This window comes from Argopecten irradians, chromosome 4, assembly GCF_041381155.1.
Source record: "Argopecten irradians isolate NY chromosome 4, Ai_NY, whole genome shotgun sequence".
Classification (NCBI taxonomy): domain Eukaryota; kingdom Metazoa; phylum Mollusca; class Bivalvia; order Pectinida; family Pectinidae; genus Argopecten; species Argopecten irradians.
Window position 1 is genome coordinate 635,085 of NC_091137.1, and position 72,089 is coordinate 707,173.

The 72,089-nt window shown below is 34.5% G+C and overlaps 3 protein-coding genes and 1 pseudogene across 6 annotated transcripts in view; 3 read left to right on the forward strand and 1 right to left on the reverse strand.

The window, feature by feature from the left end:
* The first annotated feature begins 12,899 nt into the window (after positions 1-12,899).
* LOC138320327 (uncharacterized) lies at positions 12,900-21,352 on the forward strand. The gene is made up of 10 exons (XM_069263249.1): positions 12,900-13,356; positions 13,612-13,738; positions 14,703-15,048; positions 15,845-15,898; positions 16,354-16,449; positions 17,527-17,607; positions 19,061-19,137; positions 19,697-19,783; positions 20,375-20,691; positions 21,144-21,352. Exons 1-10 carry the CDS (start codon positions 13,077-13,079, stop codon positions 21,335-21,337), a joined length of 1,659 nt encoding a protein of 552 aa, XP_069119350.1. The 5' UTR covers positions 12,900-13,076; the 3' UTR covers positions 21,338-21,352.
* A 3,266-nt stretch (positions 21,353-24,618) lies between these two features.
* Positions 24,619-28,440, forward strand: LOC138320328 (G2/M phase-specific E3 ubiquitin-protein ligase-like). Its single transcript, XM_069263250.1, has 4 exons — positions 24,619-24,855; positions 25,473-25,651; positions 26,872-27,092; positions 27,449-28,440. The coding sequence occupies exons 1-4, from the start codon at positions 24,724-24,726 to the stop codon at positions 27,691-27,693; spliced, it is 777 nt and encodes a 258-aa protein (XP_069119351.1). The 5' UTR covers positions 24,619-24,723; the 3' UTR covers positions 27,694-28,440.
* Positions 28,441-30,122: 1,682 nt separating this feature from the next.
* LOC138320330 (uncharacterized) lies at positions 30,123-31,810 on the reverse strand (annotated as a pseudogene).
* A 31,111-nt stretch (positions 31,811-62,921) lies between these two features.
* LOC138320331 (uncharacterized) overlaps positions 62,922-72,089 on the forward strand; it is an 11,857-nt gene continuing 2,689 nt past the window's right edge. Inside the window, exons 1-8 of one of the 4 annotated variants that reach the window (XM_069263252.1) lie at positions 62,922-64,944; positions 65,622-65,905; positions 66,161-66,287; positions 67,253-67,598; positions 68,387-68,440; positions 68,907-69,002; positions 70,080-70,160; positions 71,613-71,689. In XM_069263252.1, coding sequence (XP_069119353.1) covers positions 65,626-65,905; positions 66,161-66,287; positions 67,253-67,598; positions 68,387-68,440; positions 68,907-69,002; positions 70,080-70,160; positions 71,613-71,689 — 1,061 coding nt within the window. In that variant the 5' untranslated portion in view covers positions 62,922-64,944; positions 65,622-65,625. Of the gene's footprint in view, positions 64,963-65,621; positions 65,906-66,160; positions 66,288-67,252; positions 67,599-68,386; positions 68,441-68,906; positions 69,003-70,079; positions 70,161-71,612; positions 71,690-72,089 lie in introns of all 4 variants that reach the window. The other 3 variants (XM_069263253.1, XM_069263251.1, XM_069263255.1) reach the window with 3 other exon arrangements.

Genomic DNA, 72,089 nt, shown 5'->3' on the forward strand with positions numbered 1-72,089 from the left:
TCCACAAAGTCCGGGTTGCATAACTTTAAAAATGGCCAAAATATGGCTCCTTAAAGTTCGTCACGTATGAGACGCGTCTCTGCACATCACTTTGCCGGCTTCCTGTTTCAAGGGGTTTTAATATATCACTCTGATGTTTTGCATATTTGTAGTCGGTATAAAAGTCTACAACACTGCCAATTTTCAGGGGCATATCTTTCAAAATGGCTGAGTATTTTCCCGCCAAAAATGACAGAATCTTAATAAGTCGGTTTTGCCGCTTAAAAAGGTTTCCGACTTCCGGTACAAAGCGGTTTAAAGTTATGGTTATAATTTTTTGTACATTTATTGTCCGTAATATGATCTACAAAATGGCGGATTTTCAGGTGCGAAGTATTCAAAATGGCAAAGTAAATGCCCGCGAAAGTTTAAAACGATTTAATTTACAACACAACTTTGACCGTCTAATTTCAGACGATTTATCCATGTTGTTTTGAAATATTGATACGATTTTTTGCACAACCGTACACACGTGCATGTACTACATAATGGTGGTTTTATAGATGCACATAACTGTAAATTAACCTAAGTTTTTACCCGCCAAAAGTTTGACACGGTAAGATTTGAACATTTTTTTGCGTTCAACTTTGGCCACTTCCGGTACAAAGTGGTTTTTATATATCGCTTTGATTTTTCAATCGCGAAAAGTCTGGAAAATGCCTGACAATATGGCGTTTTTATGAAGTGGGAACCTCCCATAATGGCCGAGATTTTGCCCGCCAAATTTGACACGATTTATCAAGTTCCGTGTTAGGGCTATTTTTTCGGTAAATCTTGTTGTGAGCTAGAGCGCTAATTTTTTGTACAAAGATAGACAATTGCAAGCTGCACCACGAATCCTAGTCACATTTGCGAAAATTTCAAAAATGGCCGATATTTTGACCGACAAAGATTTTTGTGAAAAATGCTTTTGTGAGCTAGAGCGCTAATTTTTTGTACAACGATAGATGGTAAAAAATGATGACAATTCCACAAAGTCCGGGTTGCATAACTTTAAAAATGGCCAAAATATGGCTCCTTAAAGTTCGTCACGTATGAGACGTTTCAAGGGGTTTTAATATATCACTCTGATGTTTTGCATATTTGTAGTCGGTATAAAAGTCTACAACACTGCCAAGCGCAGTGAGCCGGCGGGCGAGCTTCGCTAGTGCGTTGACCACTCACCCATAACGAGAGCACGGCTCCCAAGATATAGTCGACTGGCGGTATCGCTGTCACTGTATCGCTACCGTATCGCATGTGCTGTGCAACTGAGCATGGAATATACACATGTATATAGTTTTCAGTTACTATATTTACAGTTCTTTTTCTCCAAAGTTTGCATTCACTGTATAAATTTATTGAAAATTCCTTACATATTAGGGTTGTGTTGGAATCGACAAGGACGTTTAAATCCTTCGAATCGGTCATAGTTTAACTACACTGTACAAAGATTTGATGTTTTTTTAACATATTGTGTATTTCAAGTTTATTGATTATTACGTTTATAACTATAATATATAGATATGTTTCTGATAACGTAGGTAATCTGTTTTGATAAACGAAATTGTGTACATTTCTTGAATGGCTGATTAACAAAATTATTTGTCGAAGTTATGCATATTATGGAATCTGTTTTGATTAACGAAATTGTGTACATGTCTTGAATGGCTGATTTATATATATCACAACATTATTTGAGGCATATTTTGGAACAAGTGCTATACATGTATATTCAAAATGAACATTACAAAATCTACTATACCGACGGTAATTCTATATGATATGTCGTATCGTACAGGGAAGACACAAATAAATATCAAATGCACGTCCCTTGAATACAGTTACAATACGCATGATGCAAACTGACATGCATTTATTTAATTAAATACACTGTATTGTACGTTTTGTCTACGTTATGAAAAGTGAAATATATATTCAAGTTCATGCTAAAATCACTGTCAAAACAAACTCCATTGTATCCGACTTGCTACCGCGCGCACGGACATGTAACATGCGCAGCGACCCGTGAAAATTGCCCGCGGGTCAAGCAGTCGTGGATCTTTTATTTTTGTCAAGTATTATTATCTACGCTAATTTGTATGTACTGTTTGGAATCGGCTTGTTAACTTAAGCCATTAACTTTTAACTTCAACAAAGATTATTGAAAAATGGTACCATGACATAGAGTCATCTAGCTGAAGGAAAACTATACTCTACTATCAAAGAATTTGTGTCACGATAAAATGAGGTGTGTTCTCCTTTCAAGACACTCGGAGTCATTAGTTGCCGGACACCTAGATATCCGCATTTCGGTGTCAGGACATGTATTGTGGTAACGAGACTTATTTGGTGCGTGATGTAATCGACTCTATGCGAGGCAGCGCAGCTCATCACTATCAATGCTTGCATACGGCGCTCGACACACCTACCTGTGATTTTCAAAAACGTATTTTCAGCGATTTGGGATTGTTGCTACGTTTCTTTGATTTTTTTAATTATTAAATAGCATTGTCATGAACTTTAGTTTTCTTATAAAATGTTAAGCAATGCGGGACGAAAGCGTAATTGTGAGAACCGCGATGAACAACGTAACCCTGTACAATTTCACCTGGATGCGGAGGCTGGTGGATAATTATGTATATTTAATGAGTGTAAAACTTTCGTGTAGATTTCTTACTTTTTTTCAATGATTTATGCATTCTTTCTAAAGACTGTAGTAAAAATTAACACATACTTGTATTCATCGTAGCGATTAACATTTTTCTACATATTTAATTCTCCATTTCTCTTTCTTTCTTTCTCTCCCTCCCTCTCTGAGTGACAGGTCACAGCACTTACAGGTTCTCGCCATGTCTGCTAGTATGATTATCCTGTTTAGACAGGAATTCACACTAGACCTATACACGGTGGAGAAGGTTAACGGAATCGTGATGCGCCCTGACTTACGAGGCTAGACTTACTGGGCGCTTATATTTCATTGTATTTAGGCGGCACTAGTAGGAGCACGAAGCGAGAAAATGGCCGACAATAATTGTATACACTTTATAGACAAAGATATTGAAAGGGAACATTAACATTGAAAGTTGCTAGTAGACGTAAAAAAAATCTCTTTTATGAGTTGCAAATTGGTTGAAATCTTAGCGAAGTACGGGATTAGCTGGGCGGGTGGTTACGTTATGTATAGTAATCTTCAGAATGTGCACACAAGTCATCTACAAGTATTTAAACCAGAGACTTAAAGGATTTGTGCATTCAAAAATAATAATTTCAGTTTATGCTGGCAATGGCTTTAGTTTCAGATTTCAGATTTTTATTTCACTCTCAGACATACAAGTATGTAACAGGAGGTCACTATACATAATATAAACATGCAAGTATATTGGGCCCATAGTGCAACAGTGCATTACAATATGTATTAGTGATGTACATGCTCTTTATCAGACCTCGTAGAAACCTCTCCGTGCCGCGCGCGACCGGAATAACCTGTAAACCGCCGATATCGAGGTCAAATTTTCTGACCACCCGATCCCGCGCGATCATGCATATTTTCTAGCTCTAAACCGTGTGACGTCATAATAGTCCGTGGCTTATAGCTGTACTATAACTGATGTGCTATCACTTACATCGACGGTCACAGGAAAAGCCGATCAAAGATTTTTTTTATGATTAATTTTGAGCGAAGTTAATCGTACAATAACGTTGGCTCTTATATAAATAACTAAAAGAGTGAAATCGAAATTCGATGTTTCAAATACTCTAATTTATGCTCTAATAGCAGGTATCTTCATGTAATTTTTTGTCGAGGAGTTCAGCAACGAATAAGCTTTAATTAGATAACATTTTCCTGTAGTCTGTATCTTTGATACATTGTGAATTGCAAAGTTTGTGACTGTAAAATGAAATTTTATGTTACAATTTAAGAAATCCTTGATTAGAGCATCAAGGATATGATGCTTGACATACGTACGCACCGATGTTTGATCATTACAAACATTGTGTTGTGTGTTGCTAACCGAATAAATCGAGATACATTTATTGCAATACCGTAAAACGTTTCAACATGTGGTAGAAAGAATTTACTTTTGATATTATAAAAGATCATATAATTGAGATATTAAGCAAAACAAACTATTTTTTCAGACCGTGCGGTCGCTTTCAATTTTTAATCGATATACGAGTAGATACACCGATATTATAGATATATAATTAGCCATGCCTTTGGTTTGATGGTTATGTAATACCTTGACCAGGATGTTGTTTACCTGTACACGCCGCCATTCATCGAACTCACCTGCAATTACCTGGCCGCGGGCAATTTGCTATTCGGTGGACTATATCGGGTATTTGCTATTGTCTTACTGTCAATCAGGTTAGGACATCCGTTAATTTGTTATAGTATTAATTACAGCTCTCTAAAATATAAGTATCGTTCTAATGTATTAAAATATACATAATGAATAAGTCAATTATTACTCTACTCAATACATTGTATATATACATATATGAATAAGTTCAATTATTACTAAATGAACTCAATACATGTATATTAATACTACGGATCGTCGCATTACTACAATCTTCCGTAATTTCTAAGGTATTTTAGTAAAAATTCTAAGTTGTATTTTCACAGTTCTCGAATCTAAATGTACATGCATTGTCATACAAAAAGGGTTACAACATTATCACACACTAAATTTACCTAAATATCACTTAGTATATTTTTATAAAAGGTACAATGATTATTATATTATTTATGAAATCCCTGTATACAGGTAAATTTCAATTTTCATTTGAACACTTTATATGTGGTTGAGTGACTTTTTGGATCTCGATAAATGTCATATATCATATCTAATTAAATCTCAGGTGTATTGATATACAAAACGGTCGACAATTGAATAATACGAATTTGAATGGATTTAGTATGATTTTAGAAATTATGGAATAATGTACCCATCTACATTTTAAACTGTAATTTAGGACAAAATATATCAGAAAATACCAATTGGTATTTCTGCTTAAAATAAAAACGTTATGGATAAAGCAAAGGCAATAAAATATACCTGATCATAAACCTAGGAATATATATTACATACACATATATATATATGTCGTACACAGGTAAAACAAAAATGGAATGTGACTTATTCAGAAACAAAAATGGTTCTAAGAACTATTTCAACTAAAGGTTTAACCTAAAATTATTCCAGTCTAGTACTGTAATTACGGAATCGTCGCATATAGCAATCTTCCGTAATTTCTAAGGTATTAGTATTTACTGCATTGTATCTTAACGAAAATTCCAAATATCTACATCACACTAGCGCTATCTGTTGGTTTTGGTCGTGATTTACGGGTAGAGTCGACTACGGTTCAAAGATAATGAGCTAGGCGGTCTCGTGGTCTTGTGATGTCAGAGTAGTCCGCGGCTACACAAGGTAAGCCTATAGTACTATACATGTATACAGCATATATACGTATACGTATACGAGTTTTTCGAGTAAATGGTTATTCTAGCTTTGTGATGTAGATATTTTCAGTTTCAAAACATTCCATTTACACCATTTCAAAAATTCAAACAAGCATATATCTTACTTACGATTAGATAATCAGTCCAATTTGATAGCGATATCAAAATGATGTTCGGATCAGTCTGGACTGAGGTTTAGATAGCTATGATGTGAATTTCAGTGTAATAAAAAAACAGTATAACGTAACACTATCTTTTTACGAGTAAAATCCCAAAATTTAGCATGAATATATCTAGAATCCGTGTTTTTATTTCAAACTTCTGCCATAACGATGCAAACATGGCACAGTTTTGAGTAAAAATAAAATGTGGACGGTTATCAGTTATGTGATATTGGAGTAACAGTACCGAACTTATACCGAAAATTATATGTATATCTATATTGTTGCCTTTGAAACTTTATCCATAACGTTTTCTAAAAAGCAGAAATACATCAATGGTATTTCTGATATATGTTCCTAAATTACAGTTTAAATGTAGATTTTATAAATTTATTATTTCAAAATCATACTTAATCCTTAAAATAGTATATTCATTGTCGACCATTTTGTATATCATACCGAGATTTAATAGTATGATATATGAACATTTATCGTATGTTCAAATGAAAATTGAAATTACCTGTATACAGGGATTATAACTAGATATAATATCTTGTACCTTTTATAAAATATACTTAGTGATATTTAGATAAGTATATTTAGATTGTAATGTTGTAACCCTTCTTGTATGACTATACATGTACATTTAGATTCGAAACTGTGAAAATACATGCTTAGAATTTTTACTAATACCTTAGAAATTACGGAAGATTGCTATATGCGACGATTCCGTAATTACAGTACTAGACTGGAATAATTTTAGGTTAAACCTTTAGTTGAAATAGTTCTTAGAACCATTTTTGTTTCTGAATAAGTCACTTTCCATTTTTGTTTTACCTGTGTACGACATATATATATATGTGTATGTAATATATATTCCTAGGTATGATCAGGTATATTTTATTTCCATTTGCTTTTACATCTTCATTTTAAAAATGGAGGTGACAATAAAAAACCTTAGAGCATAGATGTACGGGGTTTCCATAATTCAAATCACAATCCAATTAACGGATGTCCTAACCTGATTGACAGTAAGACAATAGCAAATACCCGATATAGTCCACCGAATAGCAAATTGCCCGCGGCCAGGTAATTGCAGGTGAGTTCGATGAATGGCGGCGTGTACAGGTAAACAACATCCTGGTCAAGGTATTACATAACCATCAAACCAAAGGCATGGCTAATTATATATCTATAATATCAGTGTATATACTCGTATATCGATTAAAAATTGAAAGCGACCGCACGGTCTGAAAAAATAGTTTGTTTTGCTTAATATCTCAATTATATGATCTTTTATAATATCAAAAGTAAATTCTTTCTACCACATGTTGAAACGTTTTACGGTATTGCAATAAATGTATCTCGATTTATTCGGTTAGCAACACACAACACAATGTTTGTAATGATCAAACATCGGTGCGTACGTATGTCAAGCATCATATCCTTGATGCTCTAATCAAGGATTTCTTAAATTGTAACATAAAATTTCATTTTACAGTCACAAACTTTGCAATTCACAATGTATCAAAGATACAGACTACAGGAAAATGTTATCTAATTAAAGCTTATTCGTTGCTGAACTCCTCGACAAAAAATTACATGAAGATACCTGCTATTAGAGCATAAATTAGAGTATTTGAAACATCGAATTTCACTCTTTTAGTTATTTATATAAGAGCCAACGTTATTGTACGATTAACTTCACTCAAAAGTAATCATAAAAAAAATCTTTGATCGGCTTTTCCTGTGACCGTCGATGTAAGTGATAGCACATCAGTTATAGTACAGCTATAAGCCACGGACTATTATGACGTCACACGGTTTAGAGCTAGAAAATATGCATGATCGCGCGGGATCGGGTGGTCAGAAAATTTGACCTCGATATCGGCGGTTTACAGGTTATTCCGGTCGCGCGCGGCACGGAGAGGTTTCTACGAGGTCTGATAAAGAGCATGTACATCACTAATACATATTGTAATGCACTGTTGCACTATGGGCCCAATATACTTGCATGTTTATATTATGTATAGTGACCTCCTGTTACATACGTGTATGTCTGAGAGTGAAATAAAAATCTGAAATCTAAAGCCATTGCCAGCATAAACTGAAATTTTTTTTTTTTTGAATGCACAAATCCTTTAAGTCTCTGGTTTAAATACTTGTAGATGACTTGTGTGCACATTCTGAAGATTACTATACATAACGTAACCACCCGCCCAGCTAATCCCGTACTTCGCTAAGATTTCAACCAATTTGCAACTCATAAAGAGATTTTTTTACGTCTACTAGCAACTTTCAATGTTAATGTTCCCTTTCAATATCTTTGTCTATAAAGTGTATACAATTATTGTCGGCCATTTTCTCGCTTCGTGCTCCTACTAGTGCCGCCTAAATACAATGAAATATAAGCGCCCCGTAAGTCGAGCCTCGTAAGTCAGGGCGCATCACGATTCCGTTAACCTTCTCCACCGTGTATAGGTCTAGTGTGAATTCCTGTCTAAACAGGATAATCACACTAGCAGACATGGCGAGAACCTGTAAGTGCTGTGACCTGTCACTCAGAGAGGGAGGGAGAGAAAGAAAGAAAGAGAAAGGGAGAATTAAATATGTAGAAAAATGTTAATCGCTAAGATGAATACAAGTATGTGTTACTTTTTACTACAGTCTTTAGAAAGAATGCATAAATCATTGAAAAAAAGTAAGAAATCTACACGAAAGTTTTACCCTCATTAAATATACATAATTATCCACCAGCCTCCGCATCCAGGTGAAATTGTACAGGGTTACGTTGTTCATCGCGGTTCTCACAATTACGCTTTCGTCCCGCATTGCTTAACATTTTATAAGAAAACGAAAGTTCATGACAATGCTATTTAATAATTTAAAAAAATCAGAGAAACGTAGCAACAATCCCCAATCGCTGAAAATACGTTTTTGAAAATCACAGGTAGGTGTGTCGAGCGCCGTATGCAAGCATTGATAGTGATGAGCTGCGCTGCCTCGCATAGGGTCGATTACGTCACGCACCAAATAAGTCTCGTTACCACAATACATGTCCTGACACCGAAATGCGGATATCTAGGTGTCCGGCAACTAATGACTCCGAGTGTCTTGAAAGGAGAACACACCTCATTTTATCGTGACACAAATTCTTTGATAGTAGAGTATAGTTTTCCTTTAGCTAGATGACTCTATGTCATGGTACCATTTTTCAATAATCTTTGTTGAAGTTAAAAGTTAATGGCTTAAGTTAACAAGCCGATTCCAAACAGTACATACAAAATCTAGCGTAGATAATAATACTTGACGAAAATAAAAGATCCACGACTGCTTGACCCGCGGGCAATTTTCACGGGTCGCTGCGCATGTTACATGTCCCTGCGCGGTAGCAAGTCGGATACAATGGAGTTTGTTTTGACAGTGATTTTAGCATGAACTTGAATATATATTTCACTTTTCATAACGTAGACAAAACGTACAAACAGTGTATTTAATTAAATAAATGCATGTCAGTTTGCATCATGCGTATTGTAACTGTATTCAAGGGACGTGCATTTGATATTTATTTGTGTCTTCCCTGTACGATACGACATATCATATAGAATTACCGTCGGTATAGTAGATTTTGTAATGTTCATTTTGAATATATAGCACTTGTTCCAAAATATGCCTCAAATAATGTTGTGATATATATAAATCAGCCATTCAAGAAATGTACACAATTTCGTTAATCAAAACAGATTCCATAATATGCATAACTTCGACAAATAATTTTGTTAATCAGCCATTCAAGAAATTTACACAATTTCGTTTATCAAAACAGATTACGTACGTTATCAGAAACATATCTATATATTATAGTTATAACGTAATAATCAATAAACTTGAAATACACAATATGTTAAAAAACATCAAATCTTTGTACAGTGTAGTTAAACTATGACCGATTCGAAGGATTTAAAACGTCCTTGTCGATTCCAACACAACCCTAATATGTAAGGAATTTTCAATAAATTTATACAGTGAATGCAAACTTTGGAGAAAAAGAATTTTAAATATAGTAACTGAAAACTATATACATGTGTATATTCCATGCTCAGTTGCACAGCACATGCGATACGGTAGCGATACAGTGACAGCGATACCGCCAGTCGACTATATCTTGGGAGCCGTGCTCTCGTTATGGGTGAGTGGTCAACGCACTAGCGAAGCTCGCCCGCCGGCTCACTGCGCTGTCGCCGTAGGGGGTCAATGAGAACAATAGGCAGTGGTATTTCCATGAAAAAAAATAACGCTTTCAAAAAAAATAACGTTTCCAACGATACTCTTAACGTGGTCACGTAAATACTCACATGTTCTGTTGATGCTAACAAAGTTTCACATAAAAATCACGTAACATTCTGGCAATAACATGGGAAACAAAATCATTAACAATCATTGCTGACACTAACACGTGAAATGAAATGAATAACAATGCAAAATAAATAATAAAACATCAGCCACTAAATCTAACATCATTTAAAAAAGACAAACGCATGCAAAGATAGAGATAACACAGCAGCAAAAAATATAACGTGTGCTAGAAAATAATAACATGCTTTTAGTTTAAGAAAACTAAAATTTTGATAATAACAGTAAAACAGATATAACCAACATAAATATTTATAAAATCACGAATATGGTTAAAATAACAGTTTAAGAACGAAAATTAACAGAACTGGGCTACCAGTACCGTGTTACATTTAACGTTATAACGTTAGGCCTATGGGCCTGCTTGCTTCTGACCCTGCGTAAGTTTTACGGCCGGGTGTGCGGGTAATTTTCGACACACACCTTTCAAAATTTTTAAGAAAAGAACTATTATGTAAAGATCAAAAGAAGGCAAACCCTTGATTTTAATTCTTATGGTGCAGGTCGATGTCATCTTGAATGTTTCAAAACTCGCCAACTATCGAAAATGTACAGTGGATTCATTGCTCCATGGTCCCCCTTCAATTTTTTAAAGTTCAAATTTATTATGAAAATTGCTATGTGCCCTTTTTCACTTTAGACCTGCATTAGTGTTATTCTGGTCACAAAAATAAGAATTAAAAAAATAATGATCAATTATTTTCAAAAAAAAAAAACATGCCTTTTTTCAGGTACAGACCATTTAATATATTGTGACCTGCACTAAGCCAAAAGGCTGACCCTTGATTTAATTCTTATGGTGCAGGTCGATGTCATCTTGAATGTTTCAGTTAGGGTCAACTCGCCAATCTATTAAATATAAATACAGAGGACGAATTGTATCTTTAGCATTGCTCCCATCCCCCCGTCAATTTTTCAAAGTTTCAAATTTATTATGAAAATTGCTGTGCCCTTTTTCACTTTAGACCTTCATTAGTGTTATTCTGGTCACAAAAATTAAAAAAAATAATGATCAATTATTTTAGAAAAAAAAAAACATGCCTTTTTCGGGTACAGGACCAAATTTAATTGTGACCTGCACTATAGCCAGAATGATTTTGGCGCTTTTGACTTAGTTCTAGGCCAGAACGGCATCAGCTATATGAAAATCTGGAAACTCGCCCACACTAGGACGATGCTGCTACTTTAAGTTTAAGTTCAAATACAGAAAATATGATGTTTATATCTTCGTGTTGTGCGTAGGTGTTGTGGTGTGTGTGATGTAGAACTCCAACGCAGAGTGAGTGGATGGTACGATACGTTTAGTGGCGTCTTAGGAGTCGACTCTGTACAGAGATTATTGGCGAGTTAATATAGCAGTAATCAGGATAACATATGTCAATATTTGGGTATGGAGCCAATACTGGAAAGTTGACCCAACGTAGAGGCTGTATTAACTTAGGGAAACATGTTTACTCATTGAGAACTTTATCATGTATCATAATAATAAACATGGATATGTAATTAGTAGATCTACTGTGACCTAACAGAATTTGTTTCCAATAGCTTGTCATATACGTACAATACTATGTTAAATATGAAAAAACCCTGTGCTTGACCTACACATGTAAATATTTATGAAGCGCCATATGTGAAATGTAGATAATAATATATTAGTCAAATTTCAAACTCTGAAAATTCTTATCATTTATATATCTTATAACCACTTTCGTCGCCATGTTAACATTTATTCAAATTAGATATAATTTGATATAAAAATTATAAAACAAAAACATTCAAATTAGATATAATTTGTATTGAAAACATATATTTTAAGACAAATAAATATCATATTCCAGGAAAATGTCTTCTGCTCATTCTATAATGGTGTTACCGCATATGGAATGCAAATAAAACGATAAAATAAAACATTACATACATTTCCAGATCAGGCAATCAGATGCCATTATCTGGTTGGATGATACAATGTTTTTTATTAATAACATACAGGTTTGTATTTGACCAGACTATTTCACAATTTGCATGTTCTCCTTTATATTTAGATCTTGAATTTTATTTATACCCCTGGATAAAAATATTTACCTGATTTATGGTATGGTTTGTAGAAATTCATGGAAAACACCGTATGTGAAAGGGTAACCAGTCCCTCTTTCCATTTTATGTGCTATGAGTAAGTGTATATCATGCATTTCTCTTAATTATTCTTTTAATTCCTTATTAGGGTATATTTTTGTTATATTGTAGATCATCAGGCCAGAAGCGTCCTTGTGAAAACCACTAGCAGCCTAGCAATGAATCATCTCCAGAACATTTGGATCTACACAGAAAACTGAAAACTCCAGGAACTTCCCCAATTGGATTTAATCCAAGGATGCCTTTGTAAGTTTTTACGGTAAATACATGTAATTGGGGAGAGGCAATGTGTCTTATGATTTAAAGTAACATAAACCATAAATATGTACACAATGAATAGTCTAGTATTTGTCATGTGAAGTGTGCTTGCTATTTGTTGTACTGTGTGTTATGGATAGGAATTTAAAATTCCGAGGAAGTAAGGTTAATTCTGGGTTGGGAATAGTATGAGAGAAAAAATCTCCGGATCCCTAATGAAAATGATGAGATTTTTCTCACTGTAGTCGGACTTTTGCAGTGCTGCGAGCGCACGCTCCTAGGGCAATTTAACTTTAACGTAATTATTCAAACACAGGTAGTATAATACCCCAAAGAACAGTGAAGATCAATGTAGACATCAACTACATGTATATATATATACATGCCTACATCATTCATTTAATTTGATCATCTGTTATTAAAAATAAAAAAAAAAAAAAATAACGTATTGACTTTGATTCAATAAATACATACAATGGCACAAAGATACGTCTCTTTCATATATTTATACTAAAATATTAGAAAAAGCGACATGGGCCATCCTTTAACACCACCTTAGAGTGAGTAAGTTAGACAAGAAGGTAAAATAAATATTTGGTCTTTTTATTTATTCCAGGAAAATGTCTTCTGCATCTTCTGACCGGCATGTGCTGGTGTTACCGCATATGAATGCTGATGGAATTTTCATACCAGTTTCTGCAGGCGATAAAATAGAGATATCGACCATAAAATCTCAGTTTCCACAAGCCATTGGACTGAAATACAGACGACAGACTCCCAACAGAGCAGATCAAGATGGCCATGAAGGTTCTGGTTGGATGGCAGTAGCTGTCAAAAACGAAGCATTTCTTATTCCTTCAGAAGAAGATGTTTTTCTTGTAACAAGTGCGACTGCTACAGGTTTGTATTTGTTGACAGACAATTTCACATTGTATGTGGACTCCTTTATATTTAGATCTTGATTTTATTTATACACCGGGATAAAAATCACTTTACCAGCTAGGGCATGTTTGCCAGAAAACATGGAAAACACTGATGTTTGTGAACGAGTAACCAGTCCCTCTTTATTTATGTCTCTGCTTATGAGTACGTGTATATCATGCATTTCTCTTAATTTTTCTTTATTCCTTATTAGGTATATTTTGTATATTGTAGATCAGGCCAGAAGCGTCTTGAGAAACACTAGCAGCCTAGCAATGAACATCTCCAGAACATTTGGATCTACACAGAAACTGAAAACTCCAGGAACTTCCCCAATTGGATTTAACCCAAGGATGCCTTTGTAAGTTTTTACGGTAAATACATGTAATTGGGAGAGGCAATGTCCGGTACTTTGCCTGTAAGTCCATCCGTGGTACGTCCATGCTATATTATGGTGGGTTTATCAGGTAATTTATTATAAAGTTCATTTGTTTGGCCACAAAAGATTTTGCAACTTCTCACAAACCTCTTGGGAGAATTGCATGAGTTCAAATTTTGCATAGTAATATCGTGGTGTGAAGGTGCACATCAAGGGGAGGTGATTTCTGTGATATGTGTATCTTTTTAGAGTTATGGCCCTTTAAAATGAAATGATTATTTAATTAATATTTCCTATAATTTATATTTTCTATAATTTCTATGGATTAAACACACACCCTGAGGAAATGTAAAAGGGTGGGAAAAGTTAGGTCATTTTTATTTTTATGTATATATTTATATATATATCATATGGGAGTGTGAAATTGTTCAAAGGTAACCATGATCGAAATCAACAATTGCTACTTTTGGTTGATTAGCAATATGCATTACTTTATTTTAGGACATTATATTGTGGGCTATATATGCCGTTTCATTTTTAGTAATTATCCCCGGTCTCAGAAACGGGGGGTATTAATTTGGGTCTGTCCGTCTGTCAGTCTGTAATGCCTCGTTTCAATGCAATAATTGCAACATATCTAAAGTGATTTTGTAACTTGGTCACATCGTTAAATGTCCCAAGGGCTCGGATTAATTTGCTTGGCACTTTTATTGAACCCTTTTTAGCGGAGTTATGGCCCTTTAATTAACGAAAATTTCAAAACAAAAACCCCCAAAAAATTATAAGAAAAAAAAACTTGAAGCAGAATTTATGCTTATTGTTTAACGGAGGGCGGGGCATATAAATTCCACAAATTTGCTTGTTTAGTATTTGCTCAGCTTGTAAAACCTATAGGTAAATGGGCATTATATAATATAATCACACTCTACTATTCCTTCCTGCCCAGGACAAGAAAACAGACGCGAGAAACCTACATGAACAGAAACCCAAAGAAACCAAAGGAAGTAACCAAAAGTATTAAGTGTTGTCTAATTAAACGGGTGGAACTGCCATCCTCATTTGCAAAATCTTTGACACTAAGTGAGGGGATTTTTACTTTCTCAACAATCGATGATGAAGAAACAATTAGAAGTAAAATTGCGAGGATTTTGAACATTGGAGCAGAGGACTTTGAGTTCCTTACATGCGCCGGGAAAACTCTGTATGAGCCCCAACTAGGTGGTGAAAGGTGGAATGGTGAAATGTTGAAAACAAATATAGGGCAGGGGAAACTTTATCTCATGATAAAACAGGTAATGAAATGTCATAAAACAGTCAACCATCATGCTTGTACTAAAAATGCATCATTGATTGCCATACTATACTATAATCTAATATAGAGGACTCCATTTATTTGCATGATCCCTATTTGCATAATCCTCATAGTTGCATAAAATTAATACGTAATAAAAGCTTATTAAGATAAAGTAATTTCTTGCTATATTTGATCTGTTAGATCCAAAATATATATACCTGTGTTAACGGCCTGTCGACTGACACTATTTTTAGCAGCTGACACTGAGGATTATTATTGCAAAACTTTCAAAAATTCAATTAAGAATTAAATAAAAACATTTTTAGTTCACCTGGCCTGAAGGGCTGATGAGCTTAATTTTTTGTCATGGCCCGGCATCTGTCCGCCAACATTTCCTTTAATTTCGCTACTAGTCAAAGTTCTGCATGGATATTGTAACCAAATTTGGCCAGAAACATCCTTGGGGGAAGGGGAAAAGAGTTTGTATAAATTTTGGCTCCGACCCCCCAGACAAATCTTTGTTGCCAATCTGAAGTCTTCTAAAATAGATTTTGCAGTCTAATATGATTTGATTTCATTTACTTTGTAGAGAAATAATCACATTCATATCTCTATCAGGACACCTTTTGTATAATCAACTATCTGTCCATCTGTCTACAATTGGTTTCCTTGTCAACCATAAGCCATAAGCTAACAATAAGGTCAATTGTTTTGAAATTGGACAAGGTGTGTAATGTTTAATAATGACTAACAATTAAACATTGTATTCAATAGTTTCTTTTTTTTCACGACAGAATTCAGATGAAGTGGATATGGATGATGCCCTTCCTGCACTAGTATCATCAAAGGTTGTACATATAACTTCTATTAGTTGACATTGATCAAACCATTTTTTGCCCCGGTACAAATTAGTCGGGGGGGGGGGGGGGGATATTGTTTTACCCTGATTCTGTCTGTCTGTTCGTCCATACTTACTACAGCGTTTTATGAGGTATTTTGATGATTTTTAGGGAAATTTCAAAATTGTCATATAGGAGACGATTTTCTATATTTGATCTGATGATGGCGGGGCTATTCAAATCGCTTTTTTGTTCACAGTCCGTAGTCCGTCCATACGTTAACATTTCTTGTTACCGCTATTTCTCAGAAAGGGATGAAGGGATCTGTCTCAAATTTTATGTGCAGGTTCCTCTAGCATGAACCTTAATTTTAAGTTGGTCCTGTGTAATGTGACTGTTCAGGCCCATGATGGGCCTTTTGTAAAATGTCATTGATAATTGTAATGATTAAATTTCATTTGAAGAAGCCCAGATATCCACTAGACCACCTGGAGCAGGCAACAGGAACCTGGAGGTCAAGTCCTGATGATCCAATTCCATCAAATTTGGGGACACCAACAGTATGTATTTTTGTGTACACGCAGGCCACTATTGTTGTGCTGAAATATATGACTGGGGAAACGGGGGATATTAATTAAATGGCTTTGTCCGTCTGTCTGTAACACTTCGTTTCCGTGCAATAACTGTAACAAATATACACCGATTTTCTTCAAAATTGGTGACAAGGTTAAATGCCTTAAGAGCTCGGCCAAGTTCGATCGCGACTGTTGATGGACCTTATTTAGCAGAGTTATGGCCCTTTGAATTACTAAAAACGTCATTTTCTGCCATTTCGGTGCAATAAGTGTAACAAATGTAAACCAATTTTCTTCAAACTTAGTAACAAGATCGCGACTTTCAACAGACCTTATTAAGCGGAGTTATGGACCTTTGCTTAAATAAATAAAAAGTCAGTTTCCGCCACTTCCGTACAATAACTGTAATAAATATTAACCGATTTTCTTCAAAATTGGTAACAAGGTTGAATGCCTTAAGTACCTGGCCAGGTGCGATCAACTCTTTCAGCGGATGTTATTTATCAGAGTTAAGGCCCTTTGATTTACTACTAATGTCATTTTTCTGCAGTTTCTGAGACTGTGTAATAACTATCAAATGTAAAAACGAATATTGTTAAAACTTGGTAACAAAGTTAAATGCCTTAAGGGCTTAGCCAAGTTCAATCGCCACTTTTGGCAGATCTTAATTAGCAATTTTATGGCCATTTGATTTAATAAAAAGAAAAAGTCATTTTCTGGCACTTCTGTTCAATAACTGTAATAAATATTAACCGATTTTCTTCAACTTGGTAACAAAGTTAAATGTCTTACTTCCGAATAAGACTTCAGTTTAATTTTTCATGTTTCAACCAAGGTTAAACCTAACCTCAAGCTTTCATGGGACAGGGTGTAGGATATCATATATATATTACTCATAGACTACTCCCAATTGCCACCAAAATTTTACTTTTGAGGTTTTTGGCATATCACGTAGGACCGGCGTCTCTAAATTGATCAAATCGGATTGATCTTAAAACAAAGCAATACCATACAGGAACAATGACTTTATTTCATTTGATAATGATGAAATTTTATTTTAAGAGAGAGATCCAACAAAACACCAGAGATCCACCAGAATACCAGGAGCATCATCAAATTCCATCAAATTCAGGAACACCGACAGTATGTATCTTTAGGTTGTCTGACATTAACTTTGTCTGTTGGGACTGTTAATTTCAAAACAATTATTTTGAAATTAATTACTCCCTCTAAACCACCTGAACAAATTTTAACCAAATCTGGTTTTTTCCAGGTCTTTATAGGGTTCAGTAATTATATAAATGGACCCATTTCCAATTGAAAAACAGCACTATATTTTCCCAAATTCAGTAGCTATTTTCTCAATCGTGGCGTTACCCCAGTTAAAACCCCAAATGATGTCTTATACCTACGACATCAGTAATTGATATCTTATGTCCTTTACCAGTCCATTCCACCTGGAGCATATCATTTTTTAATAATTTACGTTCACGGAAGCGTCTTTTGGGACTTTGCAATCAAACGCACCCGGAAAATGGTGGCAATGACATGTTTAATCATGTATATATATGTGTAATTAACACAAAAATAATATAAAATAATTTATTTTGCTTTTGGTGCGTGCACAATCGGTATTTCATTCGATATAGGACATAGTGCCACAGATTTTTTTCATGATGCAATAAATCATTTAATATTTTTATCTTGAAGTGAAATTAGAAGCTCAAACTTAGTAACTTTTGTTGTAACTTTAAAACAAAAATACTTATTCGTCTGCTCCTGTTTTTGATAAGAGAAAAAAATACTGTTTGTCAACTGTCCGTTTGTCCCTACAGTGATAGGCTTAGAAAAATGGAGATACATGTAAAGCCTTGAAAACACCATTTTGGGCATTGAATTTTCTTGATTTTTATCAGTCAGGTCACTTCCATGCAAAATTAAAAGAATGCCAAACAATTAAAAATTATATCCAAATTGCATAAAGTGTCGGAATATTTAAAAAAAAAAAAAAAAAAAAAAAAAAGAATCTGAATTGTTCTTTTTTCTGGAATCTTGACCGTCTGTTAGTAATACAAGTGCCTTGTTGCAGTATATTATTCTGAATTATGGAAAAGGCCTTGAATTTTGCCTTGTCGTGGCCATGAAAAGGCCTTACTTGAAGTAACTTTACACTACTGTATACTTATATCTATACATGAAACATGTGATCAACATCAATGAAATACAAGTTCAAACTTGGAAAGTAAGGTTGATATTAACCGTTTGTATATTTTGTGGATGCACAAAAAATAATTTGGCCTTACTTTCAAAGATTGAACTTCATTTCATTGATGTTTAGCGTATATTTTATTTACAAATAAGGGTCTAACATATACTTTAAAATGCATGGAATACATAAAAAAATTTATCCATCAACGAATTGTACATAAAAAACCCATAGCTTGTAGGTAGATTGATTAGCATTAATCTAGATTTTGAAAAATAAATAATAATAATACATAAATTTTTACTTAGAACAATCAGAACTTTGAGTAGTAACTATATACCCTCTATTACATTTTTGTGTACTACACTTTTTGAACGCCTTTTTCTACAGGTGGTCTTTGAAACCAGAAATGTTCGAAATAAGCTGAGTTTATCAAGGAATAATAGTCGGAGGATTCCAGGATCCACGTAAGTTCTGCAAACTTAAAAAGTCTATGAAAGAGCTTCTTTGGGGGTACATACACAGCAAATGACCTCTTAACCTCTTTGAGACAAAGTCCCCCATGTGCCCATCTGTACAGTTGTCCAAACTGCAACCCTGCAATGTTTTGTCTTCTCAATGGTCATGTTTATACATCAAATTTTTCCTAATTTTGTCTCCACATGCCGCTTTCCCCTGGAAGTTCACCTGTCATGATTTTGGTTCTGCTGTCAAAAAAAAGCAAATGTTGATTTTGACCAAATTTGGGGAAACTTTGATGGAATTCAAACCTACTCGGTGAAAACAATCCAGGATTCAATGGACGAAAGCTTAAGTCTACTGAAGATCATCTAGGCCCAATCATATGAATATAACTCACGGTTGAATAAGTTTTATAGATAAATTTTATTTATTTATTTATTTTTCTTTCTTTTTTTCTTTTCAATTTTGAGTATATAATACTGCAACATTTTGAGTAAACAAGATAGATCACTGGAAACTTGAGGACATTGCTATTGAAACCCCTTTTGTCGGATTTTTTTTCAGGTCCTATGTGAGCCTGTTCTCCGATGAATATATCCAACTTGACTCTGATTCTGGAGATGAACTTCCTGATCCAGCTGAGAGTTCAAGGTAAGTATTGATCAACTATTGGCCTCTCTAGAGGGAAATATCTGTCTGAAATTGACTACAGTCCCAATTAAGGTGGATTTTGTAAAAATTTATAATTTACACCATTTCTTCAAAAACTGTTTTGCTACTTCCCCATTAGAACTGTTTTTAGGTCACCTGAGACAAAGTCTCAAGTGATCTATTCTAATCGCCTTTTGTCCGTCGTCGTCCGACTTCTGAAAAAACCGTGGAAGCAATTTCAATGAAATTTTGCAGTAACGGATTTATTTACAGGCTATCCTCCTTAAGTGCACTGCTAATGAATGTACTAGATATCTAATTAGAGAACACTTTAGGCACTGCTGCATGTCATGAAATGTTTTAGGGAATAACAATTATAAGGCAACATTTGAGGACATGATAACATTGGTTGAAAGTCCTTCTTTGAAAAAGCTCCACCTGAAAGAACTTACTAGCAGCTTCTGACTTCCCTACTTAAAAGTATAAATTTAGTCATGGAAATAGAAATAGTTGATAAAAACAAATCCTTAAAAATTATATATTTTCTAATTGACTGCGCATGACTTTGTTCACTGAAACTTTTTTTTTCAGGATCCCAAATCTTTGTGAGGAATTGGTCGCTCTTAAATCAAAGTTGCATGTAGCAGATGATGGCAACAAAATTACCAAATTCAACATTAACAGACATGACGTAATGGATGGAGCCAGGAGGGCCATAAACAGAAAATCTTTCTGTCCACTGAGAAAGATGTCAGTGAAGTTCACGGACGACATAGGAAGTCCTGAGGGGGCAGTCGATGAAGGAGGTCCAAAACGTGAACTTTTGAGATTACTGCTGAAAAATATTCAGTTTTCAAATATATTTGAAGGTCAAAAAACACAGAGACTTTTAAGTCTTAATCCAAACGGTATGAAACATAATGATAACTTGCAGTCGTATGACCCAAGTGGTCGATCTTGAAGTATAACCTAGTGGTGTACAAGAAAGAAAATGTCTCGTGTGGGTGTCCTTTAGTAATTGTCCTGTCATTCTGTCTGTCTATCTGTATGTTCACAATTGGTTTCCGCCAATTATGTCACAAACTGTTTTAAAAGCCGAATTTAAAAAAAAAAGTACATACATTGCTGATGGTATTTATTTTAAAGCTAGTGCATTATCCATTTAAATTTGTTCTCCAAAATCTAGGATGGCCGTCAGAGCCACACTTCCAGTTCACCGTCCACAGGGCCCTTTTTGAAGGACATTATTTTTAGTTACAAGCAATTATGTATAGTCTTGTTATCAAATTTAGTAGTATATAGTTGTTCTTGGGACTTAGTTATGTATGATCCTACTGGAGATCTCTTGTTCTACTTTTAGCACTAAGCTCGGGAGCATATAAAGATGCTGGAACAATTATATCCATGTCAATAGTCCACGGAGGACCAGCTCCAAAATTCTTCAACCAGTTGCTGTTTGACATGATGGTTGGACGAAAAGTGCATCTCACGCTGGAGGATGTTCAAGACATAGATATGAAGGGAAAGATAAAAAAGGTGATTTTGAAAATATGAATACATTATGTAGCAAAGCTTTAAATATATTTAACCTAGGCATTCTGTCCGTCCTTCCGTCTGTTAACAATTCTTGTTATTGCTATTTCTCAGAAAGTGCTGAAGAGATCTTTCTCAAATTTCATATGTAGGTTCCCCTAGGACCCTTGTTATGCATATTGCATTTTGGGACCAATCGGTGTACAAGATGGCCACCAGGCAGCCATCTTGGATTTTGATAATTAAAATTTGTTACCGCTATTTCTCAGAAATTATTGAAGTGATCGTCTCAAATTTCATGTGCAGTTTCCCTATAATGAAATGTCTTTTCTTTTAAAATGGTGTTTAAAGCTTGATGTTGCTTGTTATGTTCATGTCGTTGTAGTTGTAGATGTAGAGTTGAATGATGATGGAGGCGTTAATTTTCAGTTGCATGGTTTTTATTTGGTTCCATATGCATATTTAGTACAGTGGATAAAGGACCATATAGTCCTATACATCCTGACGGGAATTACAATCATAACTTCTCCGTCTACTAAAATACATGTACAAAATTATTTCCATGTTTCCTAATGTTGGTATCTGTAGAAGTGTCCTGGTGTGAAGTGTGCCATGTCTGTAGTGTCTGTTGTGTCCGGAGTGTCTATGGAGTGTAGAGTGTAGAGTGTAGAGTGTCGAGTGTAGAGTGTGTTAAAAGAATATCTCGAGTCTCTTATATATTCGATACCAGGAAGCAGGAATGGCGTAAAGGTCATGATTTCCTAAAATTATGTCAGGCAATGATTCAATAACAACTTCCTAGATATGAACTAACTTCCTATATGGGCTTAATTCTTAGACGATGTTCCTGAATCAACTGCCTGAAGGCATATTCACATTGGTCAATCAAATTATCAAGTTATATATAGCTTACTTTCACTTAAATCTTTAAATTAAATTTCCATTTCAAGGCATCGTTATACTACATTCGCCATATACTCATATATGATTTCAAATTAGCTAAAATTTGAAATCATTATGCTACAAAAGTAAAATTAAATTTCCATATTAAGGCATTGTTTATACTAAAAACATCTGAAGAAAGTTCACTGTGAAATGTGCAAAAAAAAAAAAAAAAAAAAGATATTCTCAAAATTAACATAACTGTACACTATTCTTTTGCCATACAATGTAAATATTTCAACAAAAACACATTAAAATAAATTTTCGGGTAAATGTACAATGTAACAATGATGTTTGGATTGACATATGTTGATGATATTAAGTGGTATGTAAATTAATGATGTTATCAATAAAAAAAAATCCTAACTTCTGTATGACTTTTAAGGTTCATGATTTGCTGAAGGAACAAATGAAAATGAAATTGGAAGTTCTTTGTTATTGTGTAAAAAAAAATGTTGTGAATTGTGCGTGATATGTTATTAGAACGTCGGAGCAACAACAATTAAATGTGTGTGTTATATCACATCACTACTCCGCCTCTAACATAAAAAATGGGAAGTTTATAAATACGTTTCATTCTCCATGCATTTGCACGTGAGAGAAACTTCCCATAAGTATATATAATATGTAAAATGTGTATACGTGTCAACAAATAAAGTAAGATATAAATTGTTAAAAGAACTCCCATATGAAATATTAAGTATATAACAACAGCATAATCATGAACAAGTCATTGTAAAAAGATAATGCGACTTTGATGAGTTTTTTTTTTAAGTAAGATGTAACGTGTATTAGAAATTTAAAAATAAAATGTTATAAAACTTTTAAAAAAAATTGTACTGTTAATATGAACAGTTAAGCTACCGTAATTATCAAATATATATTAATAAGATATCTATAAGTGTTTTTTGACCTGGGGCACAATTTGTCAAAGCGGAAGCAGATATGTCTTCAGGCAGATACCTGACCAACCATTACAAAATGTGTTAACTGAAATGAATAACGTAATTGTTCCATATTGAAATGTTTTGATTTTGTAAAATATAGGATGATAACAGTTCGTAAGCAAAATAAAAATCAATTATAAATAGTTATTAAATCCAAAAGAGAAAAAAAAATCAATTATCCTGATCTAGTACTGTTAAGACTTGTGCTGTATATAAAAATGACGTTAATGAGAAGAAAAAAAATTGTTTGAATTTGACGTTGAATCGTCTTAAAAAACAAAAGGATGAAATATCGCTTTCCAATTAAAGCTGATACCTTTAATAATACAAATGAAATGAAAATCATTTTGCAAAGAAAGTTCCATTATTGTGTATTTGTGTATGTAAACGTTGAAAGAAACATAAAAACTTGTGTGTGGCCGGCATTGAACTGCATCGGGTGTTCCTCCCAACGTGAAATAATATATATATACGTAAATATGTCATAAATAACGAGACAATGGGCCTTAATGAGATACCTCACCACCCTATTGTACTCAAGACATACTGGTTGTTCCAATTTACATTTTAATACTGCATGTTAACCATGTCAGCAGAACAAACCAGACGTTTTAAATATATATTGTATGAAAAATGTATTTGTGTAAATGAAAAATAATAATTTAAAACAAAAAGGTATGTTGAGGAACTTTCTCTGTGAATGACATAAATGAACAGCACAAGTCATGAACATATTAATAGAAATGAAATTTACAAAACATTATTATCCAAAAATCTGTTAGCTCAGGAGAAAAAATATAAAAATGAAATTGATAGTATGGTATTATTAAATAGTTAAGTGTAAGGAAGTAAATTATATTTACCATATTGAATTAAAAAATGTATTCCATTACTACATAACGTTTCGCTTAGAACAATTATCATCCTGTTATATGTATGTAAAAAAATAATAATAAATTTACTTATACGTTGTACCTTAAAACTTATGATATTTAGATGGAAACTAATATTTAAAAATGTATAATTATATCAGTTTAGAAAACAATAAAACACTATACCTTACCAAAAAGTAAATTCCAATATATAAAAACACATTTATAAATGTCAAAAATTTTAAGAAGTAATTACAGTTCAATTTTGTTTGTCTTCTGTCTTCGATCTTCTGTCTTTTAAGTTGATGGCTCATTCACGGTGCTGGTTGTGTAGTGGTCAGTAGGGTGTTGTTGGTGGTCTCTGCATTTTGGTTCCTCTTGTTTTGTTCTTTGTGTGGTTTGTGGTGATGGGTTTTGGTGGCTGTATTCTTGTGGCACTGATGATCGTATAGTGGCGTAGCTCCATTGGTGATTTCCGCGAAATCCAAGATTCCATCGCATTGTCACGGCATCAGATTTTATCAAATTTAGTAGTATATAGTTGTTCTCTATGGGACTTAGTTATGTATGATCCTACTGGAGATCTCTTGTTCTACTTTTAGCACTAAGCTCGGGAGCATATAAAGATGCTGGAACAATTATATCCATGTCAATAGTCCACGGAGGACCAGCTCCAAAATTCTTCAACCAGTTGCTGTTTGACATGATGGTTGGACGAAAAGTGCATCTCACGCTGGAGGATGTTCAAGACATAGATATGAAGGGAAAGATAAAAAAGGTGATTTTGAAAATATGAATACATTATGTAGCGAAGCTTTAAATATATTTAACCTAGGCATTCTGTCCGTCCGTCCTTCCGTCTGTTAACAATTCTTGTTATTGCTAATTTCTCAGAAAGTGCTGAAGAGATCTTTCTCAAATTTCATATGTAGGTTCCCCTAGGACCCTTGTTATGCATATTGCATTTTGGGACCAATCGGTGTACAAGATGGCCACCAGGCAGCCATCTTGGATTTTGATAATTAAAATTTGTTTACCGCTATTTCTCAGAAAGTATTGAAGTGATCGTCTCAAATTTCATGTGCAGTTTCCCCTAGGGGTCTAGTTGTGCATATTGCATTTTGGGACCGATCAGTCAACAAGATGGCTGACAGGTAGCCATCTTGGATTTTGATTATTGAAGTTTGTTAGTTTTATATATCTTAGAAAGTACTGAAAAGATCGTTCTCAAATTTCATATGTAGTAATATGTTGTACCCAGTAGTAAAAGTTTGAAAAGCAGAGAAAAGATCCCTCTTTCCATTGTCAGAAGTAGATCATTCTTTGGTGGGCGCCAAGATCCCTCTGGGATCTCTTGTTGCTACTTGTCATTCAATGCTATTTCCATCTAACCAGCTGAAGGATTGTACAAACCTGGAGGATATTGACTTGAATCTGTCCAGTGCTGGATTATCCACGATAATGAACATCAGTGGGTGTTGGCGGCCAGTGAGGAATTTAGAGGACAGGGACTTTCTTGTTCAGGACCTGCTACATTTTGTAGTTGTGGGGAGAGTCACAGAAGCCCTTTCACAGTATGTTGTCCTAAATCTTATATATTGCATGTATGTTGCAACCTTAAATTTACTATGGTTATCTACCTTGAGGGCCCTTGCTGACGAGTCATTATTCTAGTTATGCAGAATCAAGTGCCTTTTTAAGGCCCTGTTGTATAGAAAACTGGAAAATATTAATAATTCTCTCATATCCATGACTGATTTATCCATGGAAGATGGCCTTGAAAAATGGAGTTTAACCCTTGAAAATAGCATAATTCTGAAAGGTCCATCAATTTATTTAAAAACTTTTTTTACACTTTGATCAGCGTTACATTTTGGAAAATCTAAAGGACGCAGATTTTGGTATTTGTCACTCAAGTTTAATAGCAGCACAAATGCTTGGATGACGTACAGGGATTTAGATAGTGAAGAATAAAGGTTGTTCTATTAAGGCAAAAAATAAATAAAAACTTGATTCTCAGACCGTCCCTCATCTGTTTAGAGCCCTCTCATTTTTTATCCCCTCACTACGGGGATATAGCAACGCAAATGAGGGCGTGTTCGTGTGTCCCAAAATGGTTGGTCAACGATAACTGTTGAACTGTTCCATGGATCTTCGTCAAACTTTAATATTAAGTATGGAGGTCGTCCAAGGTCACTGTCAAGGTCAAACTTCAGACAAACATCTTTAAAATCATCTAATTAAAATTCATACTGTCTGTGTGGCCAATATAATATGCATGAGCAAGGCATCAGCTGCAGTCTCATTGGCCGGCTATAAAAAGTCTCTTCTCAGGACGACGTTGTACATCTTTATATGGATATGCCGTTGCTATTCAAACATATACAAATATAGACGTCTAAAAGTGGTCTTAGGGCACTCTGGTGGGTCCATGATTATATATATATAATCTGTGACTATAATTCTCAGATCCCTGTGGTCATAAACACTAAAGTATTTTCGTAGGAAATTAGTTATATTTGATTAGAAAATGGGTTATAAATGTAAAATGGAGCAAGAATAATCGGTTAATCCTTTTTTATAGTAACATTTCAACAAATTACTTAGATTGACTTTGGCTTTGTGAAAAAATAAAAAGCATCGTCATCTGTTTTGTTGACAAATAGAATAATAATTTTAAAAAAACTCCCTCCCTTATCTCTTTTGAGAAAACTGGGCCTGAGAACAAAGTAATTAATTTTTATGACCGAAAGAGTTTATTTTTATTTCTGTTTATATTGAAACTTAATTTCAGGTTGACTTTGGGGTTAAAGACTCTTGGGCTCTATGACAGAATGAAGGAAAATCCAGCTGTTTTCGAGGAGGTGTTCCTCAATAACTCAAATGCTGAAATCGCAGCAGCTACGATGGAGGCCATCTTTGTTGACATCACCTTTTCTCTGGCCGGTAGTAACCGGAGAAAAACAGAGGAAAAGATAGTTGGGTTCTGGAGGGACTTCCTACTTGATATAGAAGGTAATCAGAGATTTGATTCTGGAATCCCGAGATTTCAAATGCTATATTAAAGGGCCCTTGCAACAATTTTGCGTGGTGATATTACCACACAAATATTTCCATCTTTCTGTGTGTGGGAATTAACACTCCGTCACTGTTTTCTCTGTGCCATAAGTATCAATCTGCACTCATTTCAATTGAAAGATATTTTTTCCTTTATATTCCATTGAAATTACTATAAAAAAGATCAATTACTTGAATAAATAGTTACTTTTGGGAAACAACATTCAAATGTTATGAAACTCGAGTTTGACAGGTTATTGTTTAATACATATATTTATTTTTCTGTTGTGTAATATTAAGTTATTCCTTTTCAGAAAATAGTACTGAACTAGAACTAAATCTAAGTGAGGTGCTTGCTTTTGCTACTGGGGCAGATAGTGTTCCTTTGTTGGGGTTTGACCCATCGCCATCGATTACATTTACTGAATGTGGACGTTTTCCAAGGGCCAACACATGTGCAATGGAAATTGCTCTACCGTTAAATGTGACATCCTTTGAGGAATTCAAAGAATCAATGATCTTTGGAATAAAAAACTCACCAGGATTTGGAAAAGCATGAGAGTGGATTTATCCTTGGCCTTTTCATGTCACAACCAGTACCCCAATGCAAACAAGGAGTATTTAAACTTCATTGACTCTTTGCGGTTTCCTTGTTTGATATGTTGACTAAGCATGTGAACAACCATTTGTGATGATAAAAAGTAAAATATTTCCATGAACTTATTAGATAATTATTTTCCAAATTATTATTGCTGATAGCAATTGTTTTTTTGTGTTCACTTGGACTTTATTCTTTGAAAAACACTAGTCTTTTTTGATACTCTCCCACTAGTTAGCAGAATTCCACTGTTTATATTTGCCAAGGCCGATATGTTTTGAATTATGCATGATGATAGCCTACAGTATGTAGATGTGCAATAGGGGTTTTAATGGTTTTTTGTTAGAACATTACATATGTCTTTGTAGCTATGACATTGTCAATATGCAGAAACACAGAATCATATTACTAAAAAAGCAATTAGTATACCAATTGATTAGGTTAGGTAAAATTTTAACTGTATTACCAATTTTTCAAATATGTTTTAAATCAATACAGGTTCTTGCTTATACCGTGCATCCAATTGTGTACGGTACTTTCCAGGGACATAATTGTTTTTCGTACTTTTCAAACAGGAGGGAGGCTTGTGTTACGGGCAGCCATCTATTAATCGTTTTAGAATGTTTATTATACATTTTATGTTTTGATGATGTCACTAGTTTTTAAGTTTGGAATACATATGATGTAAATAAATGACTTAAAAATTCATACTTTTTGTTTTTTTATGTACCTACTTTTTTATGATTTAACACGTTCACTAGAATCAACATAAGATTCAGGTAACATGGTAGGGGAAAAAGGGCAGTCGGCAAAACTTTAAAATAAGTTTTCTTATTTTTGAAATATTTGCTATTTAAATACCTGGGTAATATGTAGAAAGCCTTGATTTCTGTATGAACCCTGTATTTACAACACAGAAAAAAATTCTTTCAAATTCTGCAATTAAAATGTTAATAGGGTCAACAGGAAAATCTAGGGTTGGTCAGGTTACCTAAAACGAACCTAATTTTGTTTGGCCTAAACCAAGTAGCCACCTAGCACTGCTGAGATTTGGATCCAATAGAAATGTATCATTTTTGATGGCAGTACGTATTATATTTTAAACCAAACTTCACATGCCTGTTTGTTCATTGTTAATGTCTTTGAGACTGGACGTTATCGGCCGAAGGTCAATCATTTCAAGATTGTCCTGTGGGTTGATGGACCATGGTCCGAGGATGATGCCTATTGAAGGTCAAGGTCACAAGGTGAATCTTAAGCTTAAAAATTCAGCTTTTGACCTTGACCTTCAATAGGCATCATACTCGGACCATGGTCCATCAACCCACCAGGTACTTGGATCCATTTGACGGTTCTGCTTTGTGGAATAAACCTTCGATTTATTTCCCCCATTTGAATGATCGGTATTAATAATATTAAAAGTGCCATTTTTCTTTCAGTATTTTTGTTCAGATGTGTTCTTGGTAGGTTAAAACATTGCCTCGTGATGTTATTTTTAACAAATTTGATTTCCTATTGTCCGAAAACCATACATGAACGTTTATATATATAGACCCAGACTGCATTTTATTCACCTCACTAAACACGATATATGTCAATTGGCTGGATGTGCACCCTAAAAAGTCCTTGGTATTTTTACTGTCTGTATAAATGTATATGTATTTCGGACAATTCCAGATGGATACGAAACAATTTTATTGACAGGCAAACTCTGGAGGTTCCATGAACACATTCACACAAAGATTCTTATTGCACAATGAACAACATTTCTTTGGTAAATACTTCTTCAACATTTTTATTAGAATCAAGATCTTTATATAATTAAATGCATGTTCAGCTTTATGCAGCTAAAAGTGGTATGTGGATAGGCTAGATTGGGATACACTCCCTTAAAAGTCGTTTGCACAGATAAGGACTAGACATTTATTTCAGACAATTCCAGATGGATATGAAACATACCATTGGCAGGCATAGTTTAAACTTTACTAAAGCTACCAAGAACACATTTCTACAAAGTTGTGATGGCAAAATCTCTTTCAACCAATTTGCAATCAAAACTTTGTAGAAATGTGTTCTTGGTAAGAGAATTTGATAAACCTGATGTACACATGTACGTCATATTTACTTAGAGACGACTAAGCTAAAAAAAAAATGTACCGGTATGTTTCAGGTAACCCTTCCTACCCTAATTTTTCTGTGCCTACCTATCTTTTCTATTGGCATTTGCAAAACTGAATTCTTCAAAATTAGTCTCAATATTACATGTAATCCATACTGGACACCATATTCAAACGAATAATATTGAACATATTGGATAAATTTCTTCTAATTATGAAGTCAGAAGGTAATAATGGATGGAAAAATGGGAAAAAAAATCCAAAAAAAAATCCCTACCTACCTACCCTATTCTTTCCCTGACATGTGACCTGAAACATACATATTTTTTTTTGCCTAACTACTGATCTTTAATCTTTTTAGAGGACCATGGTACATCATTTTACCAGATATGAGGAAGATTCTGTGGACGGTTTTGTTGTTATTGTGTACATTTTACATATGTACACCATTTTGTGACGGATGGACACAAACATTACAGCTACTTTGACCTTGACCTTTTCAGCTATGAACTTGACCTTCACGAGGCGTCATCCACAGACCAAGCTGCATTTGCCAACCAAGTATGAAGATCAATATTGGATGGTTCTTCTTTTATCGTGAAGAATCTTGGTAACATTTCAGCTTCTGTGATCTCGACCTGCGTCTCAAGTCTAATGAAATATACATCATGTATTCTTCACACAGCTAAGAGAAAGTCCTGAACAATATTCCTTGCTAACAAATAAATATTAATTCCAAAATCTTCACAGTTTGACAAGGGGTCATCACAGTGTTCCCTTAACATTGCAATAAGATGCTCCTTCTGCTCATCGGACTGAACCTGCAGGTCAATTTCAGGGATGTTAATCTCATTTGCATCATCTCCAGCAACATAAATTTCATCTGGATCTATTCCAAATGTCTGAATACCTTGAGAATTCAACACATCACTTACAGCTAAGCTGTTTTGTCTCTCGATGTCAATCATTCCATTCACCCATATTCTTTTAGGAGTCCATCCTCGTTCTGTTCTTAGTCCGTGGTGGTTATATGCTTCTGTAAATTCACATAGTCCAGCATTGATGCGCGGTAAATAAACAAATTGGAGGCAAAACAAATCTACCTCGTTGTTTACATCTAAAACAGAAATGCTCTCCATGTAATAGAATAGGCTATAATAGGTTTGTACAATTCCATAATATACATCCCTCCATAACCTCTCTATTCTACTGTTGTGTACTGACCTGCCACCAATAAAACTACCCCTGTTGTTTCCTCTACTATTTTCCATGAACTGCTTAACAAGCACATTTTCGCTTCCATGATCTCCTCGAACCCTTGATGGGAGTCCATACTTGTCAGTAGCTTCTATAAACAAATTAAGCACATTATCCGCCCGATTATTTCCTGAACAGCACAAGAAAACTATTAATCTACTGAATCCATCGATTCCTCCATGGGTAACCATTCGCCAACGGATCAAGGCATGGTGGCCCATCTATGTGCCAGAGGCTGTTTGGACCTGGTACACTATACTTCCTTCTCCGAGCCATCAATCCCCACCTCAGAACAGAGCTGGCAGGGTCCATCTCGCGCAGTATTTTCTGAACAAGCCTTTTCGGAACTGAAATTCCTTTTGCACGTAAATGTCCCTGCATCATTGATAAACCGCAATGTGGGTGATTTTGATAAATACTACACATTTCATTTGACAGGTCTTCATCACTAATATCTGTAAATCTTAACAAACCAATGTTCATTTCTTTTAGTTTCCTCCAAAGTGTTGTTCTGTCTATCATAAAGCATCTTGCTATATCTTTTTTTTTGAATCCAATAGAAAATAAAAAATGAATCTTTTCCATGTCAATTATAACAGATGGTCGACCGATTCCAGTGTTGGAAAGTTGTACACATGTAGCAATGGCTGTTGGTTCACTGGGTGTACCATGAACTACTCTTGAAGTATTCCATACCTGAGAAATTGTTTTTGAATGAAGAATGTAGTATTTTAATGTTTTCCGATATAATTCTTGATTAGCGTTTCTTTCCCTCAAATGGAAATTGATGTATTCCAAGGACTGCAGAGCTGAATCCAGGTGTTCTTGACAATACTCCACATCCCCTGGAGTAGGATTGTCTTTTTTGTCCTCACAATAATTCAAAAGATCAGACAAAGACGAAAAAAAATTCTCAAAATCAGATTGTTGTAGATTCTGATCTGAAGCCATGACATATTGAAACTATACTCCTTTCTAGTAAATTGGTATTGGAGTTTTCCAAGTGATGTTACCAAGGGCGATAAATTGAGAGAGATACAGACTCGGAGTATGATGTAAACATGCCATCCGTGAGACAAAGGGGTGCGCCATCGCCCGGTAACAAGGCAGTGTAATAACCACAGGCAACTGAAAAACAAAATAAAAAAAATTAAGGCAGTGTAACGGTTGTAATTATGGGCAACTGAAAAAAAAAATCAAAACGAGATCCATACAGATCTACATGCCCACTATCAATCCTTACAGTATTCACAAGTTGAAATCAAACTTCCAAGATGACCATAGGCAGCTGTATTGAATATCTAATTTAACCTAAAATGTTTCATCTGCGACAGCATAGTGTTGGTATGATTATAAATTTTAAATAAATTAAAAGCTAATTATTGATTATAAGAGTGGAGATAATTAACTCATATTTGATCATGTGTTCTGAACTGAACATATTACAAGTGAATTTAGTCTAAATTACATTTCAAGACACTTATATTGTTATAATGTACAACAAAATAATAAGCATTGTTAAATTATAAATTAAATGCAGCATAATGAATTGGGCCAAAATTAAAATATTGTTTGTGTGTGATTTACGAACAACCCACTCAAAAGCCCCTACTCAAAGAATTTTTTGGCTCCTCTCAAATTACAATTTTTATTTTATTCAATTTTTCAAAAACCTTTGGGTTACCAATTAAAATTGTAAATGCTAATAATAGTTCTTGTGAAAATAAAGTAAGTTCACTTATGTTTTATAATTTAGGACTCTTCAACGAGGATAGAAGCCAAAAAGTGTAGCTCAGAAGCGCTGTTGTGCAAACGATTACATAAATGATAATTTGTACATTGTAAGTTGGTCTCAACCAATGATCCATGATTTCCAACTGATTCCGAATACTAAGCCAGAGGTTACATACAATTTGGAGTGTGATGTTTGCGCCCCTAGGAGTAAGCCATAAAACAGGTCTACCAAGCTTGATGTTTAAAGGTACAGTAGTGGAGGTCTTGAAAAACGGTAAAAATCACAAACAGGGAAACTTTGTGCTGAGATCTAATGAACACGATGGGTAATATTAACATGTCATAGGCGGTAAGTCTTATTCCGAATTTGTATATTACAGAGTTATCTGCACTTGCAGGGAGGTATTGATTGTGACGTCATGTGTTAGAGAGCGTAACGTCATACATTTCGGAGAAAACGACGTGAATTGCGCTCACAAGATGATGACGTAACAATCGATACCTACCCGCAAGGGAAGCTAACTCTGTAATATGCAAAGACGGAATATCAAAATGATCATGATGAACTGCAGTTTCATTCTACCAGCATTGTTCTTTACGAAAATGTTTCGGATCGGAGTTATTATATGATAAACACTAATTATACTATACAGTTCAGTGTAAGCTAACTTTTACACCTAGTGCACTAGTAGTAGTGGCAGCCTGGGCAAGAAATATCCCATGTCCGATGGCCAGAGACCAGTAAAATATGCTCCTTGGCAAGTGGAAATTGGTGTAAACTTGCCCGGTTTTAATGTTATTTTCCCTGTTTTGGGTAAAATTAGACTGAAATCTTAAATTCGGGCAAGTGGTTTTTAAAATAAGTTTCTTGCACTACTTTTGAACTAGGATTTTAAGGAGTGCACTACATTTAAATTACAGGTAAACTAGTAGTGCACTACATCCAGATAGGTAATTGACACCAAAATCTCCAAACAGGTATTGGGCAGTACCAATTGCTACCTGTGATTCTCACCTGTGGATGTCTGGTAGCTACACTTGTATATGTAGTAATCTATAACTACTATTGCCCAAGACAAAACCAGCATTTTTTTTTTTTTTTTTTTTGACAAAACCTATTAAAACTTTTAAATATTTGATGATTACCTACAAAACAAATACTAACTTAACATTTTACCACACTTAGATGACATTTTATTTAAGTATGGATTTGGGTCATTTCTCCTCTGACAAGCCTTTTTCCTGTGGTTGACCTATTTTGAATCGAAAAAAAAAATCAACATAATTCTCATTTTCAGAACACAGTGCATTAAAATTTACTTTCTTTGCTCCATAAAGTCAGTTTTAAGCCTCAAACATAACCTTTCCTGTTAAGATATCTCTAACAAGATAATGTAAGAGAAGACAGCAATTTGGAACTTTTTTGAGACTGACTCATACATATGTATATATTCAAGCTACATTGTAGATTATAATCACATCCTTTTCTACTATTCTATTATAAATGGCCCTATCCAGAGACTGTTACTATAGGGGAGACAAGGTATATCAATACCCGTAGGTAAAATTTCAGGTATAGATATCGGCCTATTAGGGTTTTAGTGGTCACACCTGACTGGACGTACATGTATACGTAGTGCACTACTTTACTCATCCTCGATACTCCAGGGCTTCCGATCACTTACGATCTCTACACCCCTGGACTATCTCGTAGTGAAATTGAAGGCAGCTCAGCGGAAAACATTTGACCAATCACAGGCTAGCAAAGATTTCCTTTGAAGACTACAGAGAGAGCGACGCCTAACATCAAAGTCACACAGTCAACCACAGTGTACCGTTATACGGCTCTTTTGATGTACATCAAATGACTAAGTTACCTGTTCTATTCTGTTGCCTCCAGTTTTACTATGAGATAGTCCAGGGGTGTAGAGATCGTAAGTGATCGGAAGCCCTGGATTATCGAGGATGTACTTTACTGTACAGTACAGTGCAAAAAGCGGGGCTTCCTTCCCATTACATTGTATCACAGGGCCTCGTTACTATTGATGATATATATAAGATAGATCACGTCTATTTACATACATTATACGTGACCTATCTTATATCATCAATAGTAACGAGGCCCTGTGATTGTATAGGGTGGCGGTTTCAGGACAGATGTTACCACCCTTTTATTTCCAAAACCACTAGGCCTACCTACCACCCTTTAATTTCAGATTACCAATTTACCACGCTTACGCCACAGGGCCTCGTTACTATTGATGAATATAAGTAACGAGGCCCCGTGGCTGTGCTTACGCCGTGTCAGAAACAATTTCGAAATTAAATCATCATATTTACATGTAGGCTATTTTGAGCTGTAAACAAACATATATATATATATATATCCGGCTGAACGATGCCGATTGTGACTTTGTAGCTTCATATCCAAACTTGTGCTAATGGAAACTGTATATACTCCACAATATACTCACCATTTACAAACAAAATCTTATAATTTCGCCGCCAGTGAAGAGATGCGGCCATTAACAGATTAGCCAATCAGACGAGCCGTTACAAAAGCGACATTAGCATATATCCCATGATGCTAATTATTACACAAATAAAAAAAAATCACACATATTTTTTTTCACACACAAATATAAAACAAAATCACACTCAAATATATATTTTTACACACAAACCATTTTTTTCACACACAAATATAAAAAAAAATACACAAAAATATTTTTTACACACAAATATATTTTTCACACACACAAAGAAAATATTGAACATAAATTTTATTTTTACACACAAATACAAAAAAAAATACATAAACATTTATTGTTTTTACACACAAATTTAAAATATTGAACACATATAACGATATATTACAAACATTTTTTTTAATACACAAATGTTTTTACTTGTTGAATTTTGCAACGATCGGCACGCCATAGCCCTCAGTTAGATTATTTAACTTGCCAACATTTGTGAATTAAAATACGTACAATGCATAGGTTCCAATTTCATAAGGACAAATAAGGGCTGCACATATTTTTGACAGTAATTATTATTACAATTTCATTTTACATTTTTACAGTGTTATTAGTGATTAGTGCTGTTTTATTTCGGTCTTTATCAGATGTGCCTGTATGTTACGCGAATTACGACGTCTAAGATGATCGAGTTAATTACTAAAGACTATAAAGGAATCAATTCAATAAACTCGAATTATTCGTTACAAAAGCAATTTCTCAATTACTTTCCTAAGGATGACAAAATGTTCGGTCATTTTTAAGGTCTGAACATACTCGCGTACCCCTGCCCCTCTCTATCCCCCCACCCTGTACACTGTACCCTCTACCATCTACCCCTTTCCCCATCCCTCTACTCTCTACCCTTTACCCCTACCCTCTACCATGTATCCTGTACCCTCTACCCCTACCCAGGCTACCCTGTACTCTCTAACCTCTACCCTCTATCACTTACCAACTACTCTTTATCCTCTGCCAATTAATACACATTAGATTTTACGCTCATCTCGGAGATATTTGTCTAGCGTTTCGTGTGTTAAAATTAGTTGCTTTCACAAGTATTCGAAATTATGTATAAATGATTCTCTGGGTACCAATGGAATCCCTTCGTAGTTATCATGAGATTATCTTCGGCATCCATATTTGATGACTGTAATATACAGAGAACACATGACCAGTGTCTTAAAATGTAAGCTGCAAAAGTGGCGAGTCTCCGGTGCACGTGATTAAATACAGGTATTTTCTGTCAGTGCCGAATATATATTGCATTTTAATATAGCATAAGACATAGCATAAGGTATGAAATTTCACTTTGTAAATATGAATACGTCATAAAATGTGTTATATTCCGAAAGCCTTATAGTCCGGAAGTCCGGGTGACCGCCTTATATACCTACGGCCCAATAGTACGAAGGCCCGTTAGTCCGAAGGCCCATTAGTCCGAAGGCCCAATAGTCCGAAGGCCCGTTAGTCCGAAAACAGATAATATAACTGGAATTTATGTGCGAACATTTTTCGAAATGAAACAAACGTTTATTACAGTTTTCCAAGCAAAAGTGCTAAGGTCTACTTACTATATATAATTACATGTATGTGACTATATATTTGATACGAAAAATGATAATAAACAACGAAATGTTGCGAATTTAAAAAAAAAGAGCATAATCTTAAAACACGTGAACGGATATGATATTAAAGAGTATATGCATTTCATATGTACAGTGCAATCCGGTTTAAAATCTCCCAATAAAAAATATCATTATGCGGGCCATTTCCGTCAGAAAGGGTATAATAAACAAGTCAAAGAAAGGGGAAGGAAACGCAAAAATAGGTCTTTAAACACATGTACATATTGTACAATATAACGACGTTTATACATGTAAAATAAAGGTCATTTTTCGGTAAGATTTGATTATATAATTCATTTATTCATGGAGCAACGTTAATTCTAATGCAATCAAATTACAGTGTACATAAGGCTTACAATCGGACATCTTAAAGCTTGTATGTTTGTAAGATATTTCATCGAACATATGCTTGTGAGATATCTTATTAAGGATTAACTTGAATAGATATTTTATGTTATGGAGATTAACACAAAAATCTTAGTGTACTCTAAATAAACCGCGAAGCGGTTTATGATGAGAGTACACTCAGATTCTAATGTTATATCTCCATAACATAAAAAAAATATTCAAATCAATCCGTATAATTCAATTTACTTAAGATAATCTCTTCAATACTGAAAATTTATTTTGGGACTCTTTTGTCTATGAAATCATTACGCCGTAATCTCAACCAATCAGAAGCAACGTCACAAACGGCGACGCCATTTTTTCCTTTATGGGCTGATAAAGTGAATTTTCAAGCCAATGAAAATGCTCGTAACAAGCAAAATTTAATTATTGAAATATAACATATTAACTTTTTTATTATAATTTCTTTTTCTTTTGATGTAATTTTGACCTTGCAATTTTGATGTAATTTTGACCTTGCAATGCTCCATGAAGAAACTTAGAAATTGTCAGATCAGCAGTGCAAAAAAATGTTTTCGTGAAAATACAACTGTACGTTAACTATAACAATATATAACTTGCAATATTTACTAATTTTCGGACTAACGGGCCTTCGGACTATTGGGCCTTCGGACTAGAGGGCCTTAGGACTATTGGACCTTCGGACTAACGGGCCTTCGGAGTATTAGGCCGTAGGGATATAAGGGTGTCACCGGAAGTCCGTTCGTCCAAAGGCACAATAATCCGAATACCAGTTAGTCCGAAAGATAGCAAATATCGCAAAAATAATGCACGTAATTATATTTACATATACCCCTATATAGTCAACGGGAGGGGAGTTGCGTTCAAATTAGCGTAATCGCAATGACGTACGAATACAAACGCAGTGCAGGTTCGGACTACTTCTAGTTCACGCTTCGATAATATTTTGCGTCATAAGTTGACGAATTTCAAAATAACAATTCACAATGTTTATTATATCGGTAATAAACTACAAAATGAATTGCTGGTCGGGGCTACAACCGGGGTGGGGAGGGTGGGGCTTTCCTCAGGAATGTTCGGGAAATCCCATAGTTACGTCAGATGTATATGACTATATGTCACATGTGTGTACAGAACATCTGATTGTCGGTGAACAATTCTGGGAGCGTCTAAGCGAACAATAGGTTGACAGATCATATACAGGTTTCCAGAAAAAAACATAACAGGTAGCCTATCCGAAACAGTATCATCAGCTTTAAATAGCCACGTCTTTGCATTCAAAATATGCCTACACACACGCAAACACTTGTATATATTCCGTACAATGAAATAAATGTCATGGCTATGAAGAATTTAGTCTAAATCGCGTTCTTAGACCGATACATACATGACAAGCATTGAACAGCTCAACGGTCATACCATCAATAGGCTATATCACAGTAACTTTCCTCGATTGGAAATCAAATATGGCGGCTCGCTCCACTTCATCCTCGATATTCCAGGGGTTCCGATCACTTACGATCTCTACGTGTAGAGATCGTAAGTGATCGGAAGCCCTGGAGTATCGAGGATGGCTCCACTTCGGACCGCATCACTACCCTGACAACGATACAATCTCAATTTTTATTCGAAATGGATATTATTAATATATTATCAAATTGAACAAAAAAAACCAACATATTTTAAAAATAATTGAAAGGTGTCATTGTTATATTTAAAATCAAACTGCAGCTATAAAATTCAACAATCGGAACTATATCGACGGCCATCCTGACTACCGTAGTTACCCAGCTAAGCAACCAACATCGTTTTAAATTTGATCACGAACATGTAAAAATAGACTAATTTATGTAAATATATAGATTGAACAGTGTTTTTATTGCGTTAAAGGTGGTATGAACGCAATGGGATCCAGACATATTCAATGTAGCGCGTTAGCGCTACATTCATACCACCTTTAACGCAATCAAAACACTGTTCAATCTCTATATGATAGTTTGATATATTTCAAATGAGTTTAATGAATACATTTTCCGATACGGCTTGGAAGTTATTTAATTTCTTTGGACGGAAAGTTGTCATTTCTTCAGCTATTCCATGAAAATGTTGGTCTTTAAATAATTTGTAAACCTTTTTGTTTCTTTATAAATTTACACAGCTAATTTGGTTAATTTCGAAATCTTTTCTGGACCTTCAAACTGCATGGTATTGGCTTTTAAATGCTGTAAAAGTTAATAGGATAAGTATACTATTTTACAAGATAGGTAAAATAACTCTTTCGAGCAAAGTTTGTTTTAATTATATCAGGAATTAGTGTATGTTTAATTGAAATTATCAGTTTGGGATGACAGCTTGACATCAAACACATGCCATGACTGATCCCACCGGAAAATTAAAATCGTTGTTTTAAATCTTTAATGCAGGAGCGGTATCTTTCTAACAGATGTATTTGTAAACTTTGTCACCTGTATAATGACTATAATATATCTGACGAGGTAAAAATACCCACTGACTCACATATAATAAAAGTTTATTATGTAATCCATTAACATTGTGTAAATTATAGCATATATATGTTTAAGGTTGTAGTGTAGGAGTAGGCTATTGAAGGTGATGATTCGGATTATTAAAATGTGAGCATGATGTACTTATAATAATGTAGATGGGGAAACTGTACTGTGGCCTCGTATTCTGTTCTAGATCACATGTACACATGTAATATTAACCGAATATTCTTGTGTTTGGTGATGTATGAGTAAGATAATATTACATGTATAAACAATAAATTATTATGTTCCAAATAAAGCATTTTTATCAACTACAGGCTTCGGCGAAATAGATTAGCAGGGCGCTGAATTTATAGTAATATTGGTATTGAAATCACCCTTGTCCGCTTGCAGGCGTGTGTACAAGGAGCGTAGAAGGTATATATCAATTTGTTGACTAGTAGGTTCCTAAAAGTCGCCTTTTTACGACCATGCAAAAGGAGCAACAGGTATAATTCTAACATCCTTCCTGTAAGGCAAACACAGTATTAAAAATGTACCTTATTAATTCCATAGCTTTCACGAAGATTTGCAAATTTTCACATAATTTAGAGGTATATGTTTTATATTAGTTAAGATGCATTATGAGATTGAAATGCTTAGAACAATTTAACAATAATATTCAAGAAATAATATTTAAGAAACCAATTTTGAAAATTTCCAAAATACGAATCCTTCTACTGAACCTTAATGTAGAAAAGGGTCGTTACCCAAATATGCCAAAACTTGTACGAATATATACTTTACATAATTAAAATGATGTTGAAGATGAATTTATTTTGTTTTAAAATGTCCATGTTACTCTGATATCCGTCGTAAAATGTCATGAAAAACTACTATTGTTTGTAGTATATGGTATACAATTTGAATGTCATGTATAATGCAAGTATGTATATCCATTGTTAGATATAATTGTTATTAATTATCAATGATCAGTGGTTATAGTAGAGTTGCATTTAAACGAAAGTTTATGATAAAGAAAGTATAATTATAAAAAGTGGTTTGCTTTTATTTATGATTTATATATTATATACCAACACATTTTAATCTTTTTTTTTATATATTGTCCTCTAAGACGAGTACACTTCGTCATATATGAACATTGTTACTAAGAAATAAAACCGAAGAAGAGTATACACGGTCATGATTCATTTCATAAACCTCCCGGCCGCCACAGCCTCTTCAGAACAGATTGTTTACTAAGCACATGAGAGTTTAATAATGAAATAAAACAAAAGACCAATGACCTCATACCTCCCTGGCAGGTCAAGGCTATTCACATTTTTTTTATATCTAACCTTCTGTATTTATATAATTAATGCGTATCGGTGAGCTGGAGAAGGGTGTAATACTAGGCATGGCTACTCTAGTGCCTTATCAGAGAGAGTGCGAGACAAAACAGACTAATTTGTAAAGTCATTAATCAAAACTCTCTGGCTAGGTCTCCCCAAACCTAAACATAAAACAGTCATTAAATAGATTAGGCCGTCGAATGGGAAATGTCACAAACAATAAGGGACTCTGACTCCGAGAGACCCGTTTATTTTACTACATGTAGATATCCCCTGTAATGTGACTATCCAGATATTTTTCCTCGTTACAACTGTTGGATGAAAAAATAATAATTACTTTATATTGATATTTCAGAAAGCAAACCTAACAGTTTATAGAAATGTAAGTTTTAGTTTGAAAAAAATATTTGTTCGTTTCAAAATTTTTAGATTGTAGCAATGTAATTCAGTACATTTGTAATTTACTATTTTTCATGCGACTGTCACATATTCCAAACATTCGTAATATTATGATATCGTAAATATCGGATCCGCATGCAGCGTACATGAACTCACGGGAACCCCAAGGGCTAACATCCATTTGTAGAGAAGTGTCTATTTACTACGATGGCCGATAGCGGAATTGTTTTTGGTACCTATGTTCAGTGTTGATCTGTAAGACAAAATATGCTGTCAATACCTTTTTTTGTCAGTTCTGTTTCAGGTACAAAAAAGGCCACCACGAATAACATTTTTTGTACATTTAGAACAAAACTCGAGTTACATGTACATATTTACGTTCTTTAAGGTCACTGTCAACAAGTGAATCTAAAAATAATTGCATTTGCTAAAAGGTGTTGACCTCCTTTCCCTAGCTATATGCTTTCATTCAGTATTGGAATGTAAGATATCGGGTTTAAAAAAATAATACGAATGGAAGGAAGTATTTCTATGCTTCAGAAATCACAAACTATCAATATTATTTACAGTTTTGCATGCTGATAATCATAATTGTTTTGAAGTAATTATGAAAAATGTTTCGTTTTAAAAATCACTACTATCTTTTATTTCAGAATCATTGTTTGATGGTATTACTGTAAATATTAGTTTGTGATTTCTGAAGTATAGAAAATCACCAACTTATTTGCTACCATCCGTAATACTAAAATAAAGCATATTAAGATATTGCGGCCACGCGACCTCTGCATTCCTTCGCGGGCTGGTAACTAGGGAAGGTTAGCACTAAAATCACAGGCAATTGTATTTATATGTACTTGTTAGTAACACGACCTTGAAGGAAAGCGATTATGTACATGTAACTGAAATTTTTCCTAGTGTAAAAAAACCTGTTACACATTACTTTATCTATACTTGAAATACATTTTTTTCTTATAAATACAAAAAAAAAGTTATTATAACATTTTTTTCCAAATTAAAACAATGCTGAATATACAAAATATACAGTAACCTCGTACAAAAATAGTTATTGCAATTTGCGTACATCCCGCTATTGGCCATCGTAATTCACAGCATTGCATCACAAACTAAAGGTTCCCCTCATTACTTGCTAACGAATCAGGTTAACGCTATCAAAATAATTTCAATTCGAGCGTAGCTTGATATCTTTCTATGTTATTAATCAATGTTCTACAAAAGCTGGAATGGTTGTCGAAAGATGAAATATGTTATCGTGTAAGATTTGGTATGTCGATTCTGTCCCATGGCCGAGATACAACAAAATCATTACAAATGACATGCTCCTGTTTAGTACTCAGCATACCGGAAGTGGAACGGCTATATCGCCCGTTGTTAGTATAATATAACTAGTTGGGGTGTGTTGTAAGAGTTTGACTATACATAGAAGACACAACACGAACATACCGTAGTCTCCCAAAACACGCACTTCGTACTTCACACAAGCTGCACACCGCATGCTTGTGAGGCCGTCCATACATATACATAACCCGGGCTGCTAAAAGGATTTAATTACTCAAACAAATTAACAACTTTCAGTATCGTGTACGTACAACTTTGTATCTTGTACATGCAACTTAATACCTTGTACATACAACTTAGGAACTTGTAAACTTAATATCTTGTACGTACGGATAAGTATTTTGTTCACACAACTTAGTATCTTGTACGTAAACCTTTTTATCTTGTATGTACAAGACAGTATCTTGTACGTACAACTTGTATCTTACACGTACAAGTTAGTATCTTGTTCGCACAACTTAGATTTAGTATCTTGTTTGTACAACTGTACTATAGTTTTACGCGGAATGACTAAATTCGAAGCGCAGATGAAATGGTTAATCGGCTTTGAACCAGGAGGCCCAAGACGGGATAATTTTACACTGAATGCGTTTATAGATGGTTTTATTATATCTGAGAGGCGCGAGAAAAAAAATCTATTACCTTTAAGTGATCAAGATCGGGTTATCTCAGTCTCGGGCTAAGATTTTGTAACATCCCAACGTCGGCTAACGCCTCGGTTGGGATTATGTTACAAAATCTTCGCCCTCGACTGAGATTATATCATCTTGTACGTACAACTTAGTATCATGTTCATACAAGTTGAGTTGATCTGATATTTTTACTAATTGAAGATACTCTCTTTAGTACGACGGCGTATTAGGGCCACAATGTTTCATCTTAGTATCTTGTATGTACAAGATGTAATACTGTACGTAAAGTTAGTAACTTGTACGTACAAGTTAGTATCTTTATGTACAACTTATTTTCTTGTACGTAAAACTTGATTTGATCTGCTGTTCGTCACCGAAGAAATTAATCAACTTCCTTATATTCTTTATAAGTAATAAGATATTTTGTCTACTTAGCATTGCTTCAAGCACGACCACGGGTTTATAAACTAATCTGAAAAAAATATAAATGTACATTAATTAGTACCTTATCTTTTTCGCCATCGCAATTTGAAATTGCCGGTTATCAGGTAAAACTGTAAAGTTATTTGCATTGTTTTTAAACTGGCGCTGTATAGTGGCATGCGAGGAAACTATTAAGTAGCTTGCACCGGCACCATATAGTATCTTGCGAGGAAATCGTCAAGTAACTTGGAAGGACACTGTATAGTAGCTTCCAAGGAGACTGTATAATAGGTTGCGAGAATGCTATACGGTAGCTTGCGAGGATACTGTATAGCAGTTTCCGATGATACTGTATAGTAGCTTGCGAGGATACTGTACAGTAGCTTGCGAGGATACTGTATAGCAGCTTCCGAGGATAATGTACAGTAGCTTGCGAGGATACTGTATAGTAGCTTGCGAGGATACTGTATAGTAGCTTGCGAGGATACTGTATAGTAGCTTGCGAGGATAATGTATAGTAGATTGCGAGGATACTGTATAGTAGCTTGCGAGGATACTGTATAGTAGCTTGCGAGGATACTTTATAGTAGCTTGCGAGGATACTGTATAGTAGCTTCCGAGGATACTGTATAGTAGCTTGCGAAGATACTGCATAGTAGCTTCCGAGGATACGGTATAGTAGCTTGCAAGGATACTATATAGTAGCTTGCAAGGATACTGTACAGAAGCTTGCGACGATGCTGTATAATAGGTTGCAATTATACTGTATTGTAGCTTACGAGGATAATGTATAGCAGCTTGCAATGATACTGTATAGTAGCTTGCAAAGATGAGGTCTAGTATCTAGGATAGCATATAGAAGGTTGCGATGATACTGTATAGTAGCTTGCGAGGATGGATACTGTATATTAGCTTGCGAGGACACCGTATAGTACATGTAGCTTGTAAGGATGCTGTATAGTAGCTTTCGTGGATACTATATTGAAGCTTACAAGGATACTGTATAGTAGTTTGCGAGGATACTGTATAGTACCTGCAAGGACACTGTATAGTAGCTTGCGAGGATACTGTATAGTAGCTTGCGAGGATACGGTATAGTAGCTTGCGAGGATACTGCATAGTAGCTTTCCAGGATACTGTATAGTAGCTTGCGACGATGCTGTATAATAGGTTGCAAGTAATGTATAGCAGCTTGCGAGGATACTGCATGGTAGCTTTTAAGGATACTGTATAGTAGCTTGCGACGATGCTGTATAATAGGTTGCAAGTAATGTATAGCAGCTGAAAAGAGGGACTAACGAATGACTTATCTGAATACACTTTCACGACATTTGTGCTGAGATTATGAAGTACAAGGTCTTGTGCCGAGTCTGGACAGTTTTCCTATCCGAAATTGCATTACATGGCTGCAGGAGATGGCTACCATATAATGATGCATAATTTCCAGTTTGTATATGGGGATATTCATACTTTACTGAACCCGAACAGTTGCAATATGTACTTTGTAGTTAAATAACAAGTCTCGTTTTCGTTTGGTGCTCGAAATGGCAAACCTGTAGTCATAAGGTGCTCCAAGAACGGATATACCAACATTACAAAAGTGATAAAATCAACTTTACAAGCATACTATATCAAAATTCCCTTTCAGTTCTAATCAAATATGGAATTAATTTAGTCCTTGCTTCATTATTGGACATTTTAATGTTCTTTCCCCCGTTCAGATTTCAGTATTGTGATTACTAATAGAAACGTTTATCCGTGCTCCTTAACAATGTTTTATAGATGTTGTCATACTTGACCAAAAGTTAGATGAGTCTTTGACTCATTTTTTTCATCAAGCATAATTAAAGACATATATATTCATGAGATTTTTAAATAGTTTTGCATTAAACCCTCGCTTAGAACCATGTGCCCCTGTGACCCAGTCTTACAATGAAACAAGCCCCTGTGGTCTCGGTCATGTACTATCATATAGCTATGCACGGACTCGCGCACGTGCTCCAAACTGGTTAGTATTCTGGTTACTAACCCATGCGCGTGCGTTGTAATGGGTAATACATTTAGTAATAATTCCAATCAAACAAAGATATTACATGTAGCCTGATTCCGTACAAACGTTTACGAGTGGGGGTTGTCCAGTTCAGGAGTTGGTGTACATGCACACAGGTATGTGGTTTTTTAGATGTTAGTCTTTATTTAAGATAATTATGTACAACCGATATGATCACTGGTTCGATATCCGTTAATGCACAATGTTACACATACTTCATTCTGAGTTAAATGGATATATATACATATATACTGTATGCAACGTAAGCAGTATTAATTCTAAAATGATGTGGATACACGGCAGTACCGGAGTCTATGGTGGCTACATATACGGTAGTACCGGAGTCTATGGTGGCTACATAATCAGTATAAATTCTAAAAGGATGTGGATACACGGCAGTATCGGAGTCTATGGTGGCTACATAATCAGTATTAATTCTAAAATGATGTGGATACACGGCAGTACCGGAGTCTATGGTGGCTACATAATCAGTATTAATTCTAAAATGATGTGATACACGGCAGTACCGGAGTCTATGGTGGCTACATAATCAGTGTTAATTCTAAAATGATGTGGATACACGGCAGTACCGGAGTCTATGGTGGCTACATAATCAGTATTAATTCTAAAATGATGTGATACACGGCAGTACGAGTCTATGGTGGCTACATAATCAGTGTTAATTCTAAAATGATGTGGATACACGGCAGTACCGGAGTCTATGGTGGCTACATAATCAGTATTAATTCTAAAAGGATGTGGATACACGGCAGTATCGGAGTCTATGGTGGCTACATAATCAGTATTAATTCTAAAATGATGTGGATACACGGCAGTACCGGGTCTGGTGGCTACATAATCAGTATTAATTCTAAAATGATGTGGATACACGGCAGTACCGGAGTCTATGGTGGCTACATAATCAGTATTAATTCTAAAATGATGTGATACACGGCAGTACCGGAGTCTATGGTGGCTACATAATCAGTATTAATTCTAAAATGATGTGGTGGCTACATAATCAGTATTAATTCTAAAATGATGTGGATACACGGCAGTACCGGAGTCTATGGTGGCTACATAATCAGTATTAATTCTAAAATGATGTGGATACACGGCAGTACCGGAGTCTATGGTGGCTACATAATCAGTATTAATTCTAAAATGATGTGGATACACGGCAGTATCGGAGTCTATGGTGGCTACATAATCAGTATTAATTCTAAAATGATGTGGATACACGGCAGTACCGGAGTCTGGTGGCTACATAATCAGTATTAATTCTAAAATGATGTGGATACACGGCAGTATCGGAGTCTATGGTGGCTACATAATCAGTATTAATTCTAAAATGATGTGGTGGCTACATAATCAGTATTAATGCTAAAATGATGTGGATACACGGCAGATACCGGAGTCTATGGTGGCTACATAATCAGTATTAATTCTAAAATGATGTGGATACTGGATACACGGCAGTACCGGAGTCTATGGTGGCTACATAATCAGTATTAATTCTAAAATGATGTGGATACACGGCAGTACCGGAGTCTGGTGGCTACATAATCAGTATTAATTCTAAAATGATGTGGATACACGGCAGTACCGGAGTCTATGGTGGCTACATAATCAGTATTAATTCTAAAATGATGTGATACACGGCAGTACCGGAGTCTATGGTGGCTACATAATCAGTATTAATTCTAAAATGATGTGATACACGGCAGTAGCGGAGTCTATGGTGGCTACATAATCAGTATTAATTCTAAAATGATGTGATACACGGCAGTACCGGAGTCTATGGTGGCTACATAATCAGTATTAATTCTAAAATGATATGGTGGCTACATAATCAGTATTAATTCTAAAATGATGTGGATACACGGCAGTATCGGAGTCTATGGTGGCTACATAATCAGTATTAATTCTAAAATGATGTGATACACGGCAGTAGCGGAGTCTATGGTGGCTACATAATCAGTATTAACTCTAAAATGATGTGATACACGGCAGTACCGGAGTCTATGGTGGCTACATAATCAGTATTAATTCTAAAATGATGTGGTGGCTACATAATCAGTATTAATGCTAAAATGATGTGGATACACGGCAGTACCGGAGTCTATGGTGGCTACATAATCAGTATTAATTCTAAAATGATGTGATACACGGCAGTACCGGAGTCTATGGTGGCTACATAATCAGTATTAATTCTAAAATGATGTGATACACGGCAGTACCGGAGTCTATGGTGGCTACATAATCAGTAATAATTCTAAAATGATGTGGTGGCTACATAATCAGTATTAATGCTAAAATGATGTGGATACACGGCAGTACCGGAGTCTATGGTGGCTACATAATCAGTATTAATTCTAAAATGATGTGGATACACGGCAGTACCGGAGTCTATGGTGGCTACATAATCAGTATTAATTCTAAAATGATATGGTGGCTACATAATCAGTATTAATTCTAAAATGATGTGGATACACGGCAGTATCGGAGTCTATGGTGGCTACATAATCAGTATTAATTCTAAAATGATGTGGATACACGGCAGTACCGGAGTCTATGGTGGCTACATAATCAGTATTAACTCTAAAATGATGTGGATACACAGCAGTACCGGAGTCTATGGTGGCTACATAATCAGTATTAATTCTAAAATGATGTGGATACACGACAGTACCGAAGTTTACGATAGCTACATCATAATGTTGTATGAATTAATTAACTGAACATAAATTGTCCCTGACACATTATATCTTTACATCGACACAAATGTTTGAAGTTTTATGTTTGAATCTTTTAATACTAAAGCCGTTCTCGGTGTTTATATCTTGAAATATTTGACCAATCTGTCAGTAAGCGGCATATGGTACCGTCACTTTCAGAGATATACGTAGTAATAATATCTAAATTTCTGCTTAATAAATAAACATTGTTTAGGCAAGGTTCGATAAGAAATTATGATATAAGCCTTCCTATCAAGGAGAACTTTCCGTTGCAATCAATAATCAATTCTTTCATTCCTCAAAGATGATATTTACACATCAAAATTGATTAAAGTTCTGTTTGAAAAGGTTTTATTTTTTGTTCTTCTACATTATATTCGTTGAACGTTGTAAATATGTTTCTCTATACAATGTTCTTTGTAAAGAGATAGAACTAATTTTGAAGTTTTAAGGCAATTGCAAGATACATGAAATTTTATTTTTACGCTTTAGTGCTATATCTGCGGCATACAGTTGTAAAATTAATAAAAAAAAGAGGCAAGTAAACAAGACTGTGAAAGGAAGTATATAGGCAACAATACATATACCACAGACGCATACATAATTAATTGAGTTAGACTTAGCTCAAGTCATATTAGTTAAAACATGAGCAAAATATTAGAAACTAGAACATACCCTCCACGAGCCCCATATTTGATGATAATCTAAATAATCGTTTGTTTGACGTATAGTTACCGACAGATTATGTATACATTTGTATATATCCTAGTGACCTCCATCCTCGATAATTCAGGGGTTACTAGCTTTCATTGGTGTGAATATATATCATAACGACTGTGATAGTAACCCTTGGAATATCGAGGATGTATGTATATAAATGTGAGTAGGTTTATTAGTGGTGTAGTGCGGAGTTGATTACTTTTCACCTAGTTGGACGTTGCCCCTATTGGCTGACACGACTATGCTGGTCACATGACAGAAACGAAGACTATTATTGGTTCAAAAAATTTTCTTCAGCTCTCGGCCCAGATCTCAGAAACCTTCTCAGCCATACGCACGCTTTTGTATCGATCCAAGAATGGAAGCCTTTCTCCGTTTTGTCATTGCCATGGAACTTGTGTTTCATTGCTTAAACAAGGCTATTGCTCGCGGACAGGTATGTAACCTAAGGTTTGTTCCTAGTCCAGACTAATTAATTAAGTTAGTTTAAGTTACTATTGACTTTATACATAATCTATTGTCTTCACAAAAAAATCACGGGATTAGCCACAAGTTATTACAACTGATGAGGTTTTCCCCAATCAATACGTTAATTAATAATAACTGGGATTGAGGAAAATATCTTTCTGGGGTGAAAATCCCAGAATTTGAGGTTTAATACTCTTTGAATCAGTCGGAACAATACTTGGTAAACGAGACCGCGATGCCATGGACAGACGATTAAATAAGATTAATTGGTAGCATGTTTGTATGAAGGACTATCTCAAGCTATCAAATGAATGACCTTAATATTCACTGAAGGTCACAAGGGTAAAACAGAAAACCCTTTTAGCATACCTCTATAAACGCCACATTTTCCGAAAATGGCGGGAAAACAAGGACGTCACTCATAAAATGTAGAAAATGTATTAATACACAGTGACTAGATCTACAAACTGTTTAAGAGAGTGCCTTCTGAAGTATATTACACGTTTCTATGCGTAGTATTCATAAATCCCTCTTTTCATAGATCTCGCTACAGGGGAATAACTCGCACAAGATTTTTGTCTCTTCCTTATATGGTAATTCAGTCCATCTGATAATCCTTACACATTCAATTCCAAATCATTGACTTTCTACTGCAACAAAATCCTACTTTCCCAACTTAGATGGTAATGTAAAATTCCTATCTTTTTCTTCTTTGAAACGATATCTCGTCCCTAACCTATTTTTATACACGTGAATGTACTTAAGTAAGATCTCAGTGTTTGTTACCTTTTCCCTATATTTGGCACCAGACTATTTGTGGTAACTATGGCAACATTTATGAAAATGCTAACTATTTCTTTCTTGAATGTCGATCAGAATTCTACTACTGCCCGTGCTGATATGGACCAAGTTTTTAATGACCTGAACATAAGAGTAGATCTAAATTTGTTACATTATGGAAATGAAAAACTAGGGCAAGAACGTATATGAGAAGGATAAGTCACACAGGGTTTTGGCAAGTACGGCGCAGGAGCTTTTGTGTTTGTGCACTGACTGTGACGCTGGTCGACCACTGATTTTCCTTTGTTATCCGCCGGCGTCTTACTTTCTGAAGCGGGCCATCATTTCATGAGCTGTCGTATTTTTTTTTAAAGAAAATTTAAGACATTTCTTCTAAATATTCCGCCCTTAAAGCAAGTACTAAACGTTGTGAAATTTTATTAACTTTACATTGGTGTTTCGTTTGACTCGATAAGACAAGTATTTGTTGAGAAAAATGGTTTTTATCCCTGGTTCATAGGCGTCTCGTGTGGTGTTTAGTAGTGTAAAGAGACTGACGAATCCTTCTCAGTTATAAATCCTTGACTTGGGTTTGTAAGTTAATTGTTATTTATTTGAACTTGTTCAGTCATTTATAAAGTCCAGCAGAACATTTGAACATAATAATTGTGTATCTTGTTATTATGTAAATAATATGTTAAATTCAACTTTTTTTATACCTATGCCATCACTTGGAAATTATTACATGTTAATTGAAGAAGGCTAAAATAATCATTGCTAAAAGTTAAAATAACTTACACCTAATCGCATTTGTACTTATGATGACAATAAAGTCAAAAGTCAAAACAGGGGCTTTCTGCTTACTAAAAATATCAACTATGACCATTCAGTCCTACTGTATGCACAACTACTAGGGTTGCAGTGAATAACATTTTAGGATTGGTCAACAAGCTAAGATGGCTGGCAAGTCGCCATCTTGGATTTTGATAGTTGAAGTTTGTACCCTTATTTCTCAGAAAGGGCTAAAGGGATCTGTCTCAAATTTCATATGTAGTTTCTCCTGATGGCAAGTCGCCATCTTGGATTTTGATAGTTGAAGATTTTAACCCTTATTTCTCAGAAAGGGCTAAAGGGATCTGTCTCAAATTTCATATGTAGTTTCTCCTGTCAAGTATGTGCTTAAAATTCTTTTATTTTAAACTCTTAAACATTTAAATTACAACAAAATAAATTTGATATGTTTTTAAAAGTTCAGTAAATTTAAACAGTTCAGAAAATAATAAATTTGAGTACGATTTTCCATAGAAAAAATATATTTTTTAAATAACTTGTATTTGAATAAAACAAAATGCACTCTCGGTTTTGAATGTCTGATTTTCGAAAAAAAACTAGGTAAAATTGCTGATTTTCATGCTTTCAAAAATCACATTAAATAATATCAATCGGGAAAACTGGTCACAGTCAAAAACCATGACATAATGTTTAAACTTTGAGTTGATGCAAAAATATCATGTTTGAAAGAATACACTTAAAAGTAGTTAACCAAGGGAATATGCCTATAAAACCAGAGGTCCCGCTGCCTGTCAACATAGACAAAGAAGGAGTTTCCAATCTCTATGTAAATCGCTACTTTGTCCAAGAGTAAATCTGCATGGAATGTGACCAAATTTGGCCAGAAACATCCTTGGGGAAGGGGAACGGAACTTGTATAAATTTTGGCTCTGACCCCCCAGGGGGCAGGAGGGGCGGGGCCCAATAGGGGAAAATAGAGGTAAATCCAATTTAATCCTTTAAATCGCTACTTGTCCTAGAGTTCTGCATGGAATGTTACCAAATTTGACCACAAACATCCTTGGGGAAGGGGAACAGAAACTTGTATAAATTTTGGCTCTGACCCCTCAGGGGCAGGAGGGGGCGGGTTCCAATAGGGGAAATAGAGGTAAATCCTTTAAATCGCTACTTGTCCTAGAGTTCTGCATGGAATGTGACCAAATTTGGCCACAAACATCCTTGGGGGAAGGGGAACAGAACTTGTATAGATTTTGGCTCTGACCCCCAGGGGGCAAGGAAGGGCGGGGCCCAATAGGGAAAATAGAGGTAAATCCTTTAAATCGCTACTTGTCCTAGAGTTCTGCATGGAATGTGACCAAATTTGGCCAGAAACATCCTTGGGGGAAGGGGAACAGAACTTGTTTAAATTTTGGCTCTGACCCCTCGGTGGCAGGAGGGGCGGGGCCCAATAGGGAAATAGAGGTAAATCCTTTAAATCGCTACTTGTCCTAGAGTTCTACATGGATTGTAACCAAATTTGACCACAAACATCCTTGGGGGTAGGGGAATAGAGTTTGTATAAATTTTGGCTCTGACCCCCAGGGGGCAGGAAGGGCGGGGCCCAATAGGGAAAATAGAGGTAAATCCTTTAAATCGCTACTTGTCCTAGAGTTCTGCATGGAATGTGACCAAATTTGGCCAGAAACATACTTGGGGGAAGGGGAACGGAACTTGTATAAATTTTGGCTCTGACCCCCAGGGGGCAGGAGGGGCGGGGCCCAATAGGGGAAATAGAGGTAAATCCTTTAAATCACTACTTGTCCTAGAGTTCTGCATGGAATGTGACCAAATTTGGCCAGAAACATCCTTGGGGGAAGGGGAACAGATCTTGTATAAATTTTGGCTCTGACCCCTCGGGGGCAGGAGGGGCGGGGCCCAATAGGGGAAATAGAGGTAAATCCTTTAAATCGCTACTTGTCCTAGAGTTCTGCATGGATTGTAACCACATTTGGCCACAAACATTCTTGGGGAAGGGGAACAGAACTTGTATAAATTTTGACTCTAACCCCGGGGGCAGGAGGGGCGGGGCCCAATAGGGGAATTACAGGTAAATCCTATAAATCACTACTTGTCCTAGACTTCTGCATAGAATGTGACCAACTTTTACAAGAGTTTGTATAAATTTTGACTCTGACCCCCCCAAGGGCAGGAGGGGCGGGAACTGATAGGGGAAATAGAGGTAAATATTTAAATTCCTTTAGAAAAGAAATAATGAACCTGTATTCAAAACATAACTTGGCATTACAAACCAGGTGAGCGATACAGGCCCTCTGGGCCTCTTGTTTTATATCAATTTATACCAATACACTGTATAATCAAAATGAAGATTCTGTTTCAGTGTGGTGAGTTATTAACGCTTTTTATATACTATGTACATTTTGTAGAAAATAAATCATTTCAACATAGACTTGGAAAATACCAAATAACTGTCCTCCAAAATACTACTTTAAAGGTACAGTGTATTTGATAATTAATGTCACATAAAACTTCTTTAAGTTTCTGTGTTGAAACAAGGATTTATAAGTGAGAAGGATTTGTCACTGTCTCTTGACACTACTAAAAACCATGTGAGATGCCTTTGAACCTGGAATAAAAACCATTTTTCTCAACAAATACCTGTCTTATCGAGGCAAAAGAAACACTAATATAAAGCTTGATAATTTTCACAATGTCTAGTCCTTTGTGACGAAAGATTTAGAAGAAATGTCTTAAATTTTCATTAAAAAAAATATGACAGCTCATGAAATGACGACCCGCTTCAGAAAGTAAGACAGTTATAAGCATGGCACCTGCAATGTACATCAAAGGTTGCAGTGGTGGATATCATAGGAAAATCAGTAGTCGCTCAACATCATGGTCAGTGTTCGCGATGTATTCGTCCAAACCTCGGAGTGACAAATCCTTCTCACTTATAAATCTTTGGTTGAAATAATATACATATTTAAGAAATCAAAAATTGCTCAGTTTCTTTTTTTTTAAATTAATTCTGTTTGTCAGTACTAACGATTGTTATGATTCTTATTTGTTGCATTTCTGTGCAGTTCTGTAGTTGTACATTTGTAAACGCATATTTATAATAATGTCAATGTTATTGAAATTCATAGATGTGTGTATTTTTATAGATGATATTTTTGGAACTTTTTCATGTGGAGTGTTATAGTAGTACACTATATGTGCTATGAACTATATTCTTATGTCACTGTCTTATTTTGGAGAAATTGCAATGTACATCAGTACACGTATCCATATAAAGATGTTCACCTGAATCATATTTGATATACATTTTGTGTAGATAGGAACTTTTATAGTAATAATATTTTTGCAATAAGTCCTAGAGGCCTTGTCATACATGTTTCCTATAATATTTTTAAGTAACTGTATGTTACTAGTATAGTGTAGTGTTTCTTTTGTATTTATTCAAGTAATTGTTATGCCATATATATCATACGTGTGATAGACATAAAAAAAAAAACCATGGCTTTAAATCTTATGTAAAATTTTGGTACCTTTTGACTAATTATATCTTGGTAACTGTTTTTAAATTCCAAAGTACATTATACACGGTGATAGGGATCATGAGCTTAAACATGTATGTTCTAATTCAGAGCAGTGCAAGTATGTCTATTTTATTGAATGTTGATATTGTACCATTTACGAAAAGATATTGATTTAGTGCTCGAACAGTCCTTGAATTTACATAAATATGTAATCAGAAATGTTTAAATACAGTGTAAGTTTTTTAAAAAATGTATGACTTTAGATTACTTGTAGGTTAAAAGATTTGTGTGACTTTAGATTACCTGTAGGTTAAAAAATTTGTGTGACTTTAGTTTAACTGTAGGTTAAAAGATTTGTGTGACTTTGGGTTTAATATCTGTAGGTTAAAAAATTTGTGTTACTTTTCTGAGTATCTGTTAAATTTATTTATATCTTTTTTAAAGATTTTTATGTTTCCATGAGTCAATGTTATACATTCAATCACATTTGATTCTTTTTACTCTGTGTTTACAAAAAAATCCATTGTACTTATGTCTGTTTATCTTCGTAATGATTTGTTGTGATATAGATAATGTGATGTTTTTTTTGAGCTGCTTTTGTTTACTTATGAAAAGTAATTCCATGTTTCAACATATCAAAACATTACTTACTATACACTAGCAAACTTGCTTAAAAAGTGATAATATATATTGTAGCATTTCCATAATCATTTAATGTTTTATAATTATGCTGTTACTTGCAGAGTTATCTCCCCTACTTCTAGATTTATTATTGATCATAAATCAAATTATATTGATGATGTAGAGTTGTGTAATATTGAGATTGATTTAGATTATGTTATAGAATTATTACCCATCTCAAGTTAAAAAAATGTCATGTAGGAGTTGTGAATAATTGTCATTCTGTTCAAAATCTCTGTATAGTGTTTGTACATGTACAATAATGTATAGACTAATACTACCACCTCATCAGATTGATTTAGATATTTTCAAGAATTATAGTCCCCTATTGATTTCATTGAATCCCATGATAGAACTTTACCCCTTTATTTAATTGAAATCCAGTTCTTCAGTTTTTTAAGACTTTCTGCTATAAAAGTAAATGTAACTAAAAAAAAGTGTTGCATATATTCACCATATTGTACTTCCAAAAAGACAGACAATTGTTTTAAATATATATTAAAATAAAGGAACAAGCTAAATGAGTTTGAAAACTTATTTATTTTTTCTTGTTTTGTTATCCCATTGTAAGAACTAAGATGAAGTATATTTAAGATTGAAAATAGCCACGAGTAATCTAAAGTATATGTGGAAGGAATGTTGTGGAATACAGTTTACAATTATACAATTTAAGCAAATATACACTTGCAAATTAAGTGAGAGTATCCATACTTTTGTAGTGTTTGATACATAAAGTATTTGATTATTATTGTAATTTCAAAATGACCGCCATTTTGAGTTCTAACATTGCCGTATAAATTCAAGTTGTTGCCCTATTTATCTGTAAAAAATCAAGTTAACACTCTTAAACGTCTAAACCCTTATTATTGATACTTGATTGTTATTCTTATTGGTAGTGTTAAACTTCATGTAAAAAGACATCATTTTGTATTTTAAGATGGCCTCCAATTTACTACATTTAGCTATACCTTTATATTAAAATAATATAACAATTGGCTTACACCGCCTCACTTTGAAAGTCTATAAAAGTGGTAGTTTCTGCTACTGCTTAGCGCTCAGCAATATGGAAGCGGGGCGACTGGTTAGCTGTTGTTAGTATAATGTGACTGGATGAGGTATGTTGCTTTGTGGGCTAAATTCTTGATAGTTTTAGTGTATTTGGTTTACAAAGAGACTTAATAAATCAAGGTATGATTAATCTGAATACAGTCTCATTTTTATAGAAATCCTATTAAAATATGGACTATACTGAACACACTAGAATTACTTAGACGTTTTCATAACTAATGATACTAATCTCCCCTCTCATATCCCAGTACATGTACATATTCCCTCTTGTAGTGATCACTGTCTAGTAACTGCAGACCTAAATTAAATTGATGAAAAGTATACTTCTAAAAAAAAACTATTTTATACTTTAATATCAGGTAATAATGGTTCAGCTTATCGACTTAGATGACATTAAGGCGTTCAAGGCTATATTAATAACATGAATGGGATTCTCTTTGATACAATTCTTTCAGCTATTGACCGATATGTCCCTACACAACTGTAACTACGAGGCCCAATGATAAAATTTGGACGACGACTGACATTAAAGTAAAAATACCACAGTAATTGTTACCATTCTAAAGCTAAACTAATCAGTATCCCAGCCTCTTGGAACAAGTTTAGAATCATTTGGAACCAAGTGATTTCTTCTATACTAGAGGCAAAAGATACATTTTTGTAAATACCTAAATTTCAACAATAATCAGTTGTTAAGTCCGCCTGGTAAATGATGGCACCTTGCCAAATAAGTTATCAAAAACCAAAGTCCGCCTGGTAAATCAAAAACCCAAACATGGACCAGATGCCTCGTTGGTATGATAGTTTGACAGTTGACCGGCTGGGCGGAACGTTTGCATGCGTTTATTGTTGACGTCATAAATACTGGCTTCTACCCCCGTCTTCTAAAAGTTACTATAACACTTGAAGACGTGATTTTTTCTTCTCTTTAATGATAAACTCCAAATTGGGATTAACTTAGACCTATGACTAGCAGTTGAAGTTTTTTGTTTGTTTTTTTTTGGGGTTTTTTTTTTTTTTTTTTTTTTTTTTGGGGGGGGGGGGGTCAAAATACCATGGCCATGGTGAAATGACCCCCTCTTCCCCATTCCAATTAATTCTTTTCAACTGACATATAACAGCCTTAAGCTACAATAAAATCATATATATATTATGATTTCAGTTGATATTAAGTATTATTTACAAAACCTAATGACTACGAGAACTTAAACGTAGACCTTAAAAGGGGAGGGGGTCAAAATACCATGGCCATGGTGAAATGAACCCCCCCATTCCTACTCCAGTTTTTACTTTTCAACTAACATTTAACTGCCTGAAGATACAATAAAATCATATGTATATTATGATTTCAGTTGATATTAAGTTACAAAAAACTAATGACTACGAGAACTTAAGCTTAGAAGGGGAAGAGAGAGGGTATTCTTTCGGCGTAAGTCCCCCACCTACCAGAATCTCAGTGATCAGTTTAAGATTGCGGTTCAGGTAACAAAACAGTTGTTTCATGCCTATTCAGTCAACAGTCAAAAGTCTTTCACTCGGTGTTGGGACCAACCACAGGGATCTGAGAGTTAGTTACAGATTATATAATCATGGACCCACCAGAGTGCCCTAAGACCATTTTTAGACGTTTAAGAGGTCTAGATTGAAAAACGATAAAAATCATACTCTACATGGTACTACGTGTATATATGAAAAGGGTGGAAAGCCTTAGACTCCAAATTTCTAACCCATCTACCTTTAGCGGCTAAAAAAACACATTTCTGGTACATCGTCATAAAAACAGTTACTACCGTTTGATAGAGCGATAATTTTCCTTTCAATATCATCCTATACATCTATACAAAGTTACCTCAAAAACTGTAGAGCTGCTTCAGAAAAGATGGTTTTATAGCGAATGCACCCCGTGGTGAAAGTGAGCCTCGATGTAGGGCGTTAGGGAGTATTGTATCTGCTGCCCCTATATTGCATGGTCATAAAAGGCAACTAAATTGAGAGTTTTATCTTTTCTCTTTTTTCCTACCTGACTCTGTTCTTCCTAACGTGTCCCTTGACACCGCCTCACTTTTTGCTTTTTGTTGAGCGCTTGCCCATGTGGGGTAGGCCGGGTTCTGTCCCCTGGCCGAGACACACCAAAGTCTATAAAAGCGGTAGTTTCTGCTCCTGCTAAGCGATCAGCGTTCAGGGAGTAGGACGTCAGTTTTGCTTGGTGTCTTCGGCGGCATGCTTCAGTGATATAGCACTATAAAAAGGGCAACAGTTCCACTATACACAACACGAACATACCACAGTGTCCCAAAACACGCACATCGCACTTCACACACACTACACACTGCATACCCGGGAGGCCGTCCATACATGACCATGGCCCAGTTTCATGAACATCAGTCCTTCCTTAACTTAAGGAATTCCTTAGCTTAACATTATCCACAGGAATGCGCTTCAGATTTAAGGATGGTTCCTAAACTTAAGGTGCTTTCCTTAATTTCCGTAACGCTTTTCCTATGGATAATTTTAAGTTAAGGATTTCCATAGAGTTCAGGAATGTTTATGAAACTGGGCCCTGAACAGTTAATAGGACGTTAAAATAATCAAACAAACAAACAAATTTTACGAGGCCTCCTCCACTGTTGAGGAGATTATGTTCCTCTCGTAAACCTTGTGGATATTAAATGGAGGCTATTGAAAGACTTTTCGTGAGCGTTCCGGATGATATGGCGTTTAGTGATTATGTAATAGGAATCAGGTACAGTGGTCAGGTTTTGATTTAAATAAGGATAACACTGATAAACATTTAGATAGATATATATATATTATACAACATGAACACTGAGGCCTATATAAACCCTATCGAAACTATGTATGGTAGTCACTCATAATGAGTGCTGGGCATGCTTAGTCATCCGGAATAAAGTGCTGAAACCACAATGCAGCTTTGACTTACTCAACTCTACAACAAACCAGCACACAGAACTAGAAAGACCTAGAACCTTCATATTGATGCCGTGACATCCGACCGCACCTGGAGTTTTGGTACTTCGCAAAGCTACTGCCACTTACGATCATTGGTTTCACAGGTACGTAGATTTGTCATATGAACTCTTTTGTACCACTCATTTCAGTTTCCTTGCACAAAATGATATTACCGTTTTTATCATGGCTTTATCATCCCTGAGAACGGGGTTATTCTTAGTGAGAATCAATGTTTGACTTTATATACAATGTACATCTTAAACTAAAACTAGTATTTGGATTTAACTTTAAACACAGACGTGCACCAAAGTGAGTTGACCACATAAATACACATAACGCATACATATACACCAAAATAAACAACTCATAAAATTATGTTATGGAAATGTTTGATACTATGAATTTATTTAATAAACTTACTTATTACTTGTTTTACTACGATGAGTTACCACATTTACCATATTCACTGTTTTATAATTTTATCACTGATATTACTATTTCTCTCATGTAACATGTTCATGAATTATGTCGATTGCATTTTTAACAAATTTTAGAGGTTCCTTAATATTTAAATATACTATTTTCCTATTACACACATACACATTTTACATATATTTACCTAAGGGAAAATTGGTCTCACTTGATTACACACGGAGAAATGTATGTCCTTAGAAACTAGGACATATTTTTTATGTTAGATGCAGAGAAGTGTTGTGATTAAACACACACGTTAATTTGTAGTTGCTCTTGATCCTCATATAACATAATATTGCACATTATATACTTTTATATACATAACACTTTTTCATTAGACATAATACATATTATGATTATATTATCATTTCATTAATTGGAGGACATTAGTTACCCTTATGCAGTTGAATGCAAAGTTAACATTAGATAGTTTTCTCCTACATTATACATTTTACATATCCATTCATAAACTTGCGGAACTTTCTTTGAGTGTGGTCATAGTTCCAATCATGTCTGAGTTCAGCCGCAAGTACGTTACGTCGGCCCAGACGCTTTTATTACTCGACATTTAACCTATGGCAATAGCATATCGTGAACATGTCCTCGAGGTCGGAATTAGGCCAATTAGCTTACATATTAGTTTTTACATTTTCCCCCTCAAACATTCCAATTCAATCATATGCAAGGTTAAGCTATTTGAATCAATTTAGTAACATTAAGATTATACAATTACTGACACATTTTTATCAAATGATGCAGTAATATGAATATTTTTCTCATACACAACAAAACACATATACATTTTATATAACACAATTCACAAAGTTACTTACTTTAGAAAAAAGATAAAGAAAAAAGAAAAACCCACAGAGTTAAAAAATAGTAAGAAAAGTAACTCATAAAGTATATTGTCTGAGATTTTTTTTTGTTTTATCTGACATTAATGGATATTTGCTGAAGGCAGCGACTATCGACGTTTATAATCAAAGTTCTAATCAATATATTTCACATGAAATATTTAATTGATTTTATAATTAGTCTTAAGGTTCTGTTGCCCTCGTGCTATGCTCGAGGGCATATACAATCTATATAAAGAAGACATGGAAATGGGATCGTCTGTGGATTTCGTTGATGGTAAGTCTGCTCTAAATTTATTATAGTCCAGTCAATTAAGTGTAAATATAACGTAGAAATAATTGCAATAGAAAATGTTTTCATTTATGCTTTTTGGATTAGCAGTTATCATTACTTTAATTGATAAAAAAAAATATTAGAAAATCCAGATTTAGGAAAACACATTTTCGCGCATCGCAAGTTCAGGAAAATAGGGAAATGCAAACAAATGACAACTCATAAAGAGTAATGCCTGCCTCATATGTAATATTATGTGTATACAATTAACTATGTATGGAGTCCAATTTTAGTAGTATATATAAGCTGAAACGGAGAGAAATAATTGATTGAACGACAAATAAATAAGCAATCAAAATGACGAAATATGTTTTGGAATTTTAAATCTTAATATTAAGTCATTGTAAAAAAAATGCAACTTGGATGAGTTTTTTTTAAGTAAAATGTAACGTGTATTACTTGTTTTAAAAATAAAATGTTATAAAGTTTTAAACAAAAATTGTACTATTAATATGAACAGAGTTTACCTACCATAATTATCAAATATATATCTATAAAATATATGTGTTATTTGACCTTGGGCACAATTTATCATAAATTTATAGAGCGGAAGCAGATATGTCTTCAGGCAGATATACCTAACCAACCTTTACAAAATGTTTACTATAAGACAACAAATTTTAAATAACTGAAATGAATAACGTAATTGTTCAAATTTGAAATGTCTTGATTTTGTAAAATAATGGATTATAACAGTTCGTAAGCAAAATAAAAATCAATTATAAATAGTTATTCAATCCAAAAGGGAAAAAAATCAATTATCCTGATCTAGTACTGTTAAGACTTGTGCTGTATAAAAATGACGTTAATGAGAAAAAAATGTTGTTTGAATCTGACGTTGAATCGTCTAAAAAACAAACGGATGAAATATCGCTTTCCAATTAAAGCTGATATATTTAATAATAAAAATGAAATGAAAATCATTTTGCAAAGAAAGTTCCATTGTTCTGTATTTGTGTATGTAAAATATATGTAAACGTAAAATGCCATTATATCGAGACAATGGGCCTGAATGAGATACCTCACCACCCTATTGTACTCAAGACATACTGGTTGTTCCAATTTACATTTTTATAATGCATGTTAACCATGTCAGCAGAACAAACCAGACGTTTTAAATATATATGTGTAAAAATGTATTCGTGTAAATGAAAAGTAATAATTTAAAAACAAAAAGGTATGTTGATATTTATAGAAATGAAATTAACAAAATATTATTTATCCACAAATCTGTTAGCTCAGGAAAAAAAGTAATAAAAACGAAATTAATGGTATGGTAATATTAAATATTTAAGTGTAATGAAGTAAAATATATTTAGCAAACTGAATTTGAAAAAAAACAATGTATTACATTACTACATAACGTTTTCGCTTAGAACAATTATCATAAGACGGTCAGTTGGAAACAGAAAACTTGATATTATGCATACAAGACTATGGCGTGCCGATCGTTGCAAAATTCAATAAGTAAAAACATTTGTGTAAAAAAAAAATTGTTTGTAATATATCTTTGTATGTGTTCAATATTTTTTAATTTGTGTGTAAAAGCAATAAATGTTTATGTAATTTTTTTGTATTTGTGTGTAAAAATAAAATTTATGTTCAATATTTTCTTTGTGTGTGTGAAAAAAATATTTGTGTGTAAAAAATATTTTTGTGTATTTTTTTTATATTTGTGTGTGAAAAAAATGGTTTGTGTGTAAAAATATATATTTGAGTGTGATTTTGTTTTATGTTCGTGTGTGAAAAAAAATATGTGTGACTTTTTTTTATTTGTGTAATAATTAGCATCATGGGATATATGCTAATGTCGCATTTGTAACGGCTCGTCTGATTGGCTAATCTGTTAATGGCCGCATCTCTTCACTGGCGGCGAAATTATAAGATTTTGTTTGTAAATGGTGAGTATATTGTGGAGTATATACAGTTTCCATTAGCACAAGTTTGGATATGAAGCTACAAAGTCACAATCGGCATCGTTCAACCGGATATATTTTATATATGTTTGTTTTATTTCGAAGTTGTACAGTGTGTAACAGTTATGACATGGTCAGCCACGTGTTACATTTAACGTTATATAGGCCTATGGGCCTGCTTGCTTCTGACCCTGCGTAAGTTTTACGGCCGGGTGTGCGGGTAATTTTCGACACACCTTTCAAAATATTTTAAGAAAAGAATTATTATGTAAAGATCAAAAGAAGGCAAACCCTTGATTTAGTTCTTATGGTGCAGGTCGATGTCATCTTGAATGTTTCAGTAGGTCAACTCGCCAACTATAAAATAATAGTGGACGAATTGTATCTTTAGCATTGCTCCATCCCCCTTCAATTTTTCAAAGTTCAAATTTATTATGAAAATTGCTGTGCCCTTTTTCACTTTAGACCTACATTAGTGTTATTCTGGTCACAAAAATTAAAAAAATAATGATCAATTATTTTAGAAAAAAACATGCCTTTTTCGGGTACAGACCATTTAATTGTGACCTGCACTATAGCCAGAATGATTCTGGCCTTTTGACTAAGTCTAGGCCAGAAGCATCAGCTATATGAAAATCTGGAACTCGCCACACTAGACGATGCTGCTACTTTAAGTTTAAGTTCAAATACAGAAAATATGATGTTTATATCTTCGTGTAGTTTCGTAGGTTGTTGTGGTGTGTGTAGATGTAGAACTCCAACGCAGATTGAGTGGATGGTACGATACGTTTATTGGAGTCTTAGGAGTCGACTCTGTACAGAGATTATTGGCGAGTTAATATAGCAGTACATCAGGATAACATATGTCAATATTTGGGTATGAAAGCCAATACCTGGAACAGTTGACCCAACGTAGATGCTGTATTACATAGGGAAACATGTTTACTCATTAGAACTTATCATGTATCATAATTAATAACATGGCTATGTAATTAGTAGTTATACAATGACCCTAACAGAAGTTGGTTTCCAATAGACTTTACATATACGTACATATACTATTGTAAATATGAAACACATGTGCTTGACCTACACAATGTAACATATTTACTTGAAAGCCGCATATGTAAATGTAGATAATAATATATTAGTCCAAATTTCAAACTCTAAAATTCTTATCATTTATATATATTATACCACATTCGTCGCCATGTTATACATTATATCAAATTAGATATAATTTGATATAATAAATTATAAAAACAAAACATTACATACATTTCCTCAGGATTTATCTGATACAATGTTTTTTATTAATACATATATTTGGCACCCTTTTTTAATTTGTTTTAGTCTAGAATATAAAATTACTCAATTTTTGCTATCACGGCAGAAGTCATATCCGGATATTTAAACTGATTCCGGGTCCGTTTTTTTGTGCCAGTATCCGATTTCCTGTTTTGGTCGAAAGTTGTTTTCCGAAATGTCAAATTTGATTTTACTGTCATTTGAGTCAGATACTTACTCGTTTACAGATAATGTCTATTTGTATACAGGTATCTTTATTCAATCGGGTATGTACATTTTGAAGGATAATTCGAATGTTGTTCACGTTGGTGATCATATCTACATATGTTAGGATGATTTGGCTGCATTCTTATGATTTAAAGTAACATAAACCATAAATATGTACACAATGAATAGTCTAGTATTTGTCATGTGAAGTGTGCTTGCTATTTGTTGTACTGTGTGTTATGGATAGGAATTTAAAATTCCGAGGAAGTAAGGTTAATTCTGGGTTGGGAATAGTATGAGAGAAAAAATCTCTCCCTAATGAAAATGATGAGATTTTTCTCACTGTAGTCGGACTTTTGCAGTGCTGCGAGCGCATGCTCCTAGGGCAATTTAACTTTAACGTAATTATTCAAACACAGGTAGTATAATACCCCAAAGAACAGTGAAGATCAATGTAGACATCAACTACATGTATATATATATACATGCCTACATCATTCATTTAATTTGATCATCTGTTATTAAAAATAAAAAAAATAAAAATAACGTATTGACTTTGATTCAATAAATACATACAATGGCACAAAGATACGTCTCTTTCATATATTTATACTAAAATATTAGAAAAAGCGACATGGGCCATCCTTTAACACCACCTTAGAGTGAGTAAGTTAGACAAGAAGGTAAAATAAATATTTGGTCTTTTTATTTATTCCAGGAAAATGTCTTCTGCATCTTCTGACCGGCATGTGCTGGTGTTACCGCATATGAATGCTGATGGAATTTTCATACCAGTTTCTGCAGGCGATAAAATAGAGATATCGACCATAAAATCTCAGTTTCCACAAGCCATTGGACTGAAATACAGACGACAGACTCCCAACAGAGCAGATCAAGATGGCCATGAAGGTTCTGGTTGGATGGCAGTAGCTGTCAAAAACGAAGCATTTCTTATTCCTTCAGAAGAAGATGTTTTTCTTGTAACAAGTGCGACTGCTACAGGTTTGTATTTGTTGACAGACAATTTCACATTGTATGTGGACTCCTTTATATTTAGATCTTGATTTTATTTATACACCGGGATAAAAATCACTTTACCAGCTAGGGCATGTTTGCCAGAAAACATGGAAAACACTGATGTTTGTGAACGAGTAACCAGTCCCTCTTTATTTATGTCTCTGCTTATGAGTACGTGTATATCATGCATTTCTCTTAATTTTTCTTTATTCCTTATTAGGTATATTTTGTATATTGTAGATCAGGCCAGAAGCGTCTTGAGAAACACTAGCAGCCTAGCAATGAACATCTCCAGAACATTTGGATCTACACAGAAACTGAAAACTCCAGGAACTTCCCCAATTGGATTTAACCCAAGGATGCCTTTGTAAGTTTTTACGGTAAATACATGTAATTGGGAGAGGCAATGTCCGGTACTTTGCCTGTAAGTCCATCCGTGGTACGTCCATGCTATATTATGGTGGGTTTATCAGGTAATTTATTATAAAGTTCATTTGTTTGGCCACAAAAGATTTTGCAACTTCTCACAAACCTCTTGGGAGAATTGCATGAGTTCAAATTTTGCATAGTAATATCGTGGTGTGAAGGTGCACATCAAGGGGAGGTGATTTCTGTGATATATGTATCTTTTTAGAGTTATGGCCCTTTAAAATGAAATGATTATTTAATTAATATTTCCTATAATTTATATTTTCTATAATTTCTATGGATTAAACACACACCCTGAGGAAATGTAAAAGGGTGGGAAAAGTTAGGTCATTTTTATTTTTATGTATATATTTATATAAATATCATATGGGAGTGTGAAATTGTTCAAAGGTAACCATGATCGAAATCAACAATTGCTACTTTTGGTTGATTAGCAATATGCATTACTTTATTTTAGGACATTATATTGTGGGCTATATATGGCCGTTTCATTTTTAGTAATTATCCCCGGTCTCAGAAACGGGGGGTATTAATTTGGGTCTGTCCGTCTGTCAGTCTGTAATGCCTCGTTTCAATGCAATAATTGCAACATATCTAAAGTGATTTTGTAACTTGGTCACATCGTTAAATGTCCCAAGGGCTCGGATTAATTTGCTTGGCACTTTTATTGAACCCTTTTTAGCGGAGTTATGGCCCTTTAATTAACGAAAATTTCAAAACAAAAACCCCCAAAAAATTATAAGAAAAAAAAACTTGAAGCAGAATTTATGCTTATTGTTTAACGGAGGGCGGGGCATATAAATTCCACAAATTTGCTTGTTTAGTATTTGCTCAGCTTGTAAAACCTATAGGTAAATGGGCATTATATAATATAATCACACTCTACTATTCCTTCCTGCCCAGGACAAGAAAACAGACGCGAGAAACCTACATGAACAGAAACCCAAAGAAACCAAAGGAAGTAACCAAAAGTATTAAGTGTTGTCTAATTAAACGGGTGGAACTGCCATCCTCATTTGCAAAATCTTTGACACTAAGTGAGGGGATTTTTACTTTCTCAACAATCGATGATGAAGAAACAATTAGAAGTAAAATTGCGAGGATTTTGAACATTGGAGCAGAGGACTTTGAGTTCCTTACATGCGCCGGGAAAACTCTGTATGAGCCCCAACTAGGTGGTGAAAGGTGGAATGGTGAAATGTTGAAAACAAATATAGGGCAGGGGAAACTTTATCTCATGATAAAACAGGTAATGAAATGTCATAAAACAGTCAACCATCATGCTTGTACTAAAAATGCATCATTGATTGCCATACTATACTATAATCTAATATAGAGGACTCCATTTATTTGCATGATCCCTATTTGCATAATCCTCATAGTTGCATAAAATTAATACGTAATAAAAGCTTATTAAGATAAAGTAATTTCTTGCTATATTTGATCTGTTAGATCCAAAATATATATACCTGTGTTAACGGCCTGTCGACTGACACTATTTTTAGCAGCTGACACTGAGGATTATTATTGCAAAACTTTCAAAAATTCAATTAAGAATTAAATAAAAACATTTTTAGTTCACCTGGCCTGAAGGGCCGATGAGCTTAATTTTTTGTCATGGCCCGGCATCTGTCCGCCAACATTTCCTTTAATTCGCTACTAGTCAAAGTTCTGCATGGATATTGTAACCAAATTTGGCCAGAAACATCCTTGGGGGAAGGGGAAAAGAGTTTGTATAAATTTTGGCTCCGACCCCCCAGACAAATCTTTGTTGCCAATCTGAAGTCTTCTAAAATAGATTTTGCAGTCTAATATGATTTGATTTCATTTACTTTGTAGAGAAATAATCACATTCATATCTCTATCAGGACACCTTTTGTATAATCAACTATCTGTCCATCTGTCTACAATTGGTTTCCTTGTCAACCATAAGCTAACAATAAGGTCAATTGTTTTGAAATTGGACAAGGTGTGTAATGTTTAATAATGACTAACAATTAAACATTGTATTCAATAGTTTCTTTTTTTTCACGACAGAATTCAGATGAAGTGGATATGGATGATGCCCTTCCTGCACTAGTATCATCAAAGGTTGTACATATAACTTCTATTAGTTGACATTGATCAAACCATTTTTTGCCCCGGTACAAATTAGTCGGGGGGGGGGGGGGGGGGGGGGGGGGGGATATTGTTTTACCCTGATTCTGTCTGTCTGTTCGTCCATACTTACTACAGCGTTTTATGAGGTATTTTGATGATTTTTAGGGAAATTTCAAAATTGTCATATAGGAGACGATTTTCTATATTTGATCTGATGATGGCGGGGCTATTCAAATCGCTTTTTTGTTCACAGTCCGTAGTCCGTCCATACGTTAACATTTCTTGTTACCGCTATTTCTCAGAAAGGGATGAAGGGATCTGTCTCAAATTTTATGTGCAGGTTCCTCTAGCATGAACCTTAATTTTAAGTTGGTCCTGTGTAATGTGACTGTTCAGGCCCATGATGGGCCTTTTGTAAATGTCATTGATAATTGTAATGATTAAATTTCATTTGAAGAAGCCCAGATATCCACTAGACCACCTGGAGCAGGCAACAGGAACCTGGAGGTCAAGTCCTGATGATCCAATTCCATCAAATTTGGGGACACCAACAGTATGTATTTTTGTGTACACGCAGGCCACTATTGTTGTGCTGAAATATATGACTGGGGAAACGGGGGATATTAATTAAATGGCTTTGTCCGTCTGTCTGTAACACTTCGTTTCCGTGCAATAACTGTAACAAATATACACCGATTTTCTTCAAAATTGGTGACAAGGTTAAATGCCTTAAGAGCTCGGCCAAGTTCGATCGCGACTGTTGATGGACCTTATTTAGCAGAGTTATGGCCCTTTGAATTACTAAAAACGTCATTTTCTGCCATTTCGGTGCAATAAGTGTAACAAATGTAAACCAATTTTCTTCAAACTTAGTAACAAGATCGCGACTTTCAACAGACCTTATTAAGCGGAGTTATGGACCTTTGCTTAAATAAATAAAAAGTCAGTTTCCGCCACTTCCGTACAATAACTGTAATAAATATTAACCGATTTTCTTCAAAATTGGTAACAAGGTTGAATGCCTTAAGTACCTGGCCAGGTGCGATCAACTCTTTCAACGGATGTTATTTATCAGAGTTAAGGCCCTTTGATTTACTACTAATGTCATTTTTCTGCAGTTTCTGAGACTGTGTAATAACTATCAAATGTAAAAACGAATATTGTTAAAACTTGGTAACAAAGTTAAATGCCTTAAGGGCTTAGCCAAGTTCGATCGCCACTTTTGGCAGATCTTAATTAGCAATTTTATGGCCATTTGATTTAATAAAAAGAAAAAGTCATTTTCTGGCACTTCTGTTCAATAACTGTAATAAATATTAACCGATTTTCTTCAACTTGGTAACAAAGTTAAATGTCTTACTTCCGAATAAGACTTCAGTTTAATTTTTCATGTTTCAACCAAGGTTAAACCTAACCTCAAGCTTTCATGGGACAGGGTGTAGGATATCATATATATATTACTCATAGACTACTCCCAATTGCCACCAAAATTTCACTTTTGAGGTTTTTGGCATATCACGTAGGACCGGCGTCTCTAAATTGATCAAATCGGATTGATCTTAAAACAAAGCAATACTATACAGGAACAATGACTTTATTTCATTTGATAATGATGAAATTTTATTTTAAGAGAGAGATCCAACAAAACACCAGAGATCCACCAGAATACCAGGAGCATCATCAAATTCCATCAAATTCAGGAACACCGACAGTATGTATCTTTAGGTTGTCTGACATTAACTTTGTCTGTTGGGACTGTTAATTTCAAAACAATTATTTTGAAATTAATTACTCCCTCTAAACCACCTGAACAAATTTTAACCAAATCTGGTTTTTTCCAGGTCTTTATAGGGTTCAGTAATTATATAAATGGACCCATTTCCAATTGAAAAACAGCACTATATTTTCCCAAATTCAGTAGCTATTTTCTCAATCGTGGCGTTACCCCAGTTAAAACCCCAAATGATGTCTTATACCTACGACATCAGTAATTGATATCTTATGTCCTTTACCAGTCCATTCCACCTGGAGCATATCATTTTTTAATAATTTACGTTCACGGAAGCGTCTTTTGGGACTTTGCAATCAAACGCACCCGGAAAATGGTGGCAATGACATGTTTAATCATGTATATATATGTGTAATTAACACAAAAATAATATAAAATAATTTATTTTGCTTTTGGTGCGTGCACAATCGGTATTTCATTCGATATAGGACATAGTGCCACAGATTTTTTTCATGATGCAATAAATCATTTAATATTTTTATCTTGAAGTGAAATTAGAAGCTCAAACTTAGTAACTTTTGTTGTAACTTTAAAACAAAAATACTTATTCGTCTGCTCCTGTTTTTGATAAGAGAAAAAATACTGTTTGTCAACTGTCCGTTTGTCCCTACAGTGATAGGCTTAGAAAAATGGAGATACATGTAAAGCCTTGAAAACACCATTTTGGGCATTGAATTTTCTTGATTTTTATCAGTCAGGTCACTTCCATGCAAAATTAAAAGAATGCCAAACAATTAAAAATTATATCCAAATTGCATAAAGTGTCGGAATATTTAAAAAAAAAAAAAAAAAAAAAAAAAACGAATCTGAATTGTTCTTTTTTCTGGAATCTTGACCGTCTGTTAGTAATACAAGTGCCTTGTTGCAGTATATTATTCTGAATTATGGAAAAGGCCTTGAATTTTGCCTTGTCGTGGCCATGAAAAGGCCTTACTTGAAGTAACTTTACACTACTGTATACTTATATCTATACATGAAACATGTGATCAACATCAATGAAATACAAGTTCAAACTTGGAAAGTAAGGTTGATATTAACCGTTTGTATATTTTGTGGATGCACAAAAAATAATTTGGCCTTACTTTCAAAGATTGAACTTCATTTCATTGATGTTTAGCGTATATTTTATTTACAAATAAGGGTCTAACATATACTTTAAAATGCATGGAATACATAAAAAAATTTATCCATCAACGAATTGTACATAAAAAACCCATAGCTTGTAGGTAGATTGATTAGCATTAATCTAGATTTTGAAAAATAAATAATAATAATACATAAATTTTACTTAGAACAATCAGAACTTTGAGTAGTAACTATATACCCTCTATTACATTTTTGTGTACTACACTTTTTGAACGCCTTTTTCTACAGGTGGTCTTTGAAACCAGAAATGTTCGAAATAAGCTGAGTTTATCAAGGAATAATAGTCGGAGGATTCCAGGATCCACGTAAGTTCTGCAAACTTAAAAAGTCTATGAAAGAGCTTCTTTGGGGTACATACACAGCAAATGACCTTTTAACCTCTTTGAGACAAAGTCCCCCATGTGCCCATCTGTACAGTTGTCCAAACTGCAACCCTGCAATGTTTTGTCTTCTCAATGGTCATGTTTATACATCAAATTTTTCCTAATTTTGTCTCCACATGCCGCTTTCCCCTGGAAGTTCACCTGTCATGATTTTGGTTCTGCTGTCAAAAAAAAGCAAATGTTGATTTTGACCAAATTTGGGGAAACTTTGATGGAATTCAAACCTACTCGGTGAAAACAATCCAGGATTCAATGGACGAAAGCTTAAGTCTACTGAAGATCATCTAGGCCCAATTATATGAATATAACTCACCGGTTGAAT

Coding starts and splice junctions, on each gene's coding strand:
- LOC138320327 (XM_069263249.1), top strand. CDS start 13,077: ATGTCTTCTGCATCTTCTGACCGGCATGTGCTGGTGTTACCGCATATG. Junction 17,608..19,060: donor CAAATTCAGGAACACCGACA/GTATGTATCTTT, acceptor CTTTTTCTACAG/GTGGTCTTTGAAACCAGAAA. Junction 20,692..21,143: donor TTTAAGTCTTAATCCAAACG/GTATGAAACATA, acceptor TTCTACTTTTAG/CACTAAGCTCGGGAGCATAT.
- LOC138320328 (XM_069263250.1), top strand. CDS start 24,724: ATGTCAATAGTCCACGGAGGACCAGCTCCAAAATTCTTCAACCAGTTG. Junction 25,652..26,871: donor GTCACAGAAGCCCTTTCACA/GTATGTTGTCCT, acceptor ACTTAATTTCAG/GTTGACTTTGGGGTTAAAGA. Junction 27,093..27,448: donor CTTCCTACTTGATATAGAAG/GTAATCAGAGAT, acceptor ATTCCTTTTCAG/AAAATAGTACTGAACTAGAA.